Source organism: Salmo salar, chromosome 09 (assembly GCF_965601325.2).
Source record: "Salmo salar chromosome 09, fSalSal1, whole genome shotgun sequence".
In the NCBI taxonomy this organism is placed as follows: domain Eukaryota; kingdom Metazoa; phylum Chordata; class Actinopteri; order Salmoniformes; family Salmonidae; genus Salmo; species Salmo salar.
Window position 1 is genome coordinate 99,133,335 of NC_138299.1, and position 64,321 is coordinate 99,197,655.

General features: G+C 42.4%; 1 protein-coding gene across 1 annotated transcript; it reads left to right on the forward strand.

The window, feature by feature from the left end:
• Positions 1 to 31,667: 31,667 nt before the first annotated feature.
• LOC106612251 (solute carrier family 25 member 48-like) lies at positions 31,668 to 46,755 on the forward strand. Its single transcript, XM_014213246.3, has 7 exons — positions 31,668 to 32,322; positions 35,993 to 36,036; positions 38,236 to 38,307; positions 39,017 to 39,269; positions 39,990 to 40,274; positions 45,154 to 45,287; positions 46,003 to 46,755. Exons 1-7 carry the CDS (start codon positions 32,277 to 32,279, stop codon positions 46,105 to 46,107), a joined length of 939 nt encoding a protein of 312 aa, XP_014068721.1. The 5' UTR covers positions 31,668 to 32,276; the 3' UTR covers positions 46,108 to 46,755.
• The last annotated feature ends 17,566 nt before the right edge of the window (positions 46,756 to 64,321 follow it).

Sequence of the window (64,321 nt, forward strand, 5' to 3'; positions counted from 1 at the left end):
GGTGGGGGGTATATACTATGTAATAACATTATTAGGAGGGTGGGGGGTATATACTATGTAATAACATTATTAGGTGGGTGTGGGTATATACTATGTATTAACATTATTATGAGGGTGGGGGGTATATACTATGTAATAACATTATTAGGAGGGTAGGGGGTATATACTATGGAATAACATTATTAGGAGGGTGGGGGGTATATACTATGTAAAACATTATTAGGAGGGTGTGGGGTATATACTATGTAATAACATGATTAGGAGACTAGGGGGTATATACTATGTAATAACATTATTAGTAGGGTAGGGGGTATATACTATGTAATAACATTATTAGGAGGGTGGGGGGTATATATTATGTAATAACATTATTAGGAGGGTGGGGGGTATATACAATGTACTAACATTATTAGGAGGGTGTGGGTATATACTATGTAAAAACATTATTAGGAGGGTGGGGGGTATATACTATGTAATAACATTATTAGAAGGGTGGGGGGTATATACTATGTAATAACATTATTAGGTGACTAGGGGGTATATACTATGTAATAACATTATTAGGAGGGTGGGTTGTTTATACTATGTAATAACATTATTAGGAGGGTGGGGGTATACATTATGTAATAACATTATTAGGAGGGTGGGGGGTATATACTATGTAATAACATTATTAGGAGGGTGTGGGTATATACTCTGTAATAACATTATTAGGAGGGTGGGGGGTATATATTATGTAATAACATTATTAGAAGGGTGGGGGGTATATACTATGTAATAACATTATTAGGTGACTAGGGGGTATATACTTTGTAATAACATTATTAGGAGGGTGGGTGGTATATACTATGTAATAACATTATTAGGAGGGTGGGGGGTATACATTATGTAATAACATTATTAGGAGGGTGGGGGGTATATACTATGTAATAACATTATTAGGAGGGTGGGGGGTATATATTATGTAATAACATTATTAGAAGGGTGGGGGGTATATACTATGTAATAACATTATTAGGTGACTAGGGGGTATATACTTTGTAATAACATTATTAGGAGGGTGGGTGGTATATACTATGTAATAACATTATTAGGAGGGTGGGGGGTATACATTATGTAATAACATTATTAGGAGGGTGGGGGGTATATACTATGTAATAACATTATTAGGAGGGTGGGGGGTATATACTATGTAATAACATTATTAGGAGGGTGTGGGTATATACTATGTAATAACATTATTATGAGGGTGGGGATATATACTATGTAATAACATTATTAGGACGGTCGGGGTATATACCATGTAATAACGTTATTAGGAGGGTAGGGGGTATATACTATGTAAAACATTATTAGGAGTGTGGGGGGTATATACTATGTAATAACATTATTAGGAGGGTGTGGGTATATACTCTGTAATAACATTATTAGGAGGGTGGGGGGTATATATTATGTAATAACATTATTAGAAGGGTGGGGGGTATATACTATGTAATAACATTATTAGGTGACTAGGGGGTATGTACTTCGTAATAACATTATTAGGAGGGTGGGTGGTATATACTATGTAATAACATTATTAGGAGGGTGGGGGGTATACATTATGTAATAACATTATTAGGAGGGTGGGGGGTATATACTATGTAATAACATTATTAGGAGGGTGGGGGGTATATACTATGTAATAACATTATTAGGAGGGTGTGGGTATATACTATGTAATAACATTATTATGAGGGTGGGGATATATACTATGTAATAACATTATTAGGACGGTCGGGGTATATACCATGTAATAACGTTATTAGGAGGGTAGGGGGTATATACTATGTAAAAAATTATTAGGAGTGTGGGGGGTATATACTATGTAATAACATTATTAGGAGACTAGGGGGTATATACTATGTAATAACAATATTAGGAGACAAGAGGGTATATACTATGTAATAACATTATTAGGAGGGTGGGGGGTATATACTATGTAATAACATTATTAGGAGGGTGGGGGGTATATACAATGTAATAACATTATTAGGAGGGTGTGGTTATATACTATGTAATAACATTATTAGGAGGGTGGGGTGTATATACTATGTAATAACATTATTAGGTGGGTTGCGGTATTATACTATGTAATAACATTATTAGGAGACTAGGGGTTATACACTATGTAATAACATTATTAGGAGACTAGGGGGTATATACTATGTAATAACATTATTAGGAGGGTGGGGGGTATATACTATGTAATAACATTATTAGGACGTTGGGGGTATATACTATGTAATAACAATATTAGGAGGGTAGGGGGTATATACTATGTAAAACATTATTAGGAGGGTGTGGGGTATATACTATGTAATAACATTATTAGGAGGGTGGGGGGTATATATTATGTAATATCATTATTAGGAGGGGGTATTATACTATGTAATAACATTATTAGGAGACTAGGGGGTATATACTATGTAATAACATTATTAGGAGACTAGTGGGTATATACTAAGTAATAACATTATTAGGACGGTGGGGGGCATATACTATCTAATAACATTATTAGGAGGGTGGGGGGTATATATTATGTAATAACATTATATGGAGGGTGGGGGGTATATACTATGTAATAACATTATTAGGAGGGTGGGGGGTATATACTATGTAATAACATTATTAGGTGGGTGTGGGTATATACTATGTATTAACATTATTATGAGGGTGGGGGGTATATACTATGTAATAACATTATTAGGAGGGTAGGGGGTATATACTATGGAATAACATTATTAGGAGGGTGGGGGGTATATATTATGTAATAACATTATTAGGAGGGTGGGGGGTATATACAATGTACTAACATTATTAGGAGGGTGTGGGTATATACTATGTAAAAACATTATTAGGAGGGTGGGGGGTATATACTATGTAATAACATTATTAGAAGGGTGGGGGGTATATACTATGTAATAACATTATTAGGTGACTAGGGGGTATATACTATGTAATAACATTATTAGGAGGGTGGGTTGTTTATACTATGTAATAACATTATTAGGAGGGTGGGGGTATACATTATGTAATAACATTATTAGGAGGGTGGGGGGTATATACTATGTAATAACATTATTAGGAGGGTGTGGGTATATACTCTGTAATAACATTATTAGGAGGGTGGGGGGTATATACTATGTAATAACATTATTAGGTGACTAGGGGGTATATACTTTGTAATAACATTATTAGGAGGGTGGGTGGTATATACTATGTAATAACATTATTAGGAGGGTGGGGGGTATACATTATGTAATAACATTATTAGGAGGGTGGGGGGTATATACTATGTAATAACATTATTAGGAGGGTGGGGGGTATATATTATGTAATAACATTATTAGAAGGGTGGGGGGTATATACTATGTAATAACATTATTAGGTGACTAGGGGGTATATACTTTGTAATAACATTATTAGGAGGGTGGGTGGTATATACTATGTAATAACATTATTAGGAGGGTGGGGGGTATACATTATGTAATAACATTATTAGGAGGGTGGGGGGTATATACTATGTAATAACATTAATAGGAGGGTGGGGGGTATATACTATGTAATAACATTATTAGGAGGGTGTGGGTATATACTATGTAATAACATTATTATGAGGGTGGGGATATATACTATGTAATAACATTATTAGGACGGTCGGGGTATATACCATGTAATAACGTTATTAGGAGGGTAGGGGGTATATACTATGTAAAACATTATTAGGAGTGTGGGGGGTATATACTATGTAATAACATTATTAGGAGGGTGTGGGTATATACTCTGTAATAACATTATTAGGAGGGTGGGGGGTATATATTATGTAATAACATTATTAGAAGGGTGGGGGGTATATACTATGTAATAACATTATTAGGTGACTAGGGGGTATGTACTTCGTAATAACATTATTAGGAGGGTGGGTGGTATATACTATGTAATAACATTATTAGGAGGGTGGGGGGTATACATTATGTAATAACATTATTAGGAGGGTGGGGGGTATATACTATGTAATAACATTATTAGGAGGGTGGGGGGTATATACTATGTAATAACATTATTAGGAGGGTGTGGGTATATACTATGTAATAACATTATTATGAGGGTGGGGATATATACTATGTAATAACATTATTAGGACGGTCGGGGTATATACCATGTAATAACGTTATTAGGAGGATAGGGGGTATATACTATGTAAAAAATTATTAGGAGTGTGGGGGGTATATACTATGTAATAACATTATTAGGAGACTAGGGGGTATATACTATGTAATAACAATATTAGGAGACAAGAGGGTATATACTATGTAATAACATTATTAGGAGGGTGGGGGGTATATACTATGTAATAACATTATTAGGAGGGTGGGGGGTATATACAATGTAATAACATTATTAGGAGGGTGTGGTTATATACTATGTAATAACATTATTAGGAGGGTGGGGGGTATATACAATGTAATAACATTATTAGGAGGGTGTGGTTATATACTATGTAATAACTTTATTAGGAGGGTTTGGGGTATATACTATGTAATAACATTATTAGGAGGGTGGGGGGTATGTACTTTGTAATAACATTATTAGGAGGGTGGGGGTATATACTATGTAATAACATTATTAGGAGGGTGGGGGGTATATTCTATGTAATAACATTATTAAGAGGGGAGGGGGGTATATACTATGTAATAACATTATTAGCTGGGGAGGGTGGGGATATATACTATTATTATTAGGAGGGTGGGGGTATATACTATGTAAAACATTATTAGGAGTGTGGGGGGTATATACTATGTAATAACATTATTAGGAGACTAGGGGGTATATACTATGTAATAACATTATTAGGAGGGGAGGGTGGGGGGTATATACTATGCAATAACATTATTAGGAGGCGAGGGTTGGGGGTATATACTATTATTATTAGGCGAGTGGGGGGTATATACTATGTAATAACATTATTAGGAGGGTGGGGGGTATATACTATGTAATAACATTATTAGGAGGGTGGGGGGTATATACAATGTAATAACATTATTAGGAGGGTGTGGTTATATACTATGTAATAACATTATTAGGAGGGTTTGGGGTATATACTATGTAATAACATTATTAGGAGGGTGGGGGGTATATTCTATGTAATAACATTATTAAGAGGGGAGGGGGGTATATACTATGTAATAACATTATTAGCTGGGGAGGGTGGGGATATATACTATTATTATTAGGAGGGTGGGGGTATATACTATGTAAAACATTATTAGGAGTGTGGGGGGTATATACTATGTAATAACATTATTAGGAGACTAGGGGGTATATACTATGTAATAACATTATTAGGAGGGAAGGGTGGGGGGTATATACTATGCAATAACATTATTAGGAGGCGAGGGTTGGGGGTATATACTATTATTATTAGGCGAGTGGGGGGTATATACTATGTAATAACATTATTAGGAGACTAGGGGGTATATATTATGTAATAACATTATTAGGAGGGGAGGCTGGGGGGTATATACTATGTAATAACATTATTAGGAGACCAGGGGGTATATACTATGTAATAACTTTATTAGGAGGGTGGGGGGTATATACTATGTAATAACATTATTAGGAGACTAGGGGGTATATACTATGTAATAACGTTATTAGGAGGGGAGGGTGGGGGTATATACTATGTAATAACATTATTAGGAGGGGAGGGTGGGGGGTATATACTATTATTATTAGGAGGGTGGGGGTATATACTATGTATAACTTTATTAGGAGGGTGGGGGGTATATACTATGTAATAACATTATTAGGTGACTAGGGGGTATATACTATGTAATAACATTATTAGGAGGGTGGGGTATATATACTATGTAATAACATTATTAGGAGGGAGAGGGGTATATACTATGTAATAACATTATTAGGAGGGTGGGGGGTATATACTATGTAATAACATTATTAGGAGGGTTGGGGGTATATACTATGTAATAACATTATTAGGAGGGTGGGGGGTATATAGTATGTAATAACATTATTAGGAGGGTTGGGGGTATATACTATGTAATAACATTATTAGGAGACTAAGGGGTATATACTATGTAATAACATTATTAGGAGGGGAGGGTGGGGGGTATATACTATGTAATAACATTATTAGGAGGGGAGGGTGGGGGGTATATACTATGTAATAACATTATTAGGAGGGTGGGGGGTATATACTATGTAATAACATTATTATGATCGTGGGGGTATATACTATGTAATAACATTATTAGGAGGGTGGGGGGGTATATACTATGTAATAACATTATTATGATCGTGGGGGTATATACTATGTAATAACATTATTAGGAGTGTGGGGGGTATATTCTATGAAATAACATTATTATGAGGGTGGGGGTATATACTATGTAATAACATTATTAGGAGGGTGGGGGTATATACTATGTAATAACATTATTAGGAGTGTGGGGGGTATATTCTATGAAATAACATTATTATGAGGGTGGTGGTATATACTATGTAATAACATTAATAGGAGGGTGGGGGTATATACTATGTAATAACATTATTAGAAGGGTGGGGGGTATATACTATGAAATAACATTATTAGGAGTGTGGGGGTATATACTATGAAATAACATTATTAGGAGGGTGGGGGTATATACTATGAAATAACATTATTAAGAGGGTGGGGGTATATACTATTATTATTAGGAGTGAGTTGAGAATGATAATACATAATAAATAGTGTTGTTTTTATCCATTGTGGATGGAGAGACTGTATGATACACACTATTCAATCTTATTATAAAGTATGAGTGAGATGATGTGAAGAAAAGGCCTATTCTGTTTGTTTGTTGGAGAAACAGGAATAGATATTTAACAGTGTGGATGGATGGTCAGTCTGATTAAGGAGAGAAGCTTATTAACTCACAGGCAAAACAGCCCCCTGACATTATTTGTAAGATATCTCACTACCATCACATCACAACGCTCCCTGACCTTTGTGACAAATTCCTAACAGACTCCTAACAGACTCAGAACAGACTCAGAACAGACTCCTAACAGGCTCCTGACAGACTCCTAACAGACTCCTAACAGACTCCTGACAGACTCCTGACAGACTCCTGACAGACTCCTGACAGACTCCTGACAGACTCCTGACAGACTCCTGACAGACTCAGAACAGACTCAGAACAGACTCCTGACAGACTCCTGACAGACTCTTGACAGACTCCTGACAGACTCCTGACAGACTCCTGACAGACTCCTAACAGACCCCTAACAGACCCCTAACAGACCCCGAACAGACTCAGAACAGACTCAGAACAGACTCCTGACAGACTCCTGACAGACTCCTTACAGACGGTGTGGCTTTTGATAGATAGAAGTCTAATCTGGTCACATGTTGCTCACACTGCCTCCGGTTTATGATATAAAAAATTATCTATTTCCTTTTTATAAATACCCTCTTTCTGTCTCTCTTGCCTCCTTTTGGTCGTTCAGTGTGTGTTGTTTTTTCCAATTTCCCTTCAGTGACATTAGGTAATAATAATAATTTGGTAGGTGCTATATTTCACATGTACAAGCCTGTGTTACACACGTGTGAGTTGGAAATTCATATCCAAACTCACACGTGTGAGTTTTTTTGCATATCCAAACTCCCACGGCGACACCCTCGGAGACACCCTCGGAGAGTGGGGTCATGTCCAGGGCCGGCCATTATCAACGGCAACCCTGGAGTAATTTAACTTCTCTAGGGTAAGGGGCAGTATTTTGACGTCCGGATGAAAGGCGTGCCCGTAGTAAACTGCCTGCTACTCAGGCTCAGAAGGTAGGATATGCATATTATTAGTCGACTCTGAAGTTTCTAAAACTGTTTGAATGATGTCTGTGAGTATAACAGAACTCATATGGCAGGCAAAAACCTGGAGAAAAATCCAACCAGGAAGTGTGGAAATCTGAGGTTTGTAGTTTTTCAAGTGATTGCCTACACAGTATACAGTGACTTAGGGTTCATTTTGCACTTCCTAAGGCTTCCACTAGATGTCAACAGTCTTTAGAACGTTGTTTCATGCTTCTACTGTTACTGGGGAGAGAATAAGAGCTGACTCAACAAGTGGACTGCCTGAGGCCAATGAGTTGTTTACTGCGCCGTCACACAGGCGCACCGTTCCTTCTTTTTCCTCTGTAATGAATACGCTATTGTCCGGTTGGAATATTATCGAAGATTTATGATAAAAAGACCCGAAGGTTTGATTGTAAACATCGTTTGACTTGTTTCTACGAACGATAATGGAACTTTTTGACTTTTCGTCTAGGGTTTTGCGCTCGCGCATTGTGCCTTTGGAATAGTAATCTGAACGCACGAACAAAACGGAGGTATTTGGACATAAATATGGAGTTTATCGAACAAAAAAAAAATTATTGTGGAAGTGGGAGTCCTGGGAGTGCATTCCGACGAAGATCAGCAAAGGTAAGTGAAGATTTATAATACTATTTCTGAGTTTTGTTGACTCCAGATCTTGGCGGGTAACTGTATAGCTTGCTTTGATGGCTGAGCTCTGTACTCAGAATATTGAACAATGTGCTTTCGCCGTAAAGCTATTTTGAAATCTGACACAGCGGTTGCATTAAGGAGAAGTGTATCTATAACTCTTTCAATAACTGTTGTAAATTTTATCAACGTTTATGATGAGTATTTTTGTAAATTGATGTGCTCATTCACCGGCAGTTTTGGAGGCAAAACATTTTCTGAACATCACGCGCCAATGTAAAATGTTTTTGTTTATTATAAATATAAACTTTATCGAACAAAACATACATGTATTGTGTAACATTGAGTCCTGGGAGTGTCATCTGATGAAGATCGCCAAAGGTTAGTGATTAATTTTAGCTGTATTTCTGTTTTTTGTGACACCTCTCCTTGCTTGGAAAATGGCTGTGTGGTTTTTCTTGTCTCAGCGCTATCCTAACATAATCTAATGTTATGCCTTTTTGAAATCGGACAATGTGGTTGGATTAACGAGAAGTGTATTTTTAAAATGGGATATAATAGTTGTATGTTTGAGAAATTTGAATTATGAGATTTTTGTTGTACCCCAGAGAGGTTAAGTGCCTTGCTCAAGGGCACACCGACAGATTTTTCACTTCCTTTTCAAGACACATATTACATGTTAACACATGTTACATGTCAATCTCATACACTCCAGGCTGATAACACATATTACAGATCAATCTCATACAATCCAGCATGTTAACACAAGTTATCACATCAATCTCATACAATACAGCATGCTGAAATGAATGCTGAAATGAATGAGCCCTGTGACCTTTACTCCATTACAAAAGCCCTCTCACATACTGGTAGTGTGTTTACGTACAAGCCGATTCTGTTTGTCCTCCTGTCCTCCTGTCCTAACCATCTGTTCCTGGTAAACCAAGTGGATTCTTCTCATGTCCTCCTGTCCTCCTGTCCTAACCATCTGTTCCTGGTAAACCAAGTGGATTCTTCTCATGTCCTCCTGTCCTCCTGTCCTAACCATTTGTTCCTGGTAAACCAAGTAGATTCTTCTCATGTCCTCCTGTCCTAACCATCTGTTCCTGGTAAACCAAGTGGATTCTTCTCATGTCCTCCTGTCCTCCTGTCCTAACCATCTGTTCCTGGTAAACCAAGTGGATTCTTCTCATGTCCTCCTGACCTCCTGTCCTAACCATCTGTTCCTGGTAAACCAAGTGGATTCTTCTCATGTCCTCCTGTCCTAACCATCTGTTCCTGGTAAACCAAGTAGATTCTTCTCATGTCCTCCTGTCCTCCTGTCCTAACCATCTGTTCCTGGTAAACCAAGTAGATTCTTCTCATGTCCTCCTGTTCCTGTCCTAACCATCTGTTCCTGGTAAACCAAGTGGATGTGCCCTTCCCAAATGGAACCATAATCCTTATAAACTCAGTATATACCCTATGGGCCCCTGGTCGAAAGGACTGCACTATATAGGGAATAGAGTGCCATCTGTGGCGAACACAGGCCGCTTTCATTCCTCAAATCTGTTTACAACACATGCTTTATAGCGGTACAGAGAGGAGAGTGAACCTGTTCTGTTTGAAGGTTGTAAAAGAGATTCAGAAATTCAGCTGATGGAGAGAAAATCTGAAATATATACTTTTTTACTTTGCCATCTACGAGATAACTAATTGGGCTTCAATATTTGCATCATAAATGTCCTTATGAAAGTGATTGAGGACACCATAATAGGATATATTAATATATAGACAAAATTAAGTCATTAGGAAATGAGACTTTGGAGGACAGGGTAGTGGTAGGAGTGGTACTTGGTATTCAGAGGGATACAGGTAGCTAATGCTGACCTTTAAAATCAGAAACACTGAAAACCTTTAATCATGCACTACTCTGTTCTTTGTTCAGCACAATGACATCGATAGATTTCTCTTTGAAGTATGTGTCACGGATTCCCCCGGTGCTGCTGCTCATTCCGTGCACAAGTTCCGGAGGTCTACGTCACCGGCCTCTAGGCGTCACTGAACTGTCTCATTATGCACACCTGGTTCCCATTCCCCCTGATTAGTAATTGTATATATGTGCCGTCTGTACCCCATTGTCTTGTCTGTTGGTCTGTGAGTACCTTTCCTTTGTTATCTCGGCTTTCGTGCTGCGTGTATTGTGCACTTGTTTTTACGGGTCTCGTCCCGTGTAGTGTATGTGGGTCTCGTATTTAACCTCGCTCTTTTGTTTGGGTTACATCCCTGTGTTTTTGTATTTGTTTTGGGCTTCGTCCCTGTGAAGTGTATTTATTAGAGGTTTAACCTCTTTTGTTTTGGTTACATGCCTGTGTATTTGTATTTGTTTTGGGCTTCGTCCCCATGTAGTGTATTTATCAGAGGTGCCTTTTCATGACATGTTGTATATTTTGGGTGGAGTATTAAACCCCCCCCCATTACGAATTCCTGCGCCTGTCTCCAATCATTTATACAACATGACAGTATGAGTTGAAATCTAATAGTATCGGACAAAACAATATGTACTGTGGAGGTAAACAAACAATAATAAAGGTTAATATTTTGTATGCACTGTTGCACTATGGAGTATTTAATCAAGGTCAGTTCTTGTCATGGTCAGTTCTTGTCATGGTCAGTTATTGTCATGGTCAGTTGTGTTTTTTTCCCCCCAAGAAATGTCTACTAAGTGCATCCAATGTGAAATGGCTAGCTAGGGTTGGGGCATGGAAAGGGATGGAAGCAACCCTGTTAAATCAAGGTTGGCTTTGCTTACATCCTGACGTAATAAACATTTCAGTGTCCCTGCGTGCACACAGGATAAATTTGGATAATGAAGGTTTTTAATATGTTTTCTCGCCTCAAGTCTTTTCCTAATAAACATTGGTGATGTAATGGTCCAACATTGTTTTGAGGCTCTAGCAAATTGTCTCTGAACAGGTCAAGACTAGGGTGCATCCCAAATAGCTCCCTATTACCTATATAGTGCATTACTTTTGACCAGGGCTATATTGGGATCTGATCAAAAGTAATGCATTATGTATGTAATAGGGTGAGGTTTGGGACGCAGCCTAAGTAATGGATAGGACATGGAGGATGCTGTGGCCAGATGCCAAACTGGGGATTCACTCCTACTTACAGCAACGACAGGACATTATCAAGTCAAGTCTAGGAGGGGAGGGACTGTGACTTTGTTCATGAGACAGGGAACAACAAGGTGTTTTTATGGCTGATTTACAGAGAACAGTGATATTGCCAAAAATATTAAGAACTGACTGTAATTAACCAGTATTGACAGAGTACTAATTACCTGATGGAGCCAGACACAGACCAAACACTAGCAGACCTACAGTAGCAATTAGGGTTAAGTGCCCGTGCTCAAGGACACATCAACAGACTGTTCACAAATAGTCAGCTCGAGGATTTGAACAAGCAATCTTTCAATTACTGGCCCAACGCTCTTAACTGCTAGGTTACCCTGCCACCCCCTGAAGATATCCACCTCATTAAACTATGGGCCAACTGTCTTAGCGGGACTGTGCCACCAATCTGCCAGAGGCTTTGCTAGCCTGAGATCCAGACCATGAGGTTCAACAGCAGCTTCGATACCCAACGGTAATGGTATTTAACAGGGTTGGGGTCTATTTCAATTCCAGTAAATTCAGGGAGTACACTGAAATTGCAAATTCCAATTCTCTTCAATGCTTTTCAATGTTGAATTTGAATTAGGTTTACTTTCTGATTTGAAATGGTATTGATCCCAACCCTGATATGTAGAGAATCTGGTAATGGTCAGGTAGAGGCTTTGAGGCTCATTTAAAATACATCACACTGCATGTGAACATGGACAGCTGCAGGGGGAGACATAACACCATAGATATTAGCTAAATTCTCAGGTAAATTAGGTAAATTAGCAGGCAAAGTATTTGATCTCTTTTGACAGACCCTTGTACTAGGGAGTGGAACACTATTTTGCAGTCCAGATATTATCAAACAGAATGACCCATATTCCAGGTGGCAGATTCTCATATGAGGCAGCTGCAAAAACAAGCTTAATGTTTGTCTGTTTCAGTATTCACACTAGCTAGCACACTCTGTACTGTGGAACAACACCCTGGGCATGCATTCTAACTATTACGGACATTGAAACACTTCACATCTAATGGAACTCACGAATGGAACCATTGGAACCCCATGTGAACAGCGCAGGCAAAGGTGGCTGTTCGGATAAGATTCCATGTGGGAAATAAATGCATCCTTAATATGAAAACACTTTGCAGTTTGTTTGTATCAAATTATTAATAATCATGTAGCCAAATGAGAGAAATCACATTGATTCAACAGACCATCTAGAATAATCTGCTGCTGTCGTAAGTGTGGTTATAGTGTATAAATGAGTAAAATACTTGTCATGAGACTACAGTATGTTACTAACAGTCAAGTCAAGTACGTCAAAAGATTAACATGGTGGTGGAGTCATCCTCATCCTGCAGATATATTTAAGATGATTGAGAAGTTCTGACAACTCAGACACAACCAATGACTGTTCCCTTTCAGGATTCTCAGCAACCGCTTGGCAACACTGCAAAGACCTAACCAGTAATGAATTAGCCCTAAAGACAGCCAGACTGGAACATCACCTCAGAGGAAACAGAACAGTCTAGAAGCCCTACAGACAGCCAGACTGGAACATCACCTCAGAGGAAACAGAACAGTCTAGAAGCTCTAAAGACAGCCAGACTGGAACATCACCTCAGAGGAAACAGAACAGTCTAGAAGCCCTACAGACAGCCAGACTGGAACATCACCTCAGAGGAAACAGAGAACAGTCTAGAAGCCCTAAAGACAACCAGACTGGAACATCGCCTCAGAGGAAACAGAGAACAGTCTAGAAGCCCTATAGACAGCCAGACTGGAACATCACCTCAGAGGAAACAGAGAACAGTCTAGAAACCCTATAGACAGCCAGACTGGAACATCACCTCAGAGGAAACAGAGAACAGTCTAGAAGCCCTATAGACAGCCAGACTGGAGAATGACCTCAGAGGAAACAGAGAACAGTCTAGAAACCCTATAGACAGCCAGACTGGAGAATCACCTCAGAGGAAACAGAGAACAGTCTAGAAGCCCTATAGACAGCCAGAATGGAACATCACCTCAGAGGAAACAGAACAGTCTAGAAGCCCTAAAGACAACCAGACTGGAACATCGCCTCAGAGGAAACAGAGAACAGTCTAGAAGCCCTATAGACAGCCAGACTGGAACATCACCTCAGAGGAAACAGAGAACAGTCTAGAAGCTCTATAGACAGCCAAACTGGAACATCACCTCAGAGGAAACAGAGAACAGTCTAGAAGCCCTATAGACAGCCAGACTGGAACATCACTTCAGAGGAAACAGAGAACAGTCTAGAAGCCCTATAGACAGCCAGACTGGAACATCACCTCAGAGGAAACAGAGAACAGTCTAGAAGCCCTATAGACAGCCAGACTGGAACATCACCTCAGAGGAAACAGAGAACAGTCTAGAAGCCCTATAGACAGCCAAACTGGATCATCACCTCAGAGGAAACAGAACAGTCTAGAAGCCCTATAGACAACCAGACTGGAGAATCACCTCAGAGGAAACAGAAACAGTCTGTTTCATTCTCTGAAGTTCAATACATCATCTGCTAATGTAAGTAGTCTGCTTCTCTAATCAAACCCTATTCTCTTCAGACAGAGACCACTGCCAGGGAGGCTGTCTGCTTCTCTAATCAAACCCTATTCTCTCCAGACAGAGAACACAGCCAGGGAGGCTGTCTGCTTCTCTAATCAAACCCTATTCTCTTCAGACAGAGACCACTGCCAGGGAGGCTGTCTGCTTCTCTAATCAAACCCTTTTCTCTCCAGACAGAGAACACAGCCAGGGAGGCTGTCTGCTTCTCTAATCAAACTCTATTCTCTCCAGACAGAGACCACTGCCAGGGAGGCTGTCTGCTTCTCTAATCAAACCCTATTCTCTTCAGACAGAGAACACAGCCAGGGAGGCTGTCTGCTTCTCTAATCAAACCCTATTCTCTTCAGACAGAGACCACAGCCAGGGAGGCTGTCTGCATCTCAAATCAAACCCTATTCTCTCCAGACAGAGACCGGCCTTCATAGACAAGGCCACGGTGTTCAAATACCAAATATCAAAGTCGAAATGCCAAATAGGAGAACAGAGCAGTATGGCCTAGACCACGATTAAAGCCTCCCTGGCAGTGTTCTCTGTCTGGAGAGAATAGGGTTTGATTAGAGATGCAGACAGCCTCCCTGGCTGTGTTCTCTGTCTGGAGAGAGCAACTGAGAGTTAAACACACACACACTCCTGCTGCCTGGAGAGAGCAGATGAAATCACAGGGAGGTAGAACACATGGAAGACAGCTAGTAGAATAACGCATCCCACAGTAGTTGAGATTGTTGATTTATTTCTCCTGGGCGGTTTCTAGGGGTGAGAGAAGAGGAGGGAGAAGAGGAAGAGCTGAAGGACAGCCTCTAGAGAGCAAGCACAGGGCCAGGCGGCTTATTGTCAGGGGAATGTGGAATCTTACCACCATGTAGCAACAGAGAGAGAAAAATAGTTTTATTCAGGGGCCTCATTCTAGAAACTAGTTTATAATATAGAGAAACATTTTAATAAAGCCATATGGAATCGTATTAATACAGAGCAGAATAAATAAACAGTATCATTCCATAAGTCCAGAAACTAGAAAAAAGACACCATATGGAATCACAAGAATTCCACACATGCCTCTTTCAATTCATGACTTCTGTTGGGGAAGTAAGCTCTTGAAAAACGTCCTTTCCTCCTTCTACTTTCTTGTCTTACATCTTTCAGAAGAATCCTTAAGTTTTCGAACCTGCGGCCAGGACAGGGCCAGTCAGAGCCAGCACGGCCGGGCCTCCCTTCTCCTCTCCCCCACGCTATGCCACACTCACAACTAGACAAGCAGCCCATTCTGTTTCAGAACTGTCACTCCGCATTAAACTGCCTCACCCTCAACTTGCAGCTGTAGGGTCAAATACAACCTTGCTTTACATAAGCACCTAATTCTTGTGTAGACCTTAGCCAAGCACATCTCCCTCGCCGTGCTCGTAGTGACTCACATGTCTTCTGAAGGCAACGAGTGTGACTCAGTGACAGATTTAACCTTTCACTGGAGACAAGGAAGAAGAGGAAGAGGAGGAGGGTTTGGCCCTTTGTGACTGTCTTGGTCTCTGTACAGTACAGTGAAGCTCCATATCTGGTGTCTGTGGTCTGTACAGTACGGTGAAGCTCCATACCTGGTCTGTGTGGTCTGTACAGTATGGTGAAACTCCATACCTGGTCTGTGTGGTCTGAACAGTACGGTGAAGATCCATACCTGGTCTGTGTGGTCTGTACAGTATGGTGAAACTCCATACCTGGTCTGTGTGGTCTGTACAGTATGGTGAAGCTCCATACCTGGTCTGTGTGGTCTGAACAGTACGGTGAAGCTCCATACCTGGTCTGTGTGGTCTGAACAGTACGGTGAAGCTCCATACCTGGTCTGTGTGGTCTGAACAGTATGGTGAAACTCCATACCTGGTGTCTGTACAGTACGGTGAAGATCCATACCTGGTCTCTGTGGTCTGAACAGTACGGTGAAGCTCCATACCTGGTGTCTGTACAGTACGGTGAAGCTCCATACCTGGTCTGTGTGGTCTGAACAGTACGGTGAAACTCCATACCTGGTCTGTGTGGTCTGAACAGTACGGTGAAGCTCCATACCTGGTCTGTGCGGTCTGAACAGTACGGTGAAGCTCCATACCTGGTGTCTGTACAGTACGGTGAAGCTCCATACCTGGTGTCTGTGTGGTCTGTACAGTATGGTGAAGCTCCATACCTGGTCTGTGTGGTCTGAACAGTACGGTGAAGATCCATACCTGGTCTGTGCGGTCTGAACAGTACGGTGAAGCTCCATACCTGGTGTCTGTACAGTACGGTGAAGATCCATACCTGGTCTGTGTGGTCTGAACAGTATGGTGAAGCTCCATACCTGGTGTCTGTGTGGTCTGTACAGTATGGTGAAGCTCCATACCTGGTCTGTGCGGTCTGAACAGTATGGTGAAGCTCCATACCTGGTCTGTGTGGTCTGAACAGTACGGTGAAGCTTCATACCTTTTTCATGTTCAGTTGTTTTGGACATTGTTTTTGAGGAGAAAAAGTACAATCTATTTTTTACAGTACACAGTATTAATGTCTCCACAATCACTATAGAGGTTGGCTTGTCACAGCCTGAAATGAGTCCTTTACCATACATGTGCAGTACGACCAATCAATATGACCGTGTCTGATCGTCTGTTACCATAACAATGTAGGCACATACTTTCGTCATGGTATAGTAGTAGTTGTCTGTTCCATCCAATAATATAATATGCACAGTGGAGTTATTACCCAGCTACCGTAGGCTACTTCCTATATGTGGTGGCGTATCGCAGTTTTCTCCCAGTTTTATACACTACACCACAAAAGTATGTGGACACCCCTTCAAATTAGTGGATCCAGCCATTTCAATCAGACCTGTGGCTGACAGGTGTATAACATCGAGCACACAGCTATGCAATCTCCACAGACAAACATTGGCAGTAGACTATAGACTGGCCCATACTGAAGAGCTGCAGTGACTTACCACGAGGCACCATCATAGGATGCCACCTTTCCAAAAAGTCAGTTCATCAAATTTCTGCCCTTCTAGAGCTGTCCCAGTCAACTGTAAGTGCTGTTATTGTGAAGTTGAAAGTCTAGGAGCAACAACAGCTCAAGCTCACAGAACGGGACCGTTCTGTGAGGTTGCAACACTACCAAGTTCCAAACTGCGTCTGGAAGCAACATCAGCACAAGAACTGTTTGTCGGGAGCTTCATGGAATGGGTTTCCATGGCTGAGCTGTCGCACACAAGCCTAAGATCACCATGCGCAATGCCAAGCGTCGGCTGGACTTGTGTTAAGCTCTCCTCCATTGGATTCTGGAGCAGTGGAAATGCGTTGTCTGGAGTGATGAATCACGCTTCACCATCTGGCAGTCTGACGTATGAATCTGGGTTTGGCGGACGCCAAGAGAACGCTACCTGCCCCAATGCATAGTGCCAACTGTAAAGTTTGGAGGAGGAATAATGGGCTTGGGGTGTTTTTCATGGTTCGGGCTAGGCCCCTTAGTTCCAGTGAAGAGAAATCTTAACGCTACAGCATACAATGACATTCTAGACGATTCTGTGCTTCCAACTTTGTGGCAACAGTTTGGGGAAGGCCCTTTCCTGTTTCAGCATGACAATGCCCCCGTGCACAAAGCGAGGTCCATACAGAAATGGTCTGTTGAGATCGGTGTGGAAGAACTTCACTGGCCTGCACAGAACCCTGACCTCAAACACCTTTGGGATGAATTGGAACGCCGACTGCGAGCCAGGCCTAATCGCCCAACCTCAGTGTCTGATCTCACTAATGCTCTTGTGGCTGAATGGAAGCAAGTCCCTGCAGCAATGTTCAAACATCTAGTGGAAAGCCTTCCCAGAACAGTGGAGGCTGTTATAGCAGTGAAGGGGGGGGGGGGACCAACTCCTTATTAATGCCCATGATTTTGGAATGAGATTTTCAACGAGCAGGTGTCCACATATTTTTAGTGACGCAATTTTACACATTTTTCCTTGAGGCTGAGAGAACATTTTGCTGTTTTTGAGATACTTCCCTGCTATTCTACACATTTTGTCATGAGGCTGAGGATAGAAAACTTTTTTTTTAAGCTGGACCATCTGATATAAAAATAAAAGGGGACAGTTTGATGAAAAAGCTTTAAATAAAGGTTAAAATCCAGGTCATGTGACATGGTTAACCAAAACACAGGGCCCTAGTCTAGTTTATTACCATGTGAGCTCTACAACCTCCTCATAGGTAGTATGATACTGTGGGGGGTATTCCCTGGCTCATGATGTGTTAATATACTATCTGGAGTACCTGACCTGCAGGGGGACTACAACCTGCGACATTGAGAAGTCTTTAACCAAGAACAAAGATTAAATTAATGGCAAGAGGTCCTCTATATCCAGACATTGACCTCTCCTGCCCCCTAGTGGATGGAAGTGAAACCTAAAAGATTTCAAGAAGACTTTCCATAGAACAGAGTGAGTTATGAGTCAAGACCTGAAAGAACTTGCAAAAAATACAACAGGAAAACATATAGTATTTCATGATGTTCTGCCTATATGTCTACCACTTAGTATAGCTGTTAGCGATGCTAATGATACCGGAGCGCCAAGTCTAGGTCCAAAATACTTCTTAACAGCTTCTACCCCCAAGCCATAAGAATGCTGAACATCTAATCAAATGGCTACGCGGACTATTTGCTTTTTTTTTTACGCTGCTGCTACTCTCTGGTTATTATCTATGCATAGTTGCTTTACCTCTACCTACATGTACATATTACCTCAATTATCTTGACTAACCTGTACTCCCGCACATTGAATCTGTACCGTTACCCCCTGTATATACTGTAGCCTCGTTATTGTTATTTATTTTTTACTTTCGTTTATTTAGTAAATATTATTTTTAAAACTTAATTGTTGGTTTTAAAGGGCTTGTAAGTAAGCATTTCATGGCAAGGTCTACACCTGTTCTATTCTGCGCAGGTAACAAATTATTTGATTTGATTTGATAGCCTAACCATCTTGGGGTAGATGAAAAAGCATTTCAAAGGTAACTACAAAGTTGCAGAATCATGACTATTTACATCAATCCAGTGGCCATTTATTTTTGAAAACCCCATCACAAGCGCACTACAGAAACACCAAGCCAGCACAACTGTCTGGCTGATGCCAATTGAATTAAGGGTAACTACATAAAAAACAAATCTACATTTCTCTGATTTTTCTCAGACTTCAGAATGGTCCCCAGACGTGGTTTTTGTTGATGACTTATAACATCCAATGTTGTAGGTTTTTTAGTAAAAAAAAAAGTGTGATTGTGAGCGAACCCCCCCCCCCCCCCCCAAAAAAAAAAAACTGGAGTAAATCAGTTTTGCTGCACTCTTTCTTTCTTTTTTTTGCAGTGGTATCGTTTTGGTATCAAGCATTATTTTTAAATTCTGCCCTGTAGAGGATTTTGCAGAAAAGAACACATGCCACTTTGAAATCTGCAATAAATACATTTTTGCACTTTTATTTTAAGTCTCTTGTTTACTGTTACACTAAACCTATCCAAATCATTGTGAGAACACTAGGGCATGTTAATTTAAAAGATGGCTAGTCGTTATTAGCCTGGTTCTGTATGGAATGCAGTCACATTATGGAACACAGGCCTGGTCATTATCAATAAAAATAATAATAAATTGGTGCGACCAAATCATGTGCTGAAAAAGTGGAAAACCTTAGTGTAGAACCCTGCCTGACCCTGCCTAACCCTGTTGATGAAATAGGGTTAGGCAGGGTCCCCTGCCATCTGGACCAGCCCTTTCCTGTGCAGTATGGACAGCTCGGACAGGTCAGTATGGACAGGTCACTAAGGACAGGCCAGTAAGGACAGGTCACTAAGGACAGGTCAGTATGAACAGGTCACTAAGGACAGGTCAGTATGAACAGGTCACTAAGGACAGGTCAGTTAGCTCTATCTATAGTATAACACCTAGAACAGGAACACAAATTACTGCATGGGGTACGCTGTGGATTCAAATGGCACCCTATTCCCTACGGGGTGGCAGGTAGCCTAGTGGTTAGAGCATTGGGCCAGTAACCAAGAGGTTGGCAGATCAAATCCCTGAGCTGACAATGCAGTCATTGTAAATAAAATTGTGTTCTTAACTGACTTGCCCAGTTAAACAAAGGTTACTTATAAAATATATAAACATAGTCTGCTACTTTCAACCAGGGTCCACAGAAGTAATAAGTATGGGTGCCATGTGGGATGCATCCACATTGTGCATCTGATCTTCAGTGTGAATGTGCACAATAAGCATCTTTGACTAGGGAATAACCCCCCAGTATCATACTACCTACCAAGAGGCTGTAGAGCTCACATGGTAATAAACTAGTCTAGGAGGAGCATTGTGGAATAACTAGGGCCTTGTGTTTTGGTTTAATCATGTCACATGTCCTGGATTTTAACCTTTATTTAAAGCTTTTTTTTATTGGTCCAGCACCATCCTCAGATTATTGCTTTTTATTTTTCGGTCTAATTCTCATTTCTGGAAAAGGTTTCAAATGTAAATAAAGGTTAAAATCCAGGTCATGTGAAATGATTAACCAAAACACAGGGCCCTAGTTATAGCACAATTCTACTCTGGGAAATTCTTCCTGTTAATTGTTTACGTTTACAAACTAGCTAGGTTGCAATCACAAATCTTTTTAGCCAATAGGTCATGCTAATTCCTAATGTATGGCTTTTGCTTCTTACATTATGATAATGTATAAGAAACAATACCAATACATAAGGAAATAGCATACTGTAGCCTATTGGCTAAACTGATTTTCTTTCTAAGAATGAAATATTTATTTCTTCCTCATAGCATAGGCTATTTGACCTCTGGTCTAATCTATCCGGCTCAAGGAGTTCTATTGGAATCACATGGTCCGTGACATAAATCCATAGCTAGCGGGTAAAGGCTGGCCGTAATTTAAGCTGTGACATTGAGAAATCTTTAACCAAGAACAAAGGGTTGAGTTAATGCCAAGAGGTCCGGCTATCGACAAACATTGACCTCTACTGCACCCTAGTGGAAGGAAGTGAACCATAAAAGATTTCTCCAATACTTTCCATAGAACAGAATGAGTTACGAGCAAAGACCTAACAAATTACAAAAAATACAACAGGAAAATATATAGTATTTCATGATGTTTATGATATTTATGCTGCTGAGAGAACTAGTGATGAGAGAGCAACGTTTTGTTTGTCTTTGATTCTTTTCTGAGAGATTTGCTTACAGATGTAGGATCTTAATTTGAGCCAGTTTGCTACAGTATGAAAATAATCCTGCAGCAACAGGAAATGTGAATTATTATGTGGATTATAATTTATGAATCTTTTTTATAGGGATTGATACATTTTTCATTTGAACAAATCTAGTCTGTGGAAATTGTAAACTTTAGAAGCCTTTTTAACCTTGAATACACTACAAGTTTGCATTTCCTGCTGTCCAGGAAAATTCTCAACAACAAAAGTGTGATCAAATTAAGATCCTACATCTGTATGTTTATTTAATGTAAAACAACACTGCTTTCAACGCTCCTTTGTCTCCATTTGCCTTATTTCATACAGAAAAGGCAGTCAGACCAACCCTGTTCATAGAAAAGTCCAAATCTTTCAAGGCTGATCACATTTCACTGTGCCTATCTGGTATACGTGACAATAAAACATTTATTATGTGTCTTTAAACTGCCTTTTAGTCAGTCAGCTAGTTTAGGCTACAGAAGGGGTCATGTGTCCTTAAGCTGCCTTTTAGACAGTCAGCTAGTTTAGGCTACAGAAGGGGTCATGTGTACTTACATTAAACTCCCTTTTATTGACAGTCAGATAGTTTAGGCTACAGAATAAGTATTATGGATTTAAAAGCACATTCATTTATTCAATCATTGTAAGATATATTGGTAAAATAACCATACACTATCCCTAAGAAAAGCTACTGATAGATTTCCTATTCACTATTTTTAAGTATTTAGATAGACCGGCATTAGAAACATGCCCAAAATACACGATGTCTGGGCACAACTTGTGCGTCAGCTATGCTATCTTATACCCACAATGTGCTTTTAGCTGAGGTCTGTAAACATCTGTAAAAAGTGACCTCAGCCCACTGAGCACAAACTGGTTAAATCAACATTGTTTCAACATAATTTGTCAATGTATTGTGAAAGTCATCAACTGTTGTTTTGAGGGTCAAATTTAAACCACATCCTGATAAGCAATTTTCTACATAGACAAACCACGTATAAAATATATTGAATTTATACCTTAAAACAACATCAGATCTTCAACATTATATTGACTATCAGTCTGGGCAGCACCTCCTCCTCCTTTTAACCAAGCCCAGCTTTGATATGTTCCTCTGACTATTAGCCAGTGTGCTATAGTGAAAATGACTGAGAAATCTCCACTTATTGAAATTCACTGTTGCTGTCAAAGTCATTCCAAAGTAGTAGGTTCAACAGAGCAAATGAACAAGTGTGACCATACTTAATCCCTATATCATCAATGATAATATTTATGTATTTATATGGCATTAGGGAAGTTATCAAGAGCTAGTGTTTCAGTTCAACCCAGGATTCAATTAAAAAAACAGACAATACATATAGTATTATAATATGTATAGTATACCTATGGTTTCAAGCTTTGGTTAATTTCAAATGGAATCTACAAGTTATATTTAATATGTTTATGTTGGATTCATGCCGTTATCTCAACTACAAAAGCATAAAATGCATTTTATGTTTGATTTGATTTCGTCCTATTCTTTAAATTACATTTTTGGTTGACATGGACACATTAATTCAACATATCAATTATTAATATGTAGACAAACTGGAATTAAAGCCAGACTGTCAGTGGCACAGATGGTCCTATCCAAGCATCTCCTTCAAAAGTTGAAATTTGGTTGCATTGACAACCAAACACTATTCAGTATCAGTTTTGCAATGGGGTAAATGGCCTATAGGTTATTTAAAGTACTGAGTCTGGCTTTAATTCCAGTTTGTTAACAAATGATATGTTGGATTCACGTCTCCTCATTCAAACATAAAAGTTAAAGAACAGGATTAAGCCAGTGTCTCAGATGGAACTATCCAAGCAGTAGATATGCAAGCAGATTAACCAAACACAATTAAATATTATTTTTCTAAGACAGCCTTACTTTAGGCTATATATACTATCTTACAAACTAATGTAACAGTTTTCATATAACGTTAAAATGAGTGACGCAACCATGGAAACATTGAGGTTACTGTAACAACAAACGTCCTCTTATGTAATCATAGAAAGCATTCATGTTGAGTTTAGGGTCTCAGGTCTGTGTAAATCATCACAATTGCTATAATAATTGTTGCTATAATAACTTTCACAGAATGTCATTTTTTTTTTACCTTTTAGTCATTTAGCTGACACTCTTACCCAGAGCAACTTGGGTTAAGTGCCTTGCTCAATGTCAACATATTTTTTTTTACCTATTCGGCTCGTGATTCAATCCAGCGACTTTTTGGTTTCTGGTCCAGCGATCTTAACTGTTAGGCTGCTCCCTCAAATGGCATTGATCACTTGCACTTTAATGTAATCTCAACTAACTGCAACCCAGGTCATTTGGTTCTGCTATTAGATGAAGCACAGTGTTAACACATTAAGTGGTTCAAATCAAATGTTATTTGTCACATACACATGGTTAGCAGATGTTAATGCGAGTGTAGTGAAATGCTTGTGCTTCTAGTTCCAACACTGCAGTAATATCTAACAAGTAATCTAACAATTCCACAACAACTACCTAATACACACAAATGTAAAGGGATGGAATAAGAATATGTACATAGAAATATATGGATGAGCAATGGCCGAGTGCCATAGGCAAGATGCAATAGATGGTATAAAGTACAGTATATACATATGAGATAAATAATGTAAGACATGTAAACATTATTAAAGTGGCATTTTTTTAAGTGACTAGTGATCCATTTATTAAACTGGCCAATGATTTCAATTCTGTATGTAGGCTGCAGCCTCTCTGTGTTAGTGATGGCTGTTTAACAGTCTGATGGCCTTGAGATAGAAGCTGTTTTTCAGTCTGTTGGTCCCAGCTTTGATGCACCTGTACTGACCTCGCCTTCTGGATGGTAGTGGGGTGAACAGGCAGTGGCTCGGGTGGTTGTTGTCCTTGATGATCTTTTTGGCCTTCCTGTGACATCGGGTGCTGTAGGTTGTCTTGGAGGGCAGGTAGTTTGCCACCGGTGATGCGTTGTGCAGACCGCACCACCCTCTGGAGAGCCTTGCGGTTGAGGGTGGTGCAGTTGCCGTACCAGGTGGTCATACAGCCCAACAGGATGCTCTCAATTGTGCATCTGTAAAAGTTTGTGAGGGTTTTAGGTGACAAGCCAAATTTCTTCAGCCTCCTGAGGTTGAAGAGGCGCTGTTGCACCTTATTCACCACACTGTCTGTGTGGGTGGACCACTTCAGTTTAATCAATATCTACCAAATATTACCCAATTATCCACGTTGAAATGATGTTGTGTTCCCAGTGGAACCCGTCTCTTCCCTTGAACTCCTGAAATTCGAGTTCAAGTTATTGACACATGCACAAGTACAGTGAAATGATTAACTTGCTAGCCCTACCCAACCGTGCAGTATTCAATATCCCAATAGTATAACTAATATATACACTACCGTTCAAAAGTTTGGGGTCACTTAGAAATGTCCTTGTTTTTGAAAGAAAAGCAAATTTTTTTGTCCATTTAAAATAACAGTGTAGACATTGTTAATGTTGTAAATGACTATTGTAGCTGGAAACGGCTAATTTTTAATGGAATATCTACGGAGGTGTACAGAGGCCCATTATCAGCAACCATCACTCCTGTAATTCAAATGAAACGTTGCGTTAGCTAATCCAAGTTTATCATTTTAAAAGGCTAATTGATTATTAGAAAACCATTTGCAATTATGTTAGCACGGCTGAAAACTGTTGTGCTGATTTAAAGAAGCAATAAAACTGGCCTTATTTAAACAAGTTGAGTATCTGGAGCATCAGCATTTGTGGGTTCAATTACAGGCTCAAAATGGCCAGAAACAAAGAACTTTCTTCTGAAACTCGTCAGTCTATTCTTGTTCTGAGAAATTAAGGCTATTCCATGCGAGAAATTGCCAAGAAACTGAAGATCTCGTACAACGCTGTGTATTACTCCCTTCACAGAACAGAGCAAACTGGCTCTAACCAGAACAAAAAGAGGAGTGGGAGGCCCCGGTGCACAACTGAGCAAGAGGGGACGTACATTAGAGTGTCTAGTTTGAGAAACAGACGCCTCACAAGTCATCAACTGGCAGCTTCATTAAATAGTACCCGCAAAACACCAGTCTCAACGTCAACAGTGAAGAGGCGACTCTGGGATGCTGACCTTCTAGACAGAGTTGCAAAGAAAAAGCCATATCTCAGACTGGCCAATAAAAAGAAAAGATGAAGATGGGCAAAAGAACACAGACACTGGACAGAGGAAGATTGGAATAAAGTGTTATGGACAGACTAATCTAAGTTTGAGGTGTTCGGATCACAAAGAAGAACATTTGTGAGACGCAGAAAAAATGAAAAGATGCTGGAGGAGTGCTTGACACCATCTGTCAAGCATGGTGGAGGCAATGTGATGGTCTGGGGTGCTTTGGTGGTGGTAAAGTGGGAGATTTGTACAGGGTAAAAGGGATCTTGAAGAAGGAAGGCTATCACTCCATTTTGCAACACCATGCCATACCCTGTGGACGGCGCTTAATTGGAGCCAATTTCCTACTACAGCAGGACAATGACCCAAGGCACAGCTCCAAACTATGCAAAAACTATTTAGGGAAGAAGCAGTCAGCTGGTATTCTGTCTATAATGGAGTGGCCAGCACAGTCACAGGATCTCAACCATATTGAGCTGTTGTGGGAGCAGCTTGACCGTATGGTACGTAAGAAGTGACCATCAAGCCAACCCAACTTGTGGGAGGTGCTTCGGGAAGCATGGGGTGAAATCTCTTCAGATTACCTCAACAAATTGACAACTAGAATGCCTAAGGTCTGCAAGACTGTAATTGCTGCAAATGGAGGATTCTTTGACGAAAGCAAAGTTTGAAGGACACAATTATTATTTCATTCAAAATCATTATTTATAACCTTGTCAGTCTTGACTGTATTTCCTATTCATTTTGCAACTCATTTTTGTATGTTTTCATGGAAAACAAGGACATATCTACGTGACTGTCACAACGTCCACAGGTGGCACCTCTCCCCGTTCGGCCGGCGCTCGGCGGTCGTCGTCGCCGGCCTACTAGCTGCCACCGATTTCCTTTTCTGTTTCGTTTGGTAATGTCTGGTTAGGGTAGCACCTGTTTTGTGTGTGGGGTTGTTTCGTGTCTGTTGTTGTAGGATTATTTTTTTTCTTGTCCTTAAGAATACGTTACGCGTTTTGGCATTAGGGTTGCTGGGCTGCGTCCCGCTACATTCCTAGACTGTGTTTGTCTTGCTTTGGAATTATTTTTACCCTGCCTTGTCGGTTCGGTTCTTTGGAATTGCATTCTTCATTAAACGTGTTTCACGTACCTAAATCTCCTGCGCATGACTTCATCCCTCCTGCAGAACTACTTTTGACAGTGACCCCAAACTTTTGAACGGTAGTGTATTAATTAATAATAATAACGGACAACAAGAAATAAGACAGGAAGCTATATACAGGGTCAAATTAACGTTAGATTAATATTAACATTACACTACATTCTCGAGAGTTAAAAATAAAACGAATACCTGCGGCTGAACCTGTTGACGGGTACAGAGCCTTCAGAAAGTATTCACACCCCTTGACTTTTTCTACTTTTTGTTGTTATAGCCTGAATTTAAAATTGATTACATTGAGTTGTGTCGCTGGCTTACACACAACACCCCATAATGTCAAAGTGGAATTATGTTTTTAGTAATGTTTACAAATTAATAAAAAATGAGAATCTGAAATGTATTGTCAAGTATTCAACCCCTTTGTTATGGCAAGCCTAAATAAATTCAGGAGTAAAGATGTGCTTAACAAGTCATAAGTTGCATGGACTCACTCTGTGTACAATAATGGTGATTAACTTGATTTTTGAATGACTACCTTGCCTCTGTACCCCAAACATGGTTATCTGTAAAGTCCCTCAGTAGAGCAGGGAATTTCAAACACAGATTTAGCCACAAAGACCAGGGTGGTTTTCCAATGCCTCACAAAGAAGGGCACCTATTGGTAGATGGGTAAAAAAAAAAAAAGCAGACATTGAATATCCCTTTGAGCATGGTGAAATAATTCATTACAATATGGATGGTGTATCAATACACCCAGTCACTACAAAGATACAGGCATCCTTCCTAACTTAGTTGCCGGAGAGGAAGAAAACCACTGTCACGTCCTGACAAGTATAAGGGGTTATTGGTTATTGTAATTTGGCCAGGACATGGCAGGGGCTATTTGTTTTGTGGTTCGGGGTTTAATGAGATGTGTATTTATGTAAGAGGGGTGTTTGATTTATGTGTTCTGGGGTTTTTGGGTAATGTTCTTGTTTTGTATTTCTATGGTTTTCTATGTGTATTTCTTTGTTGGCCTGGTATGGCTCTCAATCAGGAACAACTGTAAATCGTTTCTGATTGGGAGTCATACTTAGGTAGCCTGTTTTCACCTGTCCCTTTGTGGGAAGTTGTTGTTGTACTGCTGTGTGTTAGCCTGCAACACTGATCGTTTTCTTGTTTTGTTCGTTACGTGTTCAAATAAAGTTAAGATGAGCACTCAACCCACTGCGCCTTGGTCCATTACGTATGATGACTGTTACACTCAGGAATTTCACCATGAGGCCAATTGTCACGTCCTGACCAGCAGGTGGAGTAGGTGTATAAGTTTTGGTCAGGGCGTGGCAGAAGGAGTTGGGTTTTGTATGTTCTGTCTAGGTTGGGTTGTTCTATGTATAGTTAATTGGGGTGGACTTCCAATTGAAGGCAGGTGTGTGGTGTTGCCTTTGATTGGGAGTCCTATATTAGTTGTGTTTGGGTGTGTTTGTCTGTGGGTTTGTGGGGAATTGTTTGTGAGCACTGCGTTTATTGAGCCTGCTACACTGTCTAGTCGTGAGTACTGTTTATTGTTTTGTTTTTCCTGTGGATACTCATTATTTTAATGGGATAAAAACGAACAGCATCCACAGGAAAAACAAAACAATAAACAGTACTCACGACTAGACAGTGTAGCAGGCTCAATAAACGCAGTGCCCACAGACAAACCCACCCAACTAATATAGGACTCCCAATCAAAGGCAACACCACACACCTGCCTTCAACTGGAAGTCCACCCCAATTAACTATACATAGAACAACCCAACCTAGACAGAACATACAAAACACAACTCCTTCTGCCACGCCCTGACCAAAACTTATACACCTACTCCACCTGCTGGTCAGGACGTGACACCAATGGGGATTTTAAAACAGTTACAGTCTAATAGCTGTGATAGGAGAAACCAGAGGATGGGTCAACAACACTGTAGTTACTCCACAATACTAGCCTAAATGACAGAGTGGAAAAAGGAAGCCTGTACAAAATAAATAAAAATATTAAAAAACATGCATCCTGTTTGCAATAAGGCACTAAAATAATATGGCAAAAAAAATGGGCCAATGCAATTCACTTTTGTCCTGAATACAAAGTTTTATGTTTGGGTCAAATCCAACAACACATTACTGAGTACCACTCTTCTTATTTTCAAGCATAGTGGTGGCTGCATCATGTTATGGGTATACTTGTAATCGACAAGGACTAGGGAGTTTTTTTTAGGATAAAATAAATGTAATAGAGCTGAGCACAGGCAAAATCCTAGATTAAAATCTGGTTCAGTCTGCTTTCCACCAGACACTGGGAGATCAACAACCTAAAACACAAGGCCAAATGCACTCACCGGCAAGCTTATTAGGTACACCACCACGTTCATAAAAATTTATCGCTCTTACAGTCATGTGGCAGTGGCTTGTTATATAAAGCAGGGGAACTGGCTGCTTTATCGAGGCATTCAGTTACTGCTGAACATTAGAATGGGCAAAACGAGTGACCTAAGCGACTTTGAGCGTGGTATGATCATCGGTGCCAGGCGCGCCAGATCCAGTATCTCAGAAAAGGCTGCCCTCCTGGGCTTTTCAAGCACGACAGTGTCTAGGGTTTACCGGGAATGGTGCGACAAACAGAAAACATTCAATCAGAAGCAGTCCTGTGGGCAAAAATAGCTTGTTGATGAGAGATTTCGAATGATAATGGCAAGAAACCTGCAAGCTAACAGGCGGGCCAAAAACAGACAAATAACAATAGTGGATGCAGAATGGCATTTCGGAAAGCACAACTCGTCGATACTTGTCACGGTTGGGCTATTGCAGCAAACGACAAAACCTGATTTCACTCCTATCAGCTAAAAACAAGTTGTACAACTGAATGCATTCAAATCAGAGAGGTGTGGGGGGCTGCCATAATCGACATCCACATCTTCGGCACAGTGGGTTAACTGGCAGTTAACAGTGGGTTAACTGCCTTACTCAGGACAGAATTACAGATTTTTACCTTGTCAGCTCGGGATTTTCTCTAGCACCCTTTCGGTTACTGGCCCAACGCTCTAACCACTAGGCTACCTGCTGCCCCAAGAAGAAGCAGCTCCAGTGGGCACGTGATCACCAACACTGGACAACTGAGGAGTGGAAAAACATTGCCTGGAACATGACAGCGAGTTCAGTTGACTTGAACGGCCTGTGCAGTCCCCAGACCTCAACACATTAGAGCATCTTTGAGATGAGATGAAACAGGCTGTTCACAGCATGAATGTACCGACATCTGCAGAAGCTACGTGATGCCATCGCGTCAGCATGGAACAACATCCTTTTGGAACGTTTCTGACACCTTGTAGAATGCCCCAAATAATTCAGGCTGTTCTGGAGGCAAAGGGGGGTCCGACCTGGTACTAGATGGGTGTAACTAATAAACTGACCGGTGAATGTATACACTGAAGTTGCTTACCAAGATGACATTGAATGTTCCTGAGTTGCCAGGTTACAGTTCTGTCTTAAATTGGCTCAGAAATCTATTGCCAGACTTGAAAATGGCTGCCTAGCAATGATCAACAACCAACTTGACAGAGCTTAAAGAGTTTTTTAAAGTATTGTATTGTACAACCTAGGTGTGCAAAGACTTGATTTAGGGGTGTGAATATTCATGTAAATTTGATATTTTTGTATTTTATTTTCAATACATTTGCAAAAATGTCTAAAACATGTTTTCACTTTGTCATTATGGGGTATTGAGTGTAGATAGGTGAAAATAATAGATATTTAATAAATGTTTAATTCAGGTTGTAACACACATTTTTGGGAACAAGTTAAGGGGTATGAATACTTTCACTAAATGCACATGCTAATAAAAGTGTAGGTTTTTATCCTCTGCAGGATCGGTGGGTGCCCCGCGGGACGGTTGAGCTAACGTAGGCTAATGCAATTAGCATGAGGTTGTAAGTAACAAGAACATTTCCCAGGACATAGATATATCTGATATTGGCAGAAAGCTTAAATCCTTTATAATCTAACTGCACTGTCCAATTTACAATAGCTATTAAAGTGAAAGAATACCATGCTATTGTTTGAGGAGAGTGCACAGTTATGAACTTGAAAAGTTAGAAATAAACCAATTAGGCACATTTGAGCAGTCTTGATATAACATATTGAACATAAATGCAATGGTTCATTGGATCAGTCTAAAACGTTGCACATACACTGATGCCATCTGGTGCCAAAATCTAAATTGTGTTTGGGCTGGAATAATACATTACGGCCTTTCTCTTACGTTTCAAAGATGATGGTACAGAAAGAATATACGAAAAATGCATAGTTTTTTCTTTGTATTATCTTTTACCAGATCTAATGTGTTATATTCTCCTACATTCCTTTCACATTTCCACAAACTTCAAAGTGTTTCCTTTCAAATGGTATCAAGAATATGCATATCCTTGCTTCAGGTCCTGAGCTACAGGCAGTTAGATTTGGGTAAGTCATTTTAGGCAAAAATTTAAAAAAAGGGGGGGATCCTTAAGAGAATAGTAATTGGGGTTTTCTGAATGAGTCTTGAGGTCCAGAGGTGCAAGCAAACAGAAAATATGTCTGTCCCACTTCTGGCAACATATTTTGCTTGTAATTTTCCATCCTGCAGTGCAATGGTTTCTTATCTTTGAGTGCTATATGTGTGGTTTTCTAGGCAATATGTCTGGGTGTGTCTTCAACCCTGTTCTGTTATCTCCTCTTTCACAATATAAATGGTTAGTTTGCTATATAGCCTATTAAATAGGAAAATAACTTATTAACAACTAAAAATAAGAAAAAGCTATGTTGCACAACGTTTATGGAGTTTATTTGTGTTGCCCAAATAAGTTGATAAATGTTTTGTGATATGATATAGCCTTCAATCTCCTCCCACGTGGTTAATTATGTACGTGACCAATGAAGATAATATTTTGTTTACATCCACATTCCTCTTGGCTTACAGTATTTATGACGTTATTTTATTCCCAACTGCACAAACAATTTAGGACGGCTTGAAGGTCATCAGAGCAAAGTAACTGGGCAAGTTTGTTTTGTATGGCCCGGGGTCCAGTTTTTGTCGATTCCACTTGTCCTGACGTTAAAGCTCTACTCACCGGGGCACCGGACAATGCAAAACGAGCATGCCCAATGTTTTGCGACGGCGAGTGCTACACAGAAAGCCTAGATGCTGATTGGTTTAGAGACGCCCAATCCTTCCCAACGGTTTTATGTTTACTGACCCTCCTACACCTATCTAGAGGTTTACATAGATGCTAGGAAAGTACATTTGTTTTACTTTGTTTCTTAAATAGCCTACCCCGCGCGTCTGTATCGACTTTCAATTCCAGACAATTAAGATTTCTGCTCACAAGTGACTGACTGGTGACAGTTACAAAAGAAAAGGTATTAAGAGCATCCTAAAATGAGTTGTTTTCATCTAGATGACTTCCTTGCAGGGTGGATTGGAGGTGAGTGTCCTTTATTTTTTTAACTAGTCAATTAACTGTAGAATTAGAGATGAGTTTGGGATAGAGCACATGTTGGACAATTGTATGTCGATTTTGTTGTTTGTTTATTATCATGTGTGTTAAACAAACAAACTTTTGTTTTTTATTTTTAATACATTTGCTATGTTTGTTATTTAGCCTACGTTTAATCAATGTTCCATTATAAATTTTAAAAATGAATAATTGGAACAAAGTTTAAACAATGGGAAGCATACACAGTTTCCTAATCTAATTGCCCACATAGCGCTTGACATTTGATCATTTTGATCAAACACTTAACGGGAGTTAATAATTAAATAAACAGTTCCAACACGTTTTACTATTTAGTTTGAGAAAAAATATTCCTTATCTATATTCTACTTCTGCAAGGCGCGCTACCCGAAACGGCCAGTAGGGGCATAGTAGTTGCACATTACATAATGCTATCTGTGGAATGCTGTAACTTGTTCTCACTCTTCATCGCCTGTTTTCGCCTATAGGCAGACTACTGTAGTTATGAACATTATCGGCCTACGTTTGTTTTTTTGCAAATGTTGAGTCAGAATGATCCCGAAGCAGAGGTAGAGCTGTGGTAGTGTTCTAAAATGCTGTTGAGACTGTCTGGCGGGACATGATTCTCCCAGTTCTCTCTGTATTTCCCTGAAATCTGTGGTACTATAGTTGTATTGTCCGAGGAGGGTTGGATGTTCTAGGCCGTGTGCCATTGAAACAACATTATGTTGTTATTATCTCTCACCCTCTATCTCACTCGCTTTCAATTCAATTTGCTTTATTGGCATGACATAACAATGGACATCTTGCCAAAGCGTACTTTGGCGATTAAGTGATACATTTACGATATTAACATAATAATAATAATATTCAATACTGTCAACGGGACAATCAGTAACAACATAATTCAAGGGTCAAAATAACCATACAATGGACAATAACAATGGCATAAAGGACATGTGCAGGTTGGTTGGTCTGTCAGACACTGTCCCTCGTTTTATGGCAGGCAGCAATGTAGTGCTCTGCCAACCTACATCTCTCTGCGTCCTCTCCCGACAGGACGGTAGCCTATTGTCATCAGAGCGGTCTTTGAAACCGTGAATAAAGGTTTAACATTTGGGGAAATGACGCTCATTGTTTTATATTTTTGACATTTTGTCAGGAAATGCAGCTCTGTCACAGGATCAGCCGTGGTGCATGGCTGTGCTCGCTGAGCCTGTACTTTGTCAAGGTTTTTCTAAGGTTTTGATCAGTAACCTTGGTCAAATAGTTTGCCACGGTGTACTGTCGATATAGGGCCAGATAGCACTGCATTTTTATTTGCCTTATTTCCCAATAGTTTTGACTGTTGTATTTTATTCTGATTGATTCGATGTTCTGGTCCTGAGACTTCAGTGTGTTAGTTGAACAGATTTGTAAACTCAGGACCAGCTGGATGAGGGGACTCTTTTCTTTGCTCAGCTCTTGGCATTGCAGGGCTTGGTAATGATATGAGAGGGGGTCACTGTATTTGAGATGTTTCCAAAACGTAATTGCTCTATTTTGAGTTTTTCTTATTATCAAATCAAATTGTATTGGTCACATACACATGGTTAGCAGATGTTATTGCGAGTGTAGCGAAATTCTTGTGCTTCTAGTTCTGACAGTGCAGTAATATCTAACATGTAATCTAACAATTCCACAACAAATACCTAATACACACAAATCTAAGTAAAGGACTGAAATAAGAATATATAAATATATGGATGAGCAACAAACATTAGTGGATATTGGCTTAATTCTGCCCTGCATGTATTATTTGTAGTTGTCCTCTGGACATGTAGGAGACTCTTATAGAACTCTGCATGCAGGGTTTCAATGGTGTGTTTGTCCCATTGGGTGAAATCTTGTTCTGCAACTGGACCCCACACCTCTCTGCCATGAAGTGCAATTGGTTCAATGACACATTTAAATTAGATTTAGGCAATTTGAATAAGTATTTTGATTTTAATTTGCTTTTTAATTGCGTAGAATTCCCTGCATGCTTTCTTTCAATTCAATTTCAATTTAAGGGCTTTATTGGCATGGGAAACATATGTTAACTTTGCCAAAGCAAGTGAAGTAGATAATAAAACAATGCAAATTAACAATAAACATTACACTCACAAAAGCTCCAGAAGAATAAAGACATTTCAAATGTCATATTATGTGCAAATAGTTAAAGTAAAAATGGGAAAATAAATTAACAAAAATATGGGTTGTATTTGCAATGGTGTTTGTTCTTCACTGGTTGACCTTTTCTTGTGGCAACAGGTCACACATCTTGCTGCTGTGATGGCACACTGTGGTATTTCACCCAGTAGATATGGGAGTTTATCAAAATTGGGTTCATTTTCAAATTCTTTGTGGGTCTGTGTAATCTGAGGGAAATATGTGTCTCTAATATGGTCATACATTTGGCAGGAGGTTAGGAAGTGCAGCTTAGTTTCCACCTCATTTTGTGGGCAGTGTGTACATAGCCTGTCTTCTCTTGAGAGCCAGGTCTGCCTACGGCGGCCTTTCTCAATAGCAAGGCTATGCTCACGGAGTCTGTACATAGTCAAAGCTTTCCTTAAGTTTGGGTCAGTTACAGTGGTCAAGTATTCTGCCACTGTGTACTCTGTTAGGGCCAAATAGCATTCTAGTTTGCTCGGTTTTTTTTGTTAATTCTTTCAAATGTGTCAAGTAATTATCTTTTTGTTTTCTCATGATTTGGTTGGGTCTAATTGTGTTGCTGTCCTGGGGTGTTTGTGTTTGTGAACAGAGCTCCAGGACCAGCTTGCTTAGGGGACTTTGCCAGGTTAATCTTTCTCTGGGTGATGGCTTTGTTATGGAACATTTGGGAATTGCTTCCTTTTAGGTGGTTGTAGAATTTAACAACTTTTTTCTGGATTTTGATCATTAGCGGGTATCGGCCTAATTCTGCTCTGCATGCATTATTTGGTGTTTTTGCCAATTTTAACCACACACTTGTTGTTTGTGTACATGGATTTTATAATGTTGTATGTTTTTCCCCCAACACCACTTTTCATCAATTTGTATAGCAGACCCTCATGCCAAATTGAGTTAAGCTTTTTTGAAATCAACAAAGAATGAGAAGACTTTGACTTTGTTTTGGTTTGTTTGTTTGTTAATTAGGGTGTGCAGGGTGAATACGTGGTCTGTCGTATTGTAATTTAGTAAAAAGCCAATTTGACATTTGCTTAGTACAATGTTTTCACTGAGGAAATGTACGAGTCTGCTGTTTTTGGTTGGATAGGTTTCTCAATTTCTTTCTTAGGTTTTTGCATTCTTCATCAAACCATTTGTCAATGTTGTTAATTTTCTTCGGTTCTCTCTCTCTGTGTGTGTTTCTCTCTTTCACTCTCTCGCTCTCTTTCACCCTCAATCTCTCTCCCCGCTCTCTCTTTCACTCTCTCTCCCCCTCTCTCTTTCTCTCTCTCTCCCCCCTCTCTCTTTCTCTCTCTCCCCCTCTCTCTCTTTCACTCTCTCTCCCCCCCTCTCTTTCTTTATCTCTCTCTCCCCCTCTCTCTCTTTCACTCTCTCTCTTTCACTCTCTCTCCCACCCCTATCTATCCCTTCTCACTCCTCTAAATGTGGTTTCCATCTGTTTTTCCAATAGGAGCTTCCAGTGTTATTGTGGGTCATCCGCTGGACACAGTCAAGGTACATGAGGACACAGTTCAACACATAAAGGACTGGTTTCCCAGATACTGATCAAGCCTAGTCCTGAACTGAAAGGAGATTCTCTGTTTATCTTGAGTTTAAGTCCAGGTTTAGTTTTAATCTGTGTACAGGAAACTGTCTGAGGTTTAAACAGTGGAGGCTGCTGAGGTGAAGAAGGCCCATAATAATGGCTGGAACAGCACAAATGGAATGGCATCAAACACATGGAAATCATGGAAACCATGTGTTTGATACCATTCCACTCCAGCCATTACCACGAGCCCATCTTCCCCAATTAAGGTGCCACCAACCTCCTGTGGGTTTAACCTCTTGGGGCTAGGTGGGACGCTAGCGTGCCACCCGTGGTGCACTCCATCAACAGCAGGTGCATTTCAAGAGCGGCAAATTTGAATCCAAATAAATGTCAAAATTCAAATTTTTCAAAAATACAACTATTTTACACCATTTGAAAGATAAACATCTCCTTAATCTAACCACGTTTTACGATTTCAAAAAGGTTTTACGGCGAAAGCATACATTTAGAGTATGTTAGGACAGTACATTTACAAGAGTTGTGTGTAATGTTTTGTCAAGTCAAAGACAGGGTCACCAAAACCATAAAACCAGCTAAAATGATGCACTAACCTTTTACAATCTCCATCAGATGACACTCCTAGGACATTATGTTAGACAATGCATGCATTTTTAGTTCTATCAAGTTCATATTTATATCCAAAAACAGCGTTTTACTATGGCATTGATGTTGAGGAAATCGTTTCCCTCCAATAACCGGCAGTCAAGTCAGCGTCACAAATTAAATAATTAAAATTAGAAAACATTGCTAAAATATTATATTGTCATTTAAAGAATTATAGATTTACATCTCTTGAACGCAATCAACTTGCCAGATTTAAAAATAACCTTACTGGGAAATCACACTTTGCAATAATCTGAGCACTGCGCCCAGAAAAATACGCGTTGCGATACAGACTAGACGTCATGTTGGGGAGATCTAAAATTGAAAATACTATGTAAATAATCCATTACCTTTGATTCTCTTCATCAGATGTCACTTCCAGGTATCACAGGTCCATAACGAATGTAGTTTTGTTCAAAAAAGCTCATCATTTATGTCCAAAAATCTCCGTCTTGTTAGCACATGATCTAAGCCAGCCGGACTTCTCGTCATGAACGAGGGGAAAAAATATATTTCCGTTCGTTCAAACATGTCAAACGTTGTATAGCATAAATCATTAGGGCCTTTTTTAACCAGAACATGAATAATATTCAAGGTGGACGAATGCATACTCTTTTATAACGTATTGGAACGAGGGTACCCAACATGAACTCGCGCGCCAGGTGTCTAATGGGACATCATCGTTCCATGGCTCTTGTTCGGTCAGATCTCCCTCCAGAAGACTCAAAACACTTTGTAAAGGCTGGTGACATCTAGTGGAAGCAATAGGAAGTGCCAAAATATTCCTCAGCCCCTGTGTTTTTCAATGGGATAGGTTTAAAGTCAATACAACACATCAGGTATCCACTTCCTGTCAGAAAATGTCTCAGGGTTTTGCCTGCCAAATGAGTTCTGTTATACTCACAGACACCATTCAAACAGTTTTAGAAACTTTAGAGTGTTTTCTATCCATATATAATAAGTATATGCATATTCTAGTTACTGGGTAGGATTAGTAACCAGATTAAATCGGGTACATTTTTTTTATCCAGACGTGCAAATGCTGCCCCCTAGACCCAACAGGTTAAATCATGGATTGACATTAAGGTCTGAAAGGCCCACAAAAATGCCATAAATTGTCTCTTTCATTTAAACAATGTAGGTGAACCAGGCAGATCAATGCTTGCAGTTTCGTTGCTGTCAGTAAAAAAAAAAGAAAAGGCCCAATGGGGTTAACCTCCGAGCAGGCTCAAATTGCCTAGCTGTTCAATTCACTTGTTCTAGGCAATAGATCAACCCTTAATGTCAAACCTTGGGTTTTTATCAAACATGCAATATTACTGTATCTGTACATACACAGTTACCATTTAGAGGGCTATAGGCCTGCAGTAATGCAGTAACATTAAAACCAGTTAGCACACATCACCTAGCCTACATGTTGTAGATTGTGTAAGCCAAAGTTTTATGTAGTAGGAATGTTGAGGTTCTTATCATTTACCATTTTCTATGATTCTACCCAACAGACTCGTTTACAAGCTGGGAATGGATACAAGAACACCCTTCACTGTGTCCTCCAAATCTACAGAAAGGAAACTGTTAGTGATTAACTAGTTGTTACTTTTATTTCTTATTCATATTTTTTAAACTACATTGTTGGTTAAGGGGCTTGTAAGTAAGCATTTCACTGTAAGGTCTACACCTGTTTGTATTCGGCACATGTGACTAATACAATTTGATTTGATATGTCACTGCTCTTGTAGTCTAACGGTAATATAGGCCGTTTAGCAGACACTTTTATTCAACGCAATTTACAGTCATGCGTACATGGACATGTTGTGGGGAACCCAATGGGAATGGATCCCACAGTAATACATGAAGTAATATTTGGCATAGTAAACCATTTGTCGCCATGGTATTGGTACGGTTTCCTTTAGAACTGTAGAGGGCTTGGACATAAGTGTCAGCTGCGACAACTACTGTAAAAGTTCATTCTAATATCCTATATTCAACTCACACTCTCATCTGTAGATTATACTGTAGGCCTTGCTGTGACAGTTCTGGAATGAAAAATGTGACTTTTGAAGCAACTGTGCTTTTGTTTTATAAAATATTATTGAGCCTTGCTGTGAATACTCCCTCTGTATCCTCTCTCTGGCTGGGAGGGAGAAAAACCTGGAAAGAAGTGGAGGGCGCTCTGGGAGAAGGAGAATGCTTAAAGCTGCCAAAGGTCACGTGGTATACTGGGACCCAGGCCTTCTGCAAAACAAATTGTTCCATAAAACCTCTCATTTTTCTTCCACCTAGGTTGCTGGCTTCTTCAAGGGTCTCTCCTTCCCGCTGGCCAGCATCACTGTGTATAACTCAGTGGTGTTTGGGTTTTTCAACAACACACAGAGGGTTATAAGCAAGTTCCGCCATGGTGACGAGAGGCAGTCGTGTGGTATGCTGGACATGACCCTGGCCAGCATGTTGACAGGGCTGATGTCAGTGGGACTCGGAGCTCCGGTCGACCTGGTTAAGATCAGACTGCAGATGCAGACTCTGCCCTGTCTAGCAGGTATTTCCTTTACTATAACTACCCTTCAGACCATTCTAAAAGGTATTTCCTTTACTATAACTACCCTTCAGACCATTCTAAAAGGTATTTCCTTTAGTACAACTATCCTTCAGACCATTCTAAAAGGTATTTCCTTTAGTACAACTATCCTTCAGACCATTCTAGCAGGTACAGTGCCTATAGTTCCCATGGGTTTAGACAGCTCATTTTAGTGGGACTTTACTCAGAGGTCTAGATTAGAACAGAACAGAATAAATTGACAATTCAACGAACCAGGGACAACGATTCATTTGCCTATTCAGATTCAGCGCCCCATTAGTTTTCCAACAGCCATTCATATTTCACAACAGCAACTCCGACGAGCTAGCTTGAGATGATAAATCCCGTGGATTGTAACCAGCTCACTTAAAGGTTGATAAACTAAAGGCGTTATAATCACCTGTCAGTGATGAGTCACCAGTCACCGTTTTGAAGACGGAAACTGCTGCACCTTTTTTATATGGCGATGTACCACACGTCCTTGTGTGTTGCCCCATGGATCTTTATGGTGCCTACAGTATAGGGCATAATACATGGGTTAAATGTTGACCATCACCTGTTGTTCTGGTATATAGCTAAAGCCTCCTTCCCCTTAATCCAAACGATCTTCTATCTGCATGAGTGGTCAATAAAGTAAAGTAGAATCTAATCATTATTGTTTTGTATCCTTGTGTATTTTAGAGAACCTGACCCTTGCCGGGACGACTGTGAAAGGTAATATCGCTGTGCGCTCAGTGACTCTCCAGGGCCAGCCGACCTACAGAGGGCCCATCCACTGCATCAGTTCCATACTGCAGACTGAGGGGATCCAGGGACTCTACAGAGGAGCCGGGGCCATGGTCCTGAGAGACGTCCCTGGGTACACGCTGTACTTCATCCCTTACGCGTTGTTCTGTAGCTGGCTATCCCCTGAAGGGAGGTCATCACCTCATCCCTGTTCTGTATGGGTGTCTGGAGGACTGGCAGGTAACTGGAAGGTGTTTACGGATGGATGGTAATGTTACTGTTGCTAGTTGTGCTTGGTGGAAGCAAATTTGAAAGTAGCCTTTAGGTCAGATGAAGGAGCATTCTGTTGAAACCGTGGCCTCATTTTGGTTTCCACTAGGCCAGAGAATGTACTGGTGGAGGGTTATTAGGCCCATACATAAATCATACCCACAATCCTGACATTGCTAGCAGGGCCGTAACCAGGGTTTGAGTTTTAGTCTACCGCCTTCCGGACCTCACTGTCTCATCGTTGTCGGTGATCAGGCCTACCACTGTTGCGTCGTCAGCAAACTTAATGATGGTGTTGGAGTCATGCTTGGCCATGCAGTCATGGGTGAACAGGGAGTACAGGAGGGGACTAAGCACGCACCCCTGAGGGGCCCCCGTGTTGAGAATCAGCGTGGCAGATGTGTTGTTGCCTACCCTTATCACCTGGGGCCGGCCCGTCAGGAAGTCCAGGATCCAGTTGCATAGGGAGGTGTTTAGACTCAGGGTCCTTAGCTTAGTGATGAGCTTTGTGGGCAATATGGTGTTGAACGCTGAGCTGTAGTCAATGAATAGCATTCTCACATAGGTGTTCCTTTTGTCCGGGTGGGAAAAGGCAGTGTGGAGTGCGATTTGAGATTGCGTCATCTGTGGATCTATTGGCGCGATATGCGAATTGGAGTGGGTCTAGGGCAGGGCGGCCCAACCCTCTTCCTGGAGATCTACTGTCCTGTAGGTTTTCAATCCAACCCTAATTTAGCATATCTGATTAAGCTAGTTAAGGTCTTGTTGCGCAGCTAATTAGTAGAATCAGGTGTGTTAAATTACGTTTGGACTGAAACCCCACAGGACGGTAGATCTCCAGGAAGAGGGTTGGGCAGCTCTGGTCTAGGGTTTCTGGGGTGAACACCTAGCCTATTAGCTATACAGTTTTAATGTTATACCTCTGAAATATGATAAATGATTCACACTGTCACGTAGCATCAGCGACTGTTCAGTCAGTTGTAATGATGAATTGCATAAAATGATCAACTCTTTACATCAATACTGTATCTCTCTTGTCAAAATACATAGCATTCACATTTTGTATTCCTAGGCATTACTAATCAAGCTCTGCACCCTATTATCAGTGATGTAGTGGTTAAAAAAAAGTTGGGTAATGGGTGAACTATGACCTTCCATCGAGCGAGATGATAAGACGAACAACCACAGATAGAAAGGAAATTGTAGGACATTTTTAGAACTGTTTGCGTGTTGATAGAATTTTAATACTGAATTCAAAAGTACAATGGTTGTCTTTCATAATTTGGTCAGATATACTTGGATGTGTAGTGTCAGCGTTTGTTGCTGGCATGTCATGCCTAAGTTTTCTCATCTTGCCAATGAAAAAATCATTAAAGTAGTTGGCAATATCAGTGGGTTTTGTGATGAATGAGCCATCTGATTCAATGAATGATGGAGATGAGTTTGCCTTTTTTTCCAAAAATGTAATTGAAGGTGCTCGAAAGCTTTTTACTATCATTCTTTATGTCAGTTATCTTTGTTTCATAGTGTAGTTATTTATTTTTATTCAGTTTAGTCACATGATTTCTACATTTGCAGTACGTTTGCCAATCGGTTGTACAGCCAGACTTATTTGCCATTCCTTTTGCCTCACCCCTCTCAATCATACAATTTTTCAATTCCTCAACAGGGATTTCAGTTTTTTGTCATTTTCTTAATGGATGCGTGCTTATTAGTAACTGGGATAAGCAATTTCATGAATGTGTCAAGTGCAGCGTCTGTTTGCTCCTCATTACACACCACGGACCAACAAATATTCTTTACATCAACAACATAGGAATCACTACGAAACTTCTTCTATGACCACTTATACACTATATTAGGCCCAGCCTTTGGATCTTTGGTTTTCCTCGATATGGCTACTATATATTGTGATCACTACATCTGATGGATCTGGATACTGCTTTCAAGCACATTTCTGCAGCATTAGCAAAGATGTGAAAAATACATGTTGATGATTTTATTCCTATGCTGTTTGTAACTACCCTGGTAGGTTGAAGCATTTTCTTGAGTGGGCAGCTTGATAAGTCAGTCAGTATTTAAATCACCCAGAAAATATACCTCACTGTTGATATCACATACATGATCAAGCATTTCACACATGTTATCCAGATACTGACTGTTAGCACTTGGTGGTCTATAGCAGCTTCCCACCAGAATGGGCTTAAGAAGTGACAACAATTAATTATGACTACTTCCTTCCATTTGAATGTTCTAGAAAGGTGTTGTTGATTTAATTAGACCATATGGTTCAAGCCTAATTAATGAAAAAAGCATCAAATCAACAATGGCATTAATTTCAATTAACTCTGCATCTCTTCCTACTGTTGACTTGTTTCATAACTGCCATCAGTTTGGCCCCAAAACATCGACAACAACACATAGTGACATAGTAAAATAAATATAAGAGTGTGAAAAAATATGGCAACGATATTTCATGCTGAAACTCTCATATTAAACAAAAATTGTATTAAAAAAAATAAAATAGTATATCTACAATGACGGCCTACACCGACCAAACCCGGACGACACTGGGCCAATTGTGCACCGCCCTACGGGGATCTCAATCACGGCCAGTTGTGATACAGCCTGGATTCGAACCAAGGTGTCTATAGTGACGTCTCTAGCACTGAGATGCAGTGCCTTAGATCGCTGCGCCACTCGGGAGCCTTCACTAAGTAGATGGTTTATATTTAGACGTTTTACAGCTTTGTCGTTCTGTTTTCTATTTTAAATCATCTTATTTAATTATATTGTGATACGGCCACACAGAGGGCAAGACATAATTACAGACATCTGTGATAAGTACTCAAAGGGCCACTAGATGTCTTGTGATATATTTCAAGGATTTTATGTATTCTAAAACAATTCTGCTAGTTTACCCTCCCTTTGCAACTGTAGTTCTCAATAAGTGAGGGTCTGATGTTTTTGGTAAAATAAAAATGTTTGTATGGAAAGCAACAAGGAGAGGACATTTGGGATTTTTAATAGATTAGAACAGAAGGAAAAAGCTTCCATTCCCACTGAAAGGTGACTTCCTAGCAGTGTGTCTCAGCACAGTTTTCAAAAAACCTACCAGTTCAGTGTGTTTGAAGAAACATCTTGAAGTTTTACAAAATGTAATTGGCTGTTTTTTAAGAATGTAACTGTAATCCATACATTTTTTTAAAGTAATCTGGGTTGATGTAATCTGATTACGTAATCCCTGTTACATGTAATCCGTCAGTACCCAAAACTGGTTGTACCGCTATGATAGCTATACTCTAACTGAACTGTAGTGACGAGTGCTATAGTCTTCTCTACCACCAAATGATTTATTATTATTATTTGTATTACATATAAAGCTTTGCCGACTGGAACATGCCCTGATTGTAGCCAAAGCCTGTTACAAGGACTTTCTAAAACATTATAGATCAACTCTGTTGCTACATGCTAATGTACATCACTGTAGCCAAAGCCTGTTTTACAAGGACTTTCTAAAACATTATACTTCAACTCTGTTGCTACATGCTAATGTACATCACTGTAGCCAAAGCCTGTTTTACAAGGACCTTCTAAAAGGTCAGGCTCTGATCAGGCCCTACACCCAAACAAGGGCTCTGCGTTCATCCACCACTGGCCTGCTGGCCCCCCTACCTCTGAGGAAGCACAGTTCCCGCTCAGCCCAGTCAAAACTGTTCGCTGCTCTGGCACCCCAATGGTGGAACAAGCTCCCTCACGACGCCAGGACAGCGGAGTCAATCACCACCTTCCGGAGACACCTGAAACCCCACCTCTTTAAGGAATACCTAGGATAGGATAAAGTAATCCTTCTAACCCCCCCCCCTTAAAAGATTTAGATGCACTATTGTAAAGTGGTTGTTCCACTGGATATCATAAGGTGAATGCACCATTTTGTAAGTCGCTCTGGATAAGAGCGTCTGCTAAATGACTTAAATGTAAATGTAAATGTAAAACATTATAGTTCAACTCTGTTGCTACATGCTAATGTACATCACTGTAGCCAAAGCCTGTTTTACAAGGACCTTCTAAAACATTATACTTCAACTCTGTTGCTACATGCTAATGTACATCACTGTAGCCAAAGCCTGTTTTACAAGGACTTTCTAAAACATTATACTTCAACTCTGTTGCTACATGCTAATGTACATCACTGTAGCCAAAGCCTGTTTTACAAGGACCTTCTAAAAGGTCAGGCTCTGATCAGGCCCTACACCCAAACAAGGGCTCTGCGTTCATCCACCACTGGCCTGCTGGCCCCCCTACCTCTGAGGAAGCACAGTTCCCGCTCAGCCCAGTCAAAACTGTTCGCTGCTCTGGCACCCCAATGGTGGAACAAGCTCCCTCATGACGCCAGGACAGCGGAGTCAATCACCACCTTCCGGAGACACCTGAAACCCCACCTCTTTAAGGAATACCTAGGATAGGATAAAGTAATCCTTCTAACCCCCCCCCCTTAAAAGATTTAGATGCACTATTGTAAAGTGGTTGTTCCACTGGATATCATAAGGTGAATGCACCATTTTGTAAGTCGCTCTGGATAAGAGCGTCTGCTAAATGACTTAAATGTAAATGTAAATATAAAACATTATAGTTCAACTCTGTTGCTACATGCTAATGTACATCACTGTAGCCAAAGCCTGTTTTACAAGGACCTTCTAAAACATTATAGTTCAACTCTGTTGCTACATGCTAATGTACATCACTGTAGCCAAAGCCTGTTACAAGGACTTTCTAAAACATTATAGATCAACTCTATTGCTACATGCTAAAGTACATCTCCTGACCTCTGACATGTTTCTGTCTACAGGTTCTATCTCGTGGGTCACGGCTACTCCAGCTGACGTGGTGAAGAGCAGACTACAGGCTGACGCTCTCCACACGAGGAAATACAGAGGGATTGTACACTGCATCGTTCAGAGCTACAAGACCGAGGGGATACATGTAAGCAAACAGACACACAGTACACACTGGGCCTGTTTCCCGGACTCCCATTAAGTCTGTAGCCCTAGACAAAGCAGCACTTTCAGTGAAGATCATTGAACATGCTTCTTTGTCCATGTGTAGGTCTAATCTTTGTACAGAAAACCAGCCCACTGTGTAGTCATTTAACATGGATTCATCACTACATTTCATTTGTAAAGTAATACGGTAGCCTGTGGTTTTGGTGTAGATTTGTGGCAACATAGATCATTGCTGACACTTCTAGTAGCTGCAAGTCTTAGTCCCTTCAGCTTTTAAAGGTTCTACTCAGGTGAACCCAACTCAACATGTCCTGTAAAAGTCACAAGGGCGAGACGAGATCTGTTCCAAAGAAAAGTTATTAACTAACTACCAAGGTCGTTCCTAGGTTAAGAGGGAGTTCAAACAGGTTTTGGTCAATTTGTGATGTAACAAAATAGTAAAAAGCCAATAGTGATATGTCACACCCCCCCCCCCAAGTGACCAGACAGAGACTGATCACAAACATTTGATCAATACCTGACAATCATTTAACAAGAGAGGCACTTGGCCTGAATAAGCTTGAATAGGTGTTAACCATGTGGTTTCAGCTAGATATTTGTTTGGTTGACTGTTATGAACATAGGATGTTAAGTTTTAATTTAATTCCTTTTTTTTTTTTATACATTATGTAATTATTTTCTATCGCTCTCTTCAGGTCTTTTTCCGCGGAGCCTCCGTGAACGCTCTCCGGGGCTTCCCAATGAGTGCCACCATGTTTCTGGGTTATGAACTCTCTCTGCAGTTCTTCAGGGGCCTCTAGTGTTTACACAAGGAATATGATACAGTACAGTATGTCCACTGAATGACACATTATCTTGACAGCTATCCTCTTGTCCTAGGACACCCCAAATGTTTTCCCCAGGAAGATCATTTGAATCCTTGCAGAATGAAAGCAGGGAGCAACTTGACTTGAGAATTGTTCTAGTTGAGAATTATCTGCGCTATTGCCATAATACAATATATTTATGAAGTGTAAATACTCGTTTCTTATATTAAGAAAAAATATCTTAATTAAAGTGCCTTACATTAATTGACAAATGTATACATTTAAATATGTTGTGCTATAATATACAGTAACAGTATGCTTAATATTTTCATATATAGCTGTACTGCATAAATGATCTAGTTATTAGTACCCAACAGTTAACCAGTTCTAACCTCCATGATGATACGCACATGAATCATTATATTTTGTTGGTGCCAGGCTTTTAATTCAATTGTTTAATCTTTGTGATTTGTAAATAAGTATGAGAGAAATTAAATGTCATTCCACAAGGAGGCATAGTTTTGTACATAATTTTTTCTTAAAAGTTATTTTAATGTGGGTTTTTGGTGGGAATTCTTGTTAGAGACTGTTTCTGTACACTTTTACTTGGAAAACCTAATAAACATATTGTTTTCATTTAAATTGTATTCTTTCTTTAAATCCTCTTCAAAAGTCAGAGTGCTTTCTAAATGACTGCAGTAACCTTACAGATACCAGGCTACTGACGTGTAACAGTAATCGGGTAAACACAGTAAAAAAAAAACATCAGGGACCCTCAATGTTGGCCACTTGTTACTGAGCACATGTAGGGGGGCAATGAAGAATCCTTCTGAAGAACCTTATCTCAGGGCTGTGGGTAACTGATAAAGTCAGGTGGCAGGGTGCTTCTGTACAGCTGTCTTTACACTATACAGTAGCCTGATGCAGTGTTTCCCAAACTCTGTACTGGGCCCCCATGTACCAACCCCCCCCCCCCCACACACACACACACATGTTTTGAATGAACTGTTGACTACAAACAACCTCCCCTAGAAGGCACTGTTCTCGAGCAGGGGTTTTCAACCTCTGGGACCCCAAGCCATTCCATATATTTGAACTATTCTAGAGCTAGTATACCTGATTCAACTGAATACCAAGCCCTTGATTAGGTTAAATAGAGTTAGTATACCTGATTCAACTGAATACCAAGCCCTTGATTAGGTTAAATAGAGTTAGTATACCTGATTCAACTGAATACCACGCCCTTGATTAGGTTAAATAGAGTTAGTATACCGGATTCAACTGAATACCAAGCCCTTGATTAGGTTAAATAGAGTTAGTATACCTGATTCAACTGAATACCAAGCCCTTGGTTAGGTTAAATAGAGCTAGCACAGGGCTACAACTAAATTGTGAAATGTCTGGTGGTCCCTGAAGAGAGGTTTGAAAACCAATGTCCTAGAGGACAATAATTATATGAAATATTGCTCTCTGTATACACTACCTGACCAAAAGTATGTGGACACCTGCTCGTCGAACATCTCATTCCAAAGTCATGGGCATTAATATGGAGTTGGTCCCCCCTTTACTGCTATAACAGCCTCCACTGTTCTGGGAAGGCTTTCCACTAGATGTTGGTTCATTGCTGCGGGGACTTGCTTCCATTCAGCCACAAGAGCATTAGTGAGGTCAGGCACTAATGTTGGGTGATCAGGCGTGGCTCACAGTCGGCGATCCAATTCATCCCAAAGGTGTTCGATGGGGTTGAGGTCTTTGTGAAGGCCAGTCAAGTTCCTCCACACTGATCTCGACAAGCCATTTCTGTATGGACCTCGCTTTGTGTACGGGGCATTGTCATGCTGAAACAGGAAATGGCCTTCCCCAAATTGTTGCCACAAAGTTGGAAGCACAGAATCGTCTAGAATGCCATTGTCTGCTGTAGCGTTAAGATTTCCCTTCACTGGAACTAAGGGGTCAAGCCCGAACTGTTATTCTTCCTCCACCAAACTTTACAGTTGGCACTATGAATTCAGGCAGGTAGTGTTCTCCTGGCATCCGCCAAACCCAGATTTGTCCGTTGTACTGCCAGATGGTGAAGCTTGATTCATCACTCCAGAGAACGCGTTTCCACTGCTCCAGAATCCAATGTCGGCGAGCTTTACACCACTCCAGCCGATGCTTGTTATAGGGCATGGTGATCTTAGGCTTGTGTGCGGTTGCTCTGCCATGGAAACCTATTTCATGAAGCTCCTGACCAACAGTTATTGTGCCGACGTTGCTTCCAGAGGCAGTTTGTAACTCTGTAGTGAGTGTTGCAACTGAGGACAGAGAATTTTTACGCGCTACACGCTTGGCGGTCCTGTTCTGTGAGCTTTTGTGGCCTACCACTTCACTACTTAGCGGTTGTTGCTCCTAGATGCTCCCAATGTAACACCTTTATTGATGACGTTAAGATCCAACGCAGATCTTCGTCAGGTCCCCTGGTTGGATGGAAATGTTGTCAGTAATGGTGATTATTGGGAGCTAATCCGTGAGCCTTTCTGTCCTTTTCAATGTTACTTTATTAGCCCCGCACCTATGTCTTTAAGGATGTGCGTACTGTGTGTCCTTTCCTAACATTACGTTGTCCTTTCCTAAGGTTATATTGTCCTTTCCTAAGGTTACATTGTCCTTTCCTAAGGTTACATTGTCCTTTCCTAAGGTTACATTGTCCTTTCCTAAGGTTACATTGTCCTTTCCTAAGGTTACATTGTCCTTTCCTAAGGTTATATTGTCCTTTCCTAAAGTTATATTGTCCTTTCCTAACATTACGTTGTCCTTTCCTAAGGTTACGTTGTCCTTCCCTAACATTACGTTGTCCTTTCCTAAGGTTACGTTGTCCTTTCCTAAAGTTATATTGTCCTTTCCTAAGGTTACATTGTCCTTTCCTAAGGTTACATTGTCCTTTCCTAAGGTTACGTTGTCCTTTCCTAAGGTTACATTGTCCTTTCCTAAGGTTACATTGTCCTTTCCTAAGGTTACATTGTCCTTTCCGAAGGTTATATTGTCCTTTCCTAAAGTTATATTGTCCTTTCCTAACATTACGTTGTCCTTTCCTAAGGTTATATTGTCCTTTCCTAACATTACGTTGTCCTTTCCTAACATTACGTTGTCCTTTCCTAAGGTTATATTGTCCTTTCCTAAAGTTATATTGTCCTTTCCTAACATTACGTTGTCCTTTCCTAAGGTTACATTGTCCTTTCCTAAGGTTATATTGTCCTTTCCTAACGTTACATTGTCCTTTCCTAAGGTTATATTGTCCTTTCCTAGGGTTATATTGTCCTTTCCTAAGGTTACATTGTCCTTTCCAGCACAGTTCCAGCAATTATGATGGATGTGTAACCAGGCTGTACAGATGGGCTCAAGTCAGTTTGGCTAAGGAGTGGAAAGCAGGGGCCCGTCCCCCGTCCCCCACACACACACGGTTTTATCATTGGAATGTGATACAAAACGAGGCAACGGTGTCCTTTAGGTCCATGTGGACGCCTCCAAGCTGTTTGGAGTGTTTATCCGACTGGGAAAAAATTATACAAAAAAACACTGTTCCACCCATGGTTTGGGAAACACCCGGTTTGATCTAATGATTTCTATTGTGCAAGGCTACCATGTTGTATTTGTGTTGCTTTAGAAAATACACAATGAATTGCCTAGATATACATTGTGATGATAACGTTTCCCTGACAACCAGGTGTAGGCCCTATCTAGGATCAGTTTAATATCTCTGTGTAACGTCTTGTCTGTGGTGTGGCGGAAAGAAGCGCAGGAAGCAGCGAACACTGTGTGGTAATTTTAATGGAACCACCCGTACAAAATAAAAGGTCTCCCAACAACAGGGAAAAATACAATGGACAAGCACAGTCAACAAACGCAGTTGACATACAGAAAAACAATCCCGCACAATAGGGTGCGGGCCAGCTGAACTAAATAGCCCTCTTAATTACCTAACTCAGGGCAGGTGAGAAAACATAAAAAAAAGGGAAAAACAAAAAGGGAATCGGTGGTAGCTAATAGGCCGGTGACGACGACCGCCGAGCGCCACCCGAGCAGGAGGGGGCGCCACCGTCGGTAGGAATCGTGACAGTACCCCCCTCCTGACGCGCGGCCCCTGCAGCGCGCCGACACCGGCCTCGAGGCCGACCCGGAGGACGAGGCGCAGGGCGATCCGGACGGAGGCGGTGGAACTCCTTCAACATGGATGGGTCCAAGACGTCCTCCGCCGGCACCCAGCACCTCTCCTCCGGACCGTACCCCTCCCAGTCCACAAGGTACTGCAGGCCCCCCGCCCGGCGTCTCGAGTCCAGAATGGCCCTTACGCTGTACGCCGGGGACCCCCCCGATGTCCAGGGGGGGTGGAGGGGCCTCCGGCACCTCATCTTCTTGTAGGGGACCAGCCACCACCGGCCTGAGGAGAGACACATGAAACGAGGGGTTAATACGGTAATAGGAAGGGAGTTGCAACCGATAACACACCTCGTTTATCCTCCTCAGGACTTTGAAGGGCCCCACACACTGCGGCCCCAGCTTCCGGCAGGGCACGCGGAGAGACAGGTTCCGGGTCGAGAGCCAGACCCTGTCACCCGGTGCGAACACCGGCGCCTCACTGCGGTGGCGGTCAGCACTCCTTTTCTGCCTAGCACTGGCCTCCTTCAGTGAGTCCTGTACTGCTTTCCAGGTCTCCTTGGAGTGCTGAACCCAGTCCTCCACCGCAGGAGCCTCGGTCTGGCTCTAGTGCCATGGGGCCAGGACCGGCTGGTACCCTAGCACACACTGGAAGGGTGACATGTTAGTAGAGGAGTGGCGAAGTGAGTTCTGGGCTAACTCTGCCCAAGGAATATACCTCGCCCACTCCCCTGGCCGGTCCCGGCAATACGACCTCAGGAACCTGCCCACCTCCTGGTTCACCCTCTCCGCCTGCCCATTGCTCTCGGGGTGATAACCGGAGGTTAAACTGACCGAGACCCCCAGCCGCTCCATAAACGCCTTCCAGACCCTGGATGTGAACTGGGAACCCCGATCAGAGACAATATCCTCCGGCACCCCGTAGTGCCGGAAGACGTGGGTAAATAGGGCCTCCGCAGTCTGCAGGGCCGTAGGGAGACCGGGCAAGGGGAGGAGACGGCAGGACTTAGAAAACCGATCCACAACCACCAGAATCGCAGTGTTCCCCTGAGAGGGGGGAAGATCTGTCAGGAAGTCGATAGACAGGTGCGACCATGGCCGTTGCGGAACGGGGAGGGGCTGTAACTTCCCTCTCGGTAAATGCCTAGGAGCCTTACTCTGGGCACAGACCGAACAGGAAGAGACATATGACCTCACGTCCTTAGCCAAGGTCCTAAACTCCAGCGCGAAGTCTTGAGCGCTCCTCGTCTCCTGCCTGAGGTGGAACAGCCGTTCACCCGCCGCTTTACCTTCGGGGGGGTGGTCGAAAACAGCCCGAAAGCGGCGGGTGAATTCTGGGTAGTGGTCCCTCGCCGAGTCTGGAGCGTTCCAGACCGCATTAGCCCACTCCAGAGCTCGGCCCGTCAGGCAGGAAATGAGGGCACTTACGCTCTCCTCTCCTGTAGGAGCAGGTCTGACGGTGGCCAGGTACAACTCTAGCTGGAGAAGAAACCCCTTGCACCCAGCCGCCGTCCCATCGTACTCCCTCGGGAGTGCCAGGCGAAGCGCGCCAGAGCCAGACGTCGTAGGAGGAGGAGATGGTTGTATCGGGGGGGGTGTAGGTGGAGAGAGGATACCACTCCTCTCCCATCGTTCCATCCTCTCCATCATCTGGTCCATGGCGGATCCGATGCGATGCAGGACCGATGTATTGTGCTGGACACGTTCCTCCATTGAGGGTAGTGGAGTGCCCGCTGCTCCCGCTGATTCCATGCTCCTTCTGGTGGTGCGGGATTCTGTAACGTCTTGTCTGTGGTGTGGCGGAAAGAAGCGCAGGAAGCAGCGAACACTGTGTGGTAATTTTAATGGAACCACCCGTACAAAATAAAAGGTCTCCCAACAACAGGGAAAAATACAATGGACAAGCACAGTCAACAAACGCAGTTGACATACAGAAAAACAATCCCGCACAATAGGGTGCGGGCCAGCTGAACTAAATAGCCCTCTTAATTACCTAACTCAGGGCAGGTGAGAAAACATAAAAAAAGGGAAAAACAAAAAGGGAATCGGTGGTAGCTAATAGGCCGGTGACGACGACCGCCGAGCGCCACCCGAGCAGGAGGGGGCGCCACCGTCGGTAGGAATCGTGACACTCTGAAAGAACGTTTCCCTGACAACCAGGTGTAGGCCCTATCTAGGATCAGTTTAATATCTGAAAGAACGTTTCCCTGACAACCAGGTGTAGGCCCTATCTAGGATCAGTTTAATATCTGAAAGAACGTTTCCCTGACAACCAGGTGTAGACGCTGAAAGAAGAAACATCTGATAAAACATCAGAGTAATATAAGATCACAGTGGTTTCAGTTTCTACAACGACTGTAGTTATGGTTACAGTATCTGTTTATTATGGTAACGTTGTGAACTGGACAAAGACACAAAGAGGACAGTCATAAAACAAAATGATAGGCAATGAAATGGGAATAAAAGGTGAAAGATTAATTTTGTCATCTGTGTGTCAACAGAATCCATGATGACTGGTCTAGACAGAGAGATGGTGCCTGCCAGGGCCGCCATCCGTCCTCCATTGTGTGTGTGTGTGTGTGTGTGCGTGTGTGTGTGTGTGTGTGTGTGTGTGTGTGTGTGTGTGTGTGTGTGTGTGTGTGTGTGTGTGTGTGTGTGTGTGTGTGTGTGTGTGTGTGTCACCATCCCTCCTCCACTGTCATTAAAATTTGCTGCAGTCCTGCAGGTACTGACCCATCAACCCACTGTATTAAGGCTACCAGAGAAGACCAAGCTTTTAGTCTGTTTCTGAAATGGAACCCTATTTCCTACATTGAGCACTACTTTAGACCAAAAGCACTATATATGGAATAGGGTGCTATTTCCAACTCATCCTTAGATTCAACAGCTTGCCTGAATACATCAAATATTTAAACATCTATATTAGTTTCCATCTCTGGAGGAAATACAGCTGTAGATGGATGGATCTACTAACTACTGTGACCTGATATAACCTTGTATCTCTGCTGCTCCAGTACAGTACACCCACGGGCCTAACTACTGTGACCTGATATAACCTTGTATCTCTGCTGCTCCAGTACAGTACACCCACGGACCTAACTACTGTGACCTGATATAACCCAGTATCTCTGCTGCTCCAGTACAGTACACCCACGGTCCAAACTACTGTGACCTGATATAACCCTGTATCTCTGCTGCTCCAGTACAGTACACCCACGGTCCAAACTACTGTGACCTGATATAACCCTGTATCTCTGCTGCTCCAGTACAGTACACCCACGGACCAAACTACTGTGACCTGATATAACCCTGTATCTCTGCTGCTCCAGTACAGTACACCCACGGACCTAACTACTGTGACCTGATATAACCCTGTATCTCTGCTGCTCCAGTACAGTACACCCACGGTCCAAACTACTGTGACCTGATATAACCCTGTATCTCTGCTGCTCCAGTACAGTACACCCACGGTCCAAACTACTGTGACCTGATATAACCCTGTATCTCTGCTGCTCCAGTACAGTACACCCACGGACCAAACTACTGTGACCTGATATAACACTGTATCTCTGCTGCTCCAGTACAGTACACCCATTGTCCTCTATTCTCCACTACACCCACACGAGCCTCAGTGTGCACATGTAACTAGCACAAAGCAGGAGATGTAACAAACACACAGCTAGCACAAAGCAGGAGATGTAACAAACACACAGCTAGCACAAAGCAGGAGATGTAACAAACACACAGCTAGCACAAAGCAGGAGATGTAACAAACACACAGCTAGCACAAAGCAGGAGATGTAACAAACACACAGCTAGCACAAAGCAGGAGATGTAACAAACACACAGCTAGCACAAAGCAGGAGATGTAACAAACACACAGCTAGCACAAAGGCAGGAGAGAACTGACATGCTCTTCAGCAAGTTTATTAGTTGTTGTCGACCTGTTGTGTATTTTTTGGAACACATCATGAATTCTGCAACATTGTTACCTCTCTGCACTACCCGAGCTGACAGAGAGGAAAATCTATCGCTGTGCCCTTGAGCAAGGCACTTAACCCTAATTTGCTCCAGGGGTGCCGTACTACTATAGCTGACCCTGTAAAACAATACATTTCACTGCACCTATCCGGTTTTTGTAACAATAAAATATCAATTTTATTTGTAATTTATTACAAGAGGATCTTTTTGTGATGGGTCCCACCTGATTGTAAACTGTAGTATAATAATAAAATAAAAAACTTAATTTGAACCGTACTGTATAATGTATCAATAAAGTTATGTCTCAACCATTAGCCTCTCACCAAGGAATTCAGTCAACACCGCATTATGAAAGTGTCATGCCCTGACCTTAGAGAGCCGTTTTATTTCTCTATGTGGTTAGGTCAGGGTGTGATGTGGGGTGGGCATTCTATGTTGTCTCTTTCTTTGTTTTGGCCGAGTGTGGTTCCCAATCAGAGGCAGCTGTCTATCGTTGTCTCTGATTGGGAATCATACTTAGGCAGCCTTTTTCCACCTGTGTTTTGTGGTTAGTTGTTTTTTGTTTCGTATCTGTACCTGACAGAACTGTGCGCTTTCGTTTCATTTTTGTTTTAGTGTTTTTGGTGAAAATAAACATCATGAACACTTTCCACGCTGCACTTTGGTCTCATTCCGACGACAGCCGTTACAGAAAGTCTATTCTGAGACATGGTTCCCTTTTTCCACCCGTTGTAGCACGCGTAAGACTTCATGGCTGTTTTTATTAGGAGGAGAGAGGGAGGTTCAGTCAGGGCCAGCCAGATGGTGTATTGTATTGAGTAAGGCAGTAAATCTATCACGGGACCAGGAGCTCCAACAGCTAAACAGAGAATAAAACACTGTTTAATTACACCCCGTGGAAGACTTTCAACAAATATGGTTTAAAACTTTTTAAGTGTTTTTATGAAGACACATATGGGATGGAGTAGATATATGATCATTGTCTCTGCTGGCTCTGGTGGGGACTGCTGCTATTGCATAGTGTTGATGTTCATGATAAAATACAATTGTTGATGGGCGGTATTTGTTTTGCATTTCAATAACAGCCCAAACTCACAACAGTGTTGTCACGGCTGTCTGAAGGATCGGGCCAAAACCCAGCGTGTTTGTTGTTCCACATCTTTATTTACCGTGAAACTGAATGCTATACACTAAACACTAGAAATAACAAAACAACCGTAACGCAGAGCAGGCAACAAACACTACTCAAAAATTAACAACCCACACATGGAAAACAGGCTACCTAAGTATGGCTTCCAATCAGAGACAACGATAGCTGCCTCTGATTGGAAACCATACCTGGCCAACGCATAGAAAAGGAAAACATAGAAATAGAAATCTAGAAACCCCACAATGAAACAGAAACCCCAAAACACACCCAAAACACCCCCCTGTCACGCCCTGACCACTCTACTATGGAAAATGACCTCTTACAAGGGTCAGGACGTGACAGTACCCCCCCCCCCCCAAAGGTGCAGACCCCGACTGCACCCAAACAAAACAACCCCAAACACAAAGGGAGGGTAGGGAGGGTGACCAAAAGTCTATGGCGGCTCTAGTACTACACCCAAAACCCTCCTCTCCCTCCGATCCTCCAGCAACGGAGGTGGCTCTGGCTCAGGGCGTAACCTCCGTTCCGCCCGCAGATCCCTCCGCTTCCGTAACATCGACCTGTGGATCATTATCGGAGAAATCGGACTGTAGATCATTACCGGAAGCTCTGTGCTGTAAACCGCCGCTGGAGGATCTGGGCTGTGGGCCGCCGCTGAAGGTTCTGGGCTGTGGGCCGGACTGGGGAGAGTCGCTGGAGGCGCCGGACTGGGGAGCGTCGCTGAAGGCTCCGGACTGGGGAGGGTCGCTGGAGGCGCCGGACTGGGGAGCGTCGCTGGAGGTCTGGTGCGTGGAACTGGCCTAGGTGGCGCCAGACTGGTGACGCGCACCTCAGGGCGAGTGCGGGAAGGAGGCACAGGACGTACCGGACGATGGAGGCGAACTGGAGACCGGGCATGCTGAGCAGGCCTACTCCTTCCTGGCTCAATGACCATCTTTGCCCTACACCGGTGAGGAGCTTACACCGACCGCACCGGGCTGTGAGTGTGTATGGGCGATATAGTGCGCATCCCACCATAACCCATTGCTCGCCCCTCAGCACACCCGCTCCGCAGTGCCCTTTCCGCCAGTACCTCTCTCCGGAATCTTGCGTCGATCTCCGCGCTTGACTCCCTGACTGGCTCCGGTTTACTGCCTCTCCACCTTGCCTCTGAGGATATAGCGCCTCATAGTATCGTCGCTCCCTCTTGGCTTCTTCTAGTTCCTCCCTCGGGCGACGATACTCCCCAGCCTGGCTCCAGGGTCCTTTCCCATCCAAGATTTCCTCCCAAGTCCATGACTCCAGATACTTCCTCCCACGCTGCTTGGTCCTTTTTTGGTGGGTTGTTCTGTCATGGCTGTCTGAAGGATCGAACCAAAACGCAGCGTGTTCGTAGTTCCACATCTTTATTTACCGTGAAACTGAATGCTATACACTAAACATTAGAAATAACAAAACAACCGTAACGCAGAGCAGGCAACAAACACTACTCAAAAATTAACAACCCACACATGGAAAACAGGCTACCTAAGTATGGCTTCCAATCAGAGACAACGATAGCTGCCTCTGATTGGAAACCATACCTGGCCAACGCATAAAAAAGGAAAACATAGAAATAGAAATCTAGAAACCCCACAATGAAACAGAAACCCAAAACACCCCCCTGTCACGCCCTGACCCCTCTACTATGGAAAATGACCTCTTACAAGGGTCAGGACGTGACACGTGTTGTGTATCCCCAACATGAATGAGTTAACAAAAACTGTTGGGCCAGTGGACCCAAAACATATTGTAGTTTCAACTGTCAAAACAACAGCTGTTGGGCAAGTGGACCCCAAACATACTGTAGTTTCAACTGCCAAAACAACAACTGTTGGGCAAGTGGTCCCAAAACATACTGTAGTTTCAACTGTCAAAACAACAACTGTTGGACCAGTGGTCCCCAAACATACTGTAGTTTCAACTGTCAAAACAACAAACAACAAACAAATCCACACTCTGTACACTGACGCGTCCAAATCACATATTTAGCCTTTTTGGTGCAGGATATTTTTGCTATTTAAAGGCACTCTGATGGACAAATGTAATCACATCAAGATGCTGTTGTGACATGTAACAGAGGGTCTGGGCTGCTTGTAATGTTCTCCTCCACATTAGATCTGCTGCAGTCCACTGTACTGTCCCCTCTCCCCTCACGCAGTGACAGTGTGTACATCCCAAATGGCACCCTATTCCCAAAATAGTGCACTACTTTTGACTAGAGCATTATGGGAAAATGGTCCCATTTGGGATGAGTCCAGTGTCTTCAGTGGGAAGGAATTAACTTTTCTTCAGGCTCTGGAAATGTCCGCAATTATTTCTACTTCTTCAGTTTCTCTCTATCTCACTCGTTCTCTCTCTCTCCGCAGTAAAATCCATTAATATTTTGATGTAAATTTGCTCTGTGTGTAATTAATTAAAATATTACTAAATTTGAATATTCTGTCCTGCTGGAATACATCTCAACAAGATATTAACAGATATTTAGATTGCACTGGATAACTTGGCAAAGATGAGAAAATGTGCTCAAATTACCCTTGTATTGCTGTAGCAATTTCTCAGCAGATATCAGGTTATAGTTAGAATTACACATTAACTACACTGTATTATTTATTACAATATGTTAATATCATATTGATTAAGATTGATATAGGTTCTTCAACTCATTACAGGAAAAAGTAACCAAGTGGGAGGTAGTGGTAACCCCAGAGGGCTTTTGAGAAGTCATTCATTATGAGTTCAATAGTAAAGAGCTGAAATCCACTTTTGGTCAACATTATGTCTTCATACTTATATGAAATTATGTCCATAAATTGTAAAAGTATACCCCTTTAATGGGACTCATTTAATTCAAGTACATTTCTAGATTTAAAGTGAGCAGATATTTACATATTAATCCCTGAATGTGATGTGTTAACAGAGTGAAATGACTGGGATGACGTGTGTCCATAATAAAGTGTCTCATCAGGGGAATAGGAGAGAGTTAGAGACCATCCAAAGGGAACTACCATTCCTTGACACTTCGTCTCTGAGCTCTGAATACAGTTGATGGTTGGTTCACTGGTTACGACAACACCATTTAACCCCCTCTACACTAGGTTCATCATTTACATTAGCTACGTTCAGGATTTCAACTAGCCTCTACAGAGGCATGATGTCATGAGGTTTCTATCTCTCCACTGACCCTTTACTCTGTTGGTTCCATTTCATACTGAGATACAACACATCATGTGAAATAGGAGACCCCCCCCCCAGACTGAGATACAACACATCATGTGAAATAGGAGACCCCCCCCCCCAGACTGAGATACAACACATCATGTGAAATAAGAGACCCCCCCCACCAGACTGAGATACAACACATCATGTGAAATAGGAGACCCCCCCCCCCCAGACTGAGATACAACACATCATGTGAAATAGGAGACCCCCCCCCAGACTGAGATACAACACATCATGTGAAATAGGAGCCCCCCCCCCCAGACTGAGATACAACACATCATGTGAAGTAGGAGACCCCCCCCCCCAGACTGAGATACAACACATCATGTGAAATAGGAGACCCCCCCAGACTGAGATACAACACATCATGTGAAATAGGAGACCCCCCCCCAGACTGAGATACTACACATCATGTGAAATAGGAGCCCCCCCCCAGACTGAGATACAACACATCATGTGAAGTAGGAGACCCCCCCCCCCCAGACTGAGATACAACACATCATGTGAAATAGGAGACCCCCCCCCAGACTGAGATACAACACATCATGTGAAATAGGAGACCCCCCCCCCCCCCCCCACCAGACTGAGATACAACACATCATGTGAAATAGGAGACCCCCCCAGACTGAGATAAAACACATCATGTGAAATAGGAGACCCCCCCCCCCAGACTGAGATACAACACATCATGTGAAATAGGAGACCCCCCCCAGACTGAGATACAACACATCATGTGAAATAGGAGACCCCCCCCCCCAGACTGAGATACAACACATCATGTGAAATAGGAGACCCCCCCCCCCAGACTGAGATACAACACATCATGTGAAATAGGAGACCCCCCCCCCAGACTGAGATACAACACATCATGTGAAATAGGAGACCCCCCCCCCCCCCCAGACTGAGATACAACACATCATGTGAAATAGGAGACCCCCCCCCAGACTGAGATACAACACATCATGTGAAATAGGAGACCCCCCCCCCCAGACTGAGATACAACACATCATGTGAAATAGGAGACCCCCCCCCAGACTGAGATACAACACATCATGTGAAATAGGAGACCCCCCCCCCCAGACTGAGATACAACACATCATGTGAAATAGGAGACCCCCCCCCCAGACTGAGATACAACACATCATGTGAAATAGGAGACCCCCCCCCCCAGACTGAGATACAACACATCATGTGAAATAGGAGACCCCCCCCCCCAGACTGAGATACAACACATCATGTGAAATAGGAGACCCCCCCCAGACTGAGATACAACACATCATGTGAAATAGGAGACCCCCCCCCACCAGACTGAGATACAACACATCATGTGAAATAGGAGACCCCCCCCAGACTGAGATACAACACATCATGTGAAATAGGAGACCCCCCCCAGACTGAGATACAACACATCATGTGAAATAGGAGACCCCCCCCAGACTGAGATACAACACATCATGTGAAATAGGAGACCCCCCCCCAGACTGAGATACAACACATCATGTGAAATAGGAGACCCCCCCAGACTGAGATACAACACATCATGTGAAATAGGAGACCCCCCCCCCCAGACTGAGATACAACACATCATGTGAAATAGGAGACCCCCCCCCAGACTGAGATACAACACATCATGTGAAATAGGAGACCCCCCCCCCCAGACTGAGATACAACACATCATGTGAAATAGGAGACCCCCCCCCCCAGACTGAGATACAACACATCATGTGAAATAGGAGACCCCCCCCCAGACTGAGATACAACACATCATGTGAAATAGGAGACCCCCCCCAGACTGAGATACAACACATCATGTGAAATAGGAGACCCCCCCCCCCCCCAGACTGAGATACAACACATCATGTGAAATAGGAGACCCCCCCCCCAGACTGAGATACAACACATCATGTGAAATAGGAGACCCCCCCCAGACTGAGATACAACACATCATGTGAAATAGGAGACCCCCCCCCAGACTGAGATACAACACATCATGTGAAATAGGAGACCCCCCCCCCAGACTGAGATACAACACATCATGTGAAATAGGAGACCCCCCCCCCAGACTGAGATACAACACATCATGTGAAATAGGAGACCCCCCCCCCCCAGACTGAGATACAACACATCATGTGAAATAGGAGACCCCCCCCCCCAGACTGAGATACAATACATCATGTGAAATAGGAGACCCCCCCCCCCAGACTGAGATACAACACATCATGTGAAATAGGAGACCCCCCCCCCCCAGACTGAGATACAACACATCATGTGAAATAGGAGACCCCCCCCAGACTGAGATACAATACATCATGTGAAATAGGAGACCCCCCCCCCCAGACTGAGATACAACACATCATGTGAAATAGGAGACCCCCCCAGACTGAGATACAACACATCATGTGAAATAGGAGACCCCCCCCCCCAGACTGAGATACAACACATCATGTGAAATAGGAGACCCCCCCCCCAGACTGAGATACAACACATCATGTGAAATAGGAGACCCCCCCCCCCAGACTGAGATACAACACATCATGTGAAATAGGAGACCCCCCCCCCCAGACTGAGATACAACACATCATGTGAAATAGGAGACCCCCCCCAGACTGAGATACAACACATCATGTGAAATAGGAGACCCCCCCCAGACTGAGATACAACACATCATGTGAAATAGGAGACCCCCCCCCCAGACTGAGATACAACACATCATGTGAAATAGGAGACCCCCCCAGACTGAGATACAACACATCATGTGAAATAGGAGACCCCCCCCCCCCAGACTGAGATACAACACATCATGTGAAATAGGAGACCCCCCCCCCCAGACTGAGATACAACACATCATGTGAAATAGGAGACCCCCCCCAGACTGAGATACAACACATCATGTGAAATAGGAGACCCCCCCCACCAGACTGAGATACAACACATCATGTGAAATAGGAGACCCCCCCCAGACTGAGATACAACACATCATGTGAAATAGGAGACCCCCCCCAGACTGAGATACAACACATCATGTGAAATAGGAGACCCCCCCCCCCCACCAGACTGAGATACAACACATCATGTGAAATAGGAGACCCCCCCCCCAGACTGAGATACAACACATCATGTGAAATAGGAGACCCCCCCCCAGACTGAGATACAACACATCATATGAAATAGGAGACCCCCCCCAGACTGAGATACAAAACATCATGTGAAATAGGAGACCCCCCCCCCCCCAGACTGAGATACAACACATCATGTGAAATAGGAGACCCCCCCCCCCAGACTGAGATACAACACATCATGTGAAATAGGAGACCCCCCCCTCCCCAGACTGAGATACAACACATCATGTGAAATAGGAGACCCCCCCTCCCCAGACTGAGATACAATACATCATGTGAAATAGGAGACCCCCCCTCCCCAGACTGAGATACTACACATCATGTGAAATAGGAGACCACCCCCCCCCAGACTGAGATACAACACATCATGTGAAATAGGAGACCCCCCCCAGACTGAGATACAATACATCATGTGAAATAGGAGACCCCCCCCCCCCAGACTGAGATACAACACATCATGTGAAATAGGAGACCCCCCCCCAGACTGAGATACAACACATCATGTGAAATAGGAGACCCCCCCCACCAGACTGAGATACAACACATCATGTGAAATAGGAGACCCCCCCCCCAGACTGAGATACAACACATCATGTGAAATAGGAGACCCCCCCCCCCCAGACTGAGATACAACACATCATGTGAAATAGGAGACCCCCCCCCCCCAGACTGAGATACAACACATCATGTGAAATAGGAGACCCCCCCCAGACTGAGATACAACACATCATGTGAAATAGGAGACCCCCCCCAGACTGAGATACAACACATCATGTGAAATAGGAGACCCCCCCCCCCCCAGACTGAGATACAACACATCATGTGAAATAGGAGACCCCCCCCCAGACTGAGATACAACACATCATGTGAAATAGGAGACCCCCCCCCCAGACTGAGATACAACACATCATGTGAAATAGGAGACCCCCCCCAGACTGAGATACAATACATCATGTGAAATAGGAGACCCCCCCCCCCCAGACTGAGATACAATACATCATGTGAAATAGGAGACCCCCCCCCTCCCCAGACTGAGATACAATACATCATGTGAAATAGGAGACCCCCCCCAGACTGAGATACAACACATCATGTGAAATAGGAGACCCCCCCTCCCCAGACTGAGATACAACACATCATGTGAAATAGGAGACCCCCCCTCCCCAGACTGAGATACAACACATCATGTGAAATAGGAGACCCCCCCCCAGACTGAGATACAACACATCATGTGAAATAGGAGACCCCCCCCCCAGACTGAGATACAACACATCATGTGAAATAGGAGACCCCCCCCCCCAGACTGAGATACAACACATCATGTGAAATAGGAGACCCCCCCCAGACTGAGATACAACACATCATGTGAAATAGGAGACCCCCCCCCAGACTGAGATACAACACATCATGTGAAATAGGAGACCCCCCCCCCCCAGACTGAGATACAACACATCATGTGAAATAGGAGACCCCCCCCCAGACTGAGCTACAACACATCATGTGAAATAGGAGACCCCCCCAGACTGAGATACAACACATCATGTGAAATAGGAGACCCCCCCCCCCAGACTGAGATACAACACATCATGTGAAATAGGAGACCCCCCCTCCCCAGACTGAGATACAATACATCATGTGAAATAGGAGACCCCCCCCCCCAGACTGAGATACAACACATCATGTGAAATAGGAGACCCCCCCCCAGACTGAGATACAACACATCATGTGAAATAGGAGACCCCTCCCCAGACTGAGATACAACGCATCATGTGAAATAGGAGACCCCCCCCCCCCCCCCCCACCAGACTGAGATACAACACATCATGTGAAATAGGAGACCCCTCCCCAGACTGAGATACAACACATCATGTGAAATAGGAGACCCCCCCTCCCCAGACTGAGATACAACACATCATGTGAAATAGGAGACCCCCCCTCCCCAGACTGAGATACAACACATCATGTGAAATAGGAGACCCCCCCCCCCAGACTGAGATACAACACATCATGTGAAATAGGAGAACCCCCCCCCCCCCAGACTGAGATACAACACATCATGTGAAATAGGAGACCCCCCCCAGACTGAGATACAACACATCATGTGAAATAGGAGACCCCCCCCCCCCCCAGACTGAGATACAACACATCATGTGAAATAGGAGACCCCCCCCCCCCCAGACTGAGATACAACACATCATGTGAAATAGGAGACCCCCCCAGACTGAGATACAACACATCATGTGAAATAGGAGACCCCCCCCAGACTGAGATACAACACATCATGTGAAATAGGAGACCCCCCCCAGACTGAGATACAACACATCATGTGAAATAGGAGACCCCCCCCCCCCCCCAGACTGAGATACAACACATCATGTGAAATAGGAGACCCCCCCCCAGACTGAGATACAACACATCATGTGAAATAGGAGACCCCCCCCCCCAGACTGAGATACAACACATCATGTGAAATAGGAGACCCCCCCCCAGACTGAGATACAACACATCATGTGAAATAGGAGACCCCCCCCCCCAGACTGAGATACAACACATCATGTGAAATAGGAGACCCCCCCCCCCC

Coding starts and splice junctions, on each gene's coding strand:
- LOC106612251 (XM_014213246.3), top strand. CDS start 32,277: ATGAGTTGTTTTCATCTAGATGACTTCCTTGCAGGGTGGATTGGAG. Junction 32,323..35,992: donor CCTTGCAGGGTGGATTGGAG/GTGAGTGTCCTT, acceptor TTTTTCCAATAG/GAGCTTCCAGTGTTATTGTG. Junction 40,275..45,153: donor GGTGTCTGGAGGACTGGCAG/GTAACTGGAAGG, acceptor TTCTGTCTACAG/GTTCTATCTCGTGGGTCACG.